The sequence below is a fragment of the Phragmites australis genome, chromosome 4 (assembly GCF_958298935.1).
Source record: "Phragmites australis chromosome 4, lpPhrAust1.1, whole genome shotgun sequence".
Taxonomy (NCBI): Eukaryota; Viridiplantae; Streptophyta; class Magnoliopsida; order Poales; family Poaceae; genus Phragmites; species Phragmites australis.
The window spans coordinates 11,031,100-11,100,731 of record NC_084924.1 but is presented as its reverse complement, the minus strand read 5'-3'; the positions used below and the strand labels follow the sequence as shown (position 1 = coordinate 11,100,731).

General features: G+C 51.6%; 4 protein-coding genes and 2 long non-coding RNA genes across 10 annotated transcripts; 1 reads left to right on the top strand and 5 right to left on the bottom strand.

Annotated features, from left to right (window-relative positions):
• Positions 1-1,024: 1,024 nt before the first annotated feature.
• On the bottom strand, positions 1,025-1,825 carry LOC133914593 (uncharacterized). Its single transcript, XM_062357668.1, has 2 exons — positions 1,619-1,825; positions 1,025-1,567 (listed from the first exon to the last, which is right to left on the bottom strand). Exons 1-2 carry the CDS (start codon positions 1,823-1,825, stop codon positions 1,025-1,027), a joined length of 750 nt encoding a protein of 249 aa, XP_062213652.1.
• A 16,665-nt stretch (positions 1,826-18,490) lies between these two features.
• Positions 18,491-19,291, bottom strand: LOC133914592 (uncharacterized). Its single transcript, XM_062357667.1, has 2 exons — positions 19,085-19,291; positions 18,491-19,033 (listed from the first exon to the last, which is right to left on the bottom strand). The coding sequence occupies exons 1-2, from the start codon at positions 19,289-19,291 to the stop codon at positions 18,491-18,493; spliced, it is 750 nt and encodes a 249-aa protein (XP_062213651.1).
• Positions 19,292-37,462: 18,171 nt separating this feature from the next.
• LOC133915683 (uncharacterized) lies at positions 37,463-40,997 on the top strand. 2 transcript variants are annotated; one of them, XR_009909371.1, is made up of 3 exons: positions 37,463-37,981; positions 38,088-40,529; positions 40,608-40,997. It is a non-coding gene; the product is annotated as an uncharacterized LOC133915683 (long non-coding RNA). The 2 variants fall into 2 exon arrangements; XR_009909370.1 differs by having other exon boundaries at positions 37,465-37,981; positions 40,416-40,529; positions 40,608-40,984.
• A 110-nt stretch (positions 40,998-41,107) lies between these two features.
• LOC133914186 (uncharacterized) lies at positions 41,108-42,162 on the bottom strand. The gene is made up of 2 exons (XR_009909182.1): positions 41,666-42,162; positions 41,108-41,461 (listed from the first exon to the last, which is right to left on the bottom strand). It is a non-coding gene; the product is annotated as an uncharacterized LOC133914186 (long non-coding RNA).
• A 1,176-nt stretch (positions 42,163-43,338) lies between these two features.
• Positions 43,339-47,450, bottom strand: LOC133915682 (uncharacterized). Its single transcript, XM_062358938.1, has 2 exons — positions 46,844-47,450; positions 43,339-43,710 (listed from the first exon to the last, which is right to left on the bottom strand). The coding sequence occupies exons 1-2, from the start codon at positions 47,336-47,338 to the stop codon at positions 43,705-43,707; spliced, it is 501 nt and encodes a 166-aa protein (XP_062214922.1). The 5' UTR covers positions 47,339-47,450; the 3' UTR covers positions 43,339-43,704.
• Positions 47,451-61,732: 14,282 nt separating this feature from the next.
• LOC133915680 (uncharacterized) lies at positions 61,733-68,531 on the bottom strand. 4 transcript variants are annotated; one of them, XM_062358936.1, is made up of 10 exons: positions 67,956-68,531; positions 67,549-67,635; positions 67,308-67,397; positions 66,993-67,199; positions 66,057-66,192; positions 65,769-65,931; positions 63,626-63,754; positions 62,630-62,824; positions 62,378-62,500; positions 61,733-62,285 (listed from the first exon to the last, which is right to left on the bottom strand). In XM_062358936.1, the coding sequence occupies exons 1-10, from the start codon at positions 68,200-68,202 to the stop codon at positions 62,184-62,186; spliced, it is 1,479 nt and encodes a 492-aa protein (XP_062214920.1). In that variant the 5' UTR covers positions 68,203-68,531; the 3' UTR covers positions 61,733-62,183. The 4 variants fall into 4 exon arrangements, with proteins under 4 accessions (XP_062214920.1, XP_062214921.1, XP_062214918.1 ...); XM_062358937.1 differs by lacking the exon at positions 67,549-67,635; XM_062358934.1 differs by having other exon boundaries at positions 66,993-67,397; positions 67,956-68,501.
• Positions 68,532-69,632: the final 1,101 nt, after the last annotated feature.

The window sequence follows — 69,632 nt, the reverse complement described above, 5'->3', positions numbered from 1 at the left end:
TATGGCGTAAAGGAAATGTCCACACAAAATGGGTAAAATCATCCAAGATTACTAAGTAAAACATGAACCCTGAGTTGCTAACAACCGGCGACGTCCAAACATCACAATGTAAGAGATGAAAAGGAAGAGGAGCTACATTATTAGAGGTGGAAAAAGGCAGCCGCACGTGCTTTCCTAAGCAACAGGCATGGTAGGAGTGCTGCTCAGGCCGTTGGAAGGAGAAGCCAGCGCTATTGAGGACGCGCTGCAGAGCAGAGCCACCGGGGTGACCAAGGCGCACATGCCAGAGTTTGGCTGGGAGATCTGCGAGCAGAGCGTGGTGACCATCAGAGGCGGTGGTGTGCAGCGGATAGAGATCGCTGGAGCTCTCAGAGCGGAGAAGTATCGTCTGAGTTCGGAGGTCCTTGATGGAGAAACCAAAAGGATCAAATTCCACAGAAACATTATTATCCTTAGTGAGCTTGCGAACGGAGATTAAATTTTTGACTAAAGCAGGAGAAATCAAAATGTTATTTAGCAGAAGCGGTGCAGAGGAAGTAGGAAGGAAATGTCGACCAGTGCGATGAACAGGAAGAGCGGCACCATTGCCAACGACGATGTGAGAAGCAGAAGGGGTGGGGACAAAGGCAATGACAATACGGGAGTTGGACGCCATGTGTGAGGAGGCTCTCGTGTCGAGGATCCAGTCAGTGCCCAGCGTGGGCATCTGCTGGAACGTGGTGAGGAGCCCTGCCGGAACAGACGTAGACGGCGGCGTGTTGGCGAAAGCGACCAGGTTGGGGAAGCCGATCGCCGGATTCGACGCCGTCATGGCCTGCTGCGCGGTGTTGCCGGGACGACTACCGAGGATGCCGGAGCCCGCTGGGCGCCACTGGGGCATCGGCCACGTCTGGACAACCCCCATCCATGGATTGTAGACAGGTCCCCACTACGTCGCAGGCGCGCCGGCACGGTCGCCGCCACGGGATGCTTCGAGCCGCCCAAATGAGCACGTGGCCGTCCATTGGACTGCTTGCGCTTCTTCTTATTGTTGTTGTTGGCCTTGGACGGGAAAAATGTCGAGTGTGCAGCGGATGCCGAGGACGCCAACGTAGGCGTAGACCCAGTCGAGGATGCAGAGGAAGAAGAGGCCGCAGCGAGCAACGCGGGCCTCCATCTTGGCCGTGTGCTCCATTCGGTTCTCATCCTGTATCGGATAGGAGCGAGTGTACAAGAAGGTTGGTGGCGAAAGCTTGGAGGTGAGGACGCCGATGGCATGGCTAAATTTGGAGTTCAGGCCACGCAGCGCGTTGATGACGAGTGCCTGGTCGGAGATTGGGTGTCCGACGTCGTTCAGCGTGTCGGTGAGGGTCTTGAGACGGGTGAAGCAGGCGTTGATCGTCATCTCACCTTGGTAGAGGCTATGAAACTCCTGCAGCGCATACACTGCATGCTTCATGGCATTGTCGCGGAAAAGCCCGTGGATCGCCGTCCAGAGCGAGTAGGCCATCAGGTGAGGATGAACAACAGTGTCCATCACCGCCTTGGACACCGAAGTATAGAGCCAGGAGACGATCGCGTAATCGATCTGAGTCCAGTCCGCATCATGGAGATGCAGCTAGGTATCGGTCCCGTCAACATGGTCGAGCAGACCAAACTTGCGGAGCGCCATCTCGAAGAAGGTGCGCCAGGTGTTGTAGTTGGCGTCGTCGTGCTTGAGGATGACCGGCATATGTGCACGGATGTTCACGAGCTGGACAGCAGCGACAGCGAGTGGCGTGGGTTCAGGGACAACAAAGGGGTTGCTGAGGGAGGACGTCGAGGACCCCGACGGGCTGGACGCCATGGAGCAGAGGGGCAATAGAAGATGAAAGAGCTATTAGATCGAGAAAGAGGATGATACCATGTAGAGATTGAGTTGAGGCAAATTGACTCAGTTGTATTGTATCCACATGGGTTTATATTCATGTACAGAGGAAGGACTCGTATGAGGAACGGACTCTCCTAGACTCAAGCTCTACCGCGCACAGGACTAGGACTTCTAACTGAATGAGTAACAGAACGAGAAGCCCAGGAGAGAGTTGAGCGACTCATCCGTTTCTACAGATAGCACCGTGGGACATGGATTAGAATGAGATGAGAATGCGGCGATGAGCTTGCCAACATGGAAGCGATTGAGAGCTCATGGATTACGCTAACGATGGCGAGGACCCATGGTGGAGGAGGTGGATCGGTGAGCCTCTTCCACCGCTTCAACGCTTCGCTTGTGTCCCTCGTGCTCCCCTCAATAGCCTTGTCGTCAAGCCACCATCATAGGAGAATGAAGCTTCCTCCGCCATCCCCTCAAGCATGGAGGGACACGTACAATGTCGGAGCAGATCTGCAGCATGCGGCCTTGTCGGAGTCGGAGATGGCGACAGAGTGAAGGAAGCTAGGCAAGGGCAGCGTGGATCTCAACGAGGAGGCACATGCGGTAGTGCGTAGGAGGGTGAGGGGATGGCGACAACGGGAGGAGGCAAGGGAGATGACGACTGCTAGGGCTAGGAGCAGGGGCGCCTAGGGTTTGGGGAGGGGTAAGGGATCGGGATTAGGGTTGGACGGAAGAGAGGGACTACTTGTGCGGGAATCATTACATATCTTTTAAGTTATACACACACACACACACACACACACACACACACGAAAACACAGTGGTACACTCTCTTCATCATGTTTAGCATGGCACCGGATGTAAGGCCTAAGAACCTTTAGCTTAACACTCGCTCGCCCGGCGACGTGTCTCCTTCATAGCCCCGAGAGCCATGTCGGCTTCCACCACGGACTCCCAGCATGTAGGCCAGCACTTGTCGGCGGCGGACCGCTTGAAGCACTCGAGCGATGTTGCATTCTCAAGGATATGATCTATTAGCTCGAGCAAGCTCTCCACGGAGCTAGCAAATTAAGCCCAGTGATAGTCGCCTTCTTGAGGCTGCCATGGCGGAACCTCAAATCCGCTCCCTCAGCTCCGGTGAGGCTTCGTTGGGTACCATAGGGGCTGAAGTGTAACTTCTGGTACCATGTGTGATCGGCATACAAGCATACATGCATAAGGTCAGAGTTAAATTCATTGCAGCTATCATCCTACCTGCCTAGCTAATATCTATCATCGTGTTGATATTTATCGAGATAGAGGTACTAGTTTTTGTATAATTAAGCCACTACTATAGAAATAGGCTTGTCGGTGTATTCAGAACCAGGGGTCCCTAAGTCCCGAGGCCAGGCCGGCCATCCACCACATGTCACCACCCTGCAAGGTAAGAAAAAGCTAAGTCCCGGGAGAAGGTGCTCGGGGCCGCCACCTCTGGTTCCCGAGCACCCTAGTTCCCCGATGATCTGCAGGGCCCAAATACTAAGAACGAAGTGCTCGGGAGAGAGTGCTCGGGGCTGCACGTGGCAGCCCCCGAGGACTCGGTGCCCCGAAGGTCCCACCGAAGTGCTCGGGAGAGAGTGCTCGGGGCTGCACGTGGCAGCCCCCGAGGACTCGGTGCCCCGAAGGTCCTACCGAAGTGCTCGGGAGAGAGTGCTCGGGGCTGCACGTGGCAGCCCCCGAGGACTCGTGCCCCGAAGGCCCCACCGAAGTGCTCGGGAGAGAGTGCTCGGGGCTGCACGTGGCAGCCCCCGAGGACTCGGTTCCCCGAAGGTCTCACTCGAGTGCTCGGGAGAGAGTGCTCGGGGCTGCACGTGGCAGCCCCTGAGGACTCGGTTCCCCGAAGGTCTCACTCGAGTGCTCGGGAGAGAGTGCTCGGGGCTGCACGTGGTAGCCCCCGAGGACTCGGTTCCCCGAAGGTTCGCGCAAGATCATTCAACAACCCGAAGGGTCCCGTCGTCAGGGTGTCATCCAGTCAAAGGCCCAATGCCGCATTTAATAGGCACGCGCGGTCTGACATCCTGACATTCTCAGCTGCCCATGCCCCAGTGTCAGACCCTGCCATGCACTGGCAGGGGGGCGTGGGTCCATTAAATGCACGGGTCCCGTCCCGTTTCATCCAGGTGCCTCGGGATAACGTTGCCAGAATCGAAGCGCTCGGCCTGCCACCCTGCCCTGGCAGAAGAACAAGACAGGGTGGGCGCACCGGGCACCTCTGAGGCTGCCCGGTGGGCCCCTTTCATGGCGCCCCGAGGCTTCCGCAGCGGCTGGTGGTCGAATGCGCGCCGCATTTCTCCACCGCCCCTGTCACTTCGCCAAGATGAAATGATTACGCCTTTCTCCGTGGCACCTTGGCATTCGCGTCCCCTCTTTCCCATTCAGGATATGTTGAGGTCGGCGCACCTATAAAAGGAAAGGATGGAGAACACTAAAAGAGAGAGGAACAGCCCCCGACCACAAGACAACCAAGAGACCAGATAACCAACAATCTCCGGCGAGCCAGGCCAAAGATAGATCAACAGACACTCGAACCAGCTCAAGTTAAGCTGGAACATAAGAGCCTCAAGCTCTTTGTAAACAGTTCTCCCCTTAGAACCAGATACCTCCTTGAAGAATCCCCTTCAAGGATAAATATAGCGCTCATACAGGAGTAGGGTGTTACGCCTCCGTGCGGCCCGAACCTGTCTAAAACCCGGCGTACCCACTAGCCATCGCATTTATTTCCGTTCCCGCTTGTTTCCCACACAAGCTTTTCCAGGATCATCCCCCCGGCCGAATCTCTAAAAAGGGGTCTCTCGGGATCCCTGCGACAGGAGTTCACTCTCCGACAGCTGGCGCACCAGGTAGGGGGGAATATCCCTGGATTGTTTGTTTCACTTTTTTCTCCACGGGAAAAGATGGCCGGTGGGCACCGTCTCCAGCGTTCCGGCTCCACTTCCAGTAACGGAACGCTGCCCCACGAAGAAAGCCCCGTCGCTGCTGCGTGCCCGCGGCAGCCGCCATCCACGCGTGCGGTTTTTCCCGCCCAAGGGGATCAAGGCGCTGGGCCCATCAGCGCCGCCGCCGCTGCCGACGTACTTTCCGACCCCCAGCAGGTGGTCGGGACCCCGGCCGCCAGGTCCGCCTCTGGACCACGTCGGGTGCCGCCTCGGCGCAGGCTCGCTTTCAGTGAGGCCAGCCCAGGGAGCGCGTTGCTTGCAGCACAAGCTCTCCTCAGACACCCGCCCATTCAGGCCACGCCAAACACTCCGGAAGGCCGGTGGATGCAAGATGTCGTCGCTTTGGTCGGCACTGCTCGTCGCCAGGTGCAGGCCGGGAGTCCTCGCGCCACTTCTCGGCACGGTGCCGCCAGAGCCGGCTCCTCAGCGGGCAACACTCGCACGGGCCGAGGGGTCTCCAGGCGGAGCGCCATCCCCCTGGCCATGTCCGAAGCCCGGGACCTTCGTTTGCATCTTGACGAGCGAAGGGGTCACGAAGATGCCCGAGTCACTCTCGAACGTCAGCGGGAGACCCGGCAGGGGGTTGGGGCAGAGGACCAGGCTTCCTCTCTCCCGGCCCACAACCACCGGGGATCCTCGGCTCGCCGCTTCTCGCCACCGAGAACCCCCGCTCGTGCTGCGGGGTACGGCACCGGTTGCCGTGCCTTCACCACCGAGCTCCGCCGGGTGAGGTGGCCTTCCAAGTTCCGCCCCGAGCTGCCGGAGAAGTACGACGGGTCCATCGACCCCGTCGAGTTCCTCCAGATCTACACGACGGCCGTCCAAGCGGCCGGAGGCAGCGAAAAGGTGATGGTAAACTATTTTCATGTTGCCTTGAGGGGTTCCGCCCGCTCTTGGCTTATGAACTTACCCCCAGGATCTATCAGCTCCTGGGATGACCTGTGCCACCAATTCGTGGCCAACTTTCAGGGCATGTTCGCACGTCCCGGTTTGGAGTGCGACCTCCACGCCGTCCAACAGCAGGAAGGGGAGACGCTACAGCGATTTATACAGCGTTTCAGCCAGGTTCGCAACACTATTCCACGAGTGGCCCCCCATGCTGTTATTGTTGCTTTCCGGCAGGGCGTCCGTGATGAGCGGATGCTCGAGAAGCTAGGTACGCACGAGATCGAGACCCCTGCGGAACTTTTCGCACTGGCCGATAAGTGCGCCAAGGCTGCCGAGGCCAGGGCGTGGCATGCTCCTCGCCCCGCTTCCGATCAGCCAAGTTCTTCCCGCTCTGATAAGCGGGAAAAGAAAAAGAGAAGGAAGCGCGAGGCAGCACCCGTCGAGCCAGCCCAAGTCCCCGCTCACAGGGTACCGCAAGAGCCCGATCACCGGCAAGAGCGTCGGCCGGGTGTCGATCGGCGCCCCGTCGGGGCCCCTGCTCGGGCTCCTCCTCGGGCCTCTGTGCCCGCGAGGGCCCCGGCACCGGCTAGGGCGCCAGCTCCAGCAAGAGCCCCGGCCCCTGGCCGAGCTCCTATTCCAGCGAGGGCCCCCACTCCCGCGGGGCCCGAGCCAGGTAAATGGTGTCCCATACACCTGACCAGATGGCACGACCTCACGGAGTGTCGTACGGTCAAAGGACTCGTGGAGCAGCGCCAAAGGGAGCGCGACGAGTCCCGCGGAGGAGGCGATACCGAGGTCGTCCCCAACAACGCCGAGCTCGGCTTCCAGGAGCCCGAGCATGCGGTCGCCTTCATCGACGGGGGCGCTTACACACCCTGCTCGCGCCGTGGCATCAAGGTCATGTGGCGTGAAGTGTGCTCGGCAACCCCGAGCGAGGAGGCCACAAGACCCCTGAGGTGGTCGGATGCTCCGATCACGTTCAGCATGGCTGATCACCCCGTCAGTACTGCAGCCGTGGGACGGCTACCTCTGGTTGTGTCTCCCACTATCTGCAATGTTAAGGTCGGCAGAGTGCTGATCGACGGTGGTGCCGGCCTCAACCTCCTTTCCAAAGAGGCTTTTGAGAAGCTGCAAGTATCTTCCCGACGCCTAAAGCCGTCACTCCCCTTCTGTGGAGTAACTCCAGGGCACTCCCTGCCCCTCGGGCAGGTTGAGTTGCCTGTCACGTTCGGGAGCCGGGACAACTTTCGCACGGAGTGCGTCCTCTTCGATGTCGCGGAGCTCCCTCTCCCCTACAACGCCATCCTCGGGCGTCCGGCGCTCGCCAAGTTTATGATGGCCGTGCATTATGCATACCTTACGGTTAAGATGCCCGGCCCCGCAGGCTCTATCTCCGTGATCGCTGACTCCGGCGGCGCTGTCTCCTGCGCCGAACAATCATACATGGCTCTGGTCTCAGCGCAGGCCGAGGTTGATGGCTCTTCAGGGGGCCCGGGACCCTCTTCATCCAGACCCCGACTCGCCGCCGACACCTCTGTTCCAACGAAGGAGGTCGAGGTGGGCGAAGACGCTACCCAGGTTGTCCGTATCGGCAGCGACCTGGGCAGCAAATAGGAAAGCGCGCTCGTCGCCTTCCTCCGGGCTAACGTGGACGTGTTTGCCTGGCAACCGTCCGACATGCCCGGGATCCCTAGGGAGGTGATCGAGCATCACTTGGCTGTGCGTCCGGACGCCTGCCCAGTGAAGCAGAAGGTCCGGCGGCAGGCGCCAGAGCGCCAGGAGTTTATCCTCGAGCAGGTCCGCAAGCTCCTCGACGCCGGATTCATCCGAGAAGTCCTCCACCCCGACTGGCTAGCAAACCCAGTCATCGTCCCGAAGGCCAACGGCAAGCTTCGCATGTGCGTGGACTACACCGACCTTAACAAGGCTTGTCCTAAAGATCCCTTCCCCTTACCTCGCATTGATCAAATCGTAGATTCAACTGCGGGATGTGATCTTTTGTGCTTCCTAGATGCAAACTCTGGGTATCACCAGATTCGCATGGCCGTAGGGGACGAGGAAAAAACTGCTTTTACTACCCCGGTGGGGACTTATTGCTACATGTCAATGCCTTTCGGCCTGCGCAACGCTGGATCATCCTTCCAGCGCGCCATACGTATCACTCTTAACTCGCAGGTTGGCCGCAACGTCGAGGCTTACATCGACGATCTCGTGGTCAAAACCCGAGACCGCGCCACCCTGCTCGAGGACCTTGCCGAGACTTTCAACAGTCTCCGCTCTACCCGCCTCAAGCTCAACCCGGAGAAATGTGTCTTCGGGGTGCCGGCGGGCAAGCTCCTTGGTTTCTTGGTCTCTGGCCGAGGAATCGAGGTCAATCCGGAGAAGATCCAGGCCATCGAGCAGATGCGACCCCCGGTTCGACTCAAGGAGGTCCAGCGCCTCGCCGGCTGCATGGCAGCCCTCGGGCGCTTCATCTCCAAGCTCGGGGAGCGAGGGCTCCCCCTCTTCAAGCTTTTGAAGAAATCCGGTCGTTTTGACTGGACGTCGGAAGCCGAGCAGGCCTTCCGCGACTTAAAGAAGTACCTTACCTCGCCACCCGTTTTGGTGGCTCCCTCCCAAGGTGAGCCCCTACTACTTTATGTTTCGGCCACTCCACAGGTCGTGAGCATAGTGCTGGTGGTGGAGCGAGACGAATGTTCGGGGCCAGGTGCTGGGTCCCAGCTCCCAGAGGCCCCCGACCGTTCACTTATCCTCGCGGCTCCCCCTGGGCAAGGGGTCGAGCCCGAACACACTGCTCTTCCCAGCCAAGGAATCGAGCCCGAGTGCCCGGCCAGCCCCGACCATACCGCCGACCCTGGGGGCTGTGGCAGCCCCCCGGGTGGGGCCACCATCCGGGCCCGCCGGGTACAGCGACTGGTGTACTTCGTCAGCGAGGTCCTCCGGGAGGCCAAGACAAGGTATCCCCAGGCGCAGAAGCTACTCTATGCCGTGCTCGTCGCCTCCCGGAAGCTGCGCCACTACTTCCAGGCGCACAAGATCTCGGTGGTTACCACTTATCCACTGGGACCCATTCTCCGGAACCGGGAGGGCACCGGGCGCGTTGTCAAATGGGCGGTTGAGTTGGCGGAGTTCGACCTACACTTCGTCTGTCGCCAGGCAATCAAAAGCCAGGCACTCTCCGACTTCTTGGCAGAATGGACGCCCGTCCCCTGCGTCATCCCAGAAGAGATCTCTGCCTATCCTGGGCACGACGCGCCCGGGTACTGGGTTATGCACTTCGATGGCTCCCTCTCGCTGAAAGGCGCAGGGGCCGGAGTGGTTCTCACCTCCCCAACGGGTGAAGAGCTCCGGTACGTCGTACAGTTGCAGTTCCGCGCGTCCAACAACATGGCGGAGTATGAAGGTCTCATCGCCGGCCTCCGGGCTGCGGTGGGGCTCGGGATTCGTCGCCTCCTGGTCAAAGGGGACTCTCAGCTGGTCGTCAACCAGATTTCCAAGGAGTACCAGTGCACGGATCCACAAATGGCAGCGTACGTGGATGCAGTCAGAAAGCTCGAGAGACGCTTCGACGGCCTCGAATTACGGCATATCCCTCGCCGCGACAATGCTCCGGCCGACGAGCTCTCTCGCCTGGCCTCCTCACGTGCGCGGGCCCCTGCCGGAGTCTTTGAAGAAAGACTCGCACGGCCTTCCGTCCTGCCTGCCGAACAGGATGAAGGGGAAACCTCGAACTCAATTCAGGGGACCCCGGCGGTACCCTCAGTGGGAAGCCCCGTCAGGGCGCCGCCGTCCGGCGAGTGCGCTGTGCTCGCCGAATGTTCTCAAGATGCCTCGTGGATGTCTGACATCCGAGGGTACTTGAAAGAAAAGTTCCTACCCGAGGATGAGGCGTCTGCCGAAAGGGTTGCTCGGCAGTCCAAACGCTATGCCATAGTAGATGGGGATCTCTACCGACGTAGCGCAGGAGGTGTCCTCCTGAAATGCATCTCTCGGGCAGAAGGCGGCGATCTTCTCGCTGAGGTCCACGAGGGCGAGTGCGGTGGCCATTCATCGTTCCGCACGCTGGTCGGGAAAGCCTTCCGGCAAGGTTTCTACTGGCCTACAGCTCTCCAGGATGCTTCCGAGCTGGTTCGGCGCTGCAGGGCGTGCCAGTTCCATGCAAAGCAGATTCACCAGCCAGCTCAGGCTCTCCATACCATTCCCCTGTCATGGCCTTTCGCGGTCTGGGGTTTGGACATTCTGGGTCCATTCCCCCGAGCAGTCGGGGGCTATGCATACCTATATGTCGCTATCGACAAATTCACTAAGTGGCCGGAGGCGGTTCCAGTCATCAAGGTAACCAAAAACACGGCGCTCCAGTTTATCCGCGGCATCACAAGCCGCTTTGGTGTCCCCAATCGGATCATCACCGACAACGGCACCCAGTTCACTAGTGCCTTATTCGGGGACTATTGCGAAGATCTCGGCATCAAGCTTTGCTTCGCTTCCGTCGCTCATCCTCGGAGTAACGGGCAGGTCGAGCGCGCCAACGCGGAAATTCTGAAGGGCCTCAAAACCCGGACCTATAACGTGCTCGCTAAGCACGGGAAGGGATGGGTAGACGAGCTGCCAGCCGTGCTGTGGGCCAATCGGACTACGCCAAGCCGCGCCACCGGGGAGACTCCTTTCTTCCTCGTCTACGGCGCCAAAGCAGTCCTCCCCTCCGAGCTCACTCTGGGCTCCCCTCGAGTGCATGCATACTCTGAGGGTGAGCAGGAGCATCAAAGGCGCGACGACGTGGACTACCTGGAAGAGTGCCGGCGGCGTGCTGCTGTCCGGGCGGCTCGGTACCAGCAGAGTCTGCGGCGTTATCATCTGCGCCATGTCCGGGCCCGGTCTCTCGAGGTGGGGGACCTAGTTCTCCGACGCATCCAGTCGCGCGAAGGAATGAATAAGTTGTCCCCTGTGTGGGAAGGTCCCTTCACCGTGATCGCGGTCCCCCGGGTAGGTTCTTTCAGGTTGGCGACGGAGGAAGGACAGCCACTCCCGAATCCATGGAACATCGAGCATCTTCGACGCTTCTACCCGTAGATTGTCGTGTTCGCGGTTCAGGTTAGCAAGGCCGGGGGCTTCTCCCCGCCCAAGCAGTCTGAAGGCTTCGCCCCATGGGGTAAGTCGCTGTCGCCCAACCTTGTAAATATTGTACATTAAGTTTTTCAATAAGCAATCGCTATGTCAGAATACTTTTTCTGGATTCCGTATGTCTAATCTGTCTGGTGAGGAGCTCGGTTGTGCGAGAAAAAGTTCGCTCTCTCTCTCTTTCCCCGCTGGCAAAAGAATCCCGATCGGTATGCATGCGAGCAGTCGCCGCTGACTTACGTCCGCCATGGTAGGCTGTGTGTTCGGTGTCGTGACAGGCTCCCGGGCACTACCGAGTTTCGGGGTGCTCCGGGTAATCCCATCGCTCGAGCTGCTCGAGTAGTCCGGAGCTCGGGCCCCCAGGGCGGGCTGTTGGTGCTCGGTCTGGTCTGTCATACCCGGGCGCCACCAAACCATAGGACCTCTGGGTTATGCCTCTGCCCGCTCTTATCAGCCAATTTGGGTGTTCGAGAGGTCTCGGGTTGAAAGCAAAAGTAATCTATAACAAGTACCGCACTGGCAGAGCGCACCAGACAAAGAAATCCTATTTTTTCTCTTAAGTCACAGACTGGCGATCGCAAGCAGCTCGATCGCGAGGGCTTCAATGCCCCGGTCTTTGGTCGGCCCCAAGGGTCCTCGGGTGGTCCTGCCACTTAGGCTTGGGTGGTCGAGATCACCCGACCCTAGGAGCCTCGTATGCCTCTGGGCACTCGGGCGCTCCGTTGAAAGAATCGAGTCCCCGGGCACCCGAGCTCGGAAGCACATCCCTCCTGGATCGATGAGCCGGAAGGCCGACAGCTGTCCGGTGAGTGGTTATATTCAGACAAGTCTGCTTTAAGTAAATGTATGTCCTCGAGTCACTCTCGGGGGCTCTCGCGGTTTAATCTGTTCGGCGAGGTGGCCTCCTCGCACGCAAAACCCTGCCGCGTGACTACTTTTTCCCAGAACGACAGACGGTTTGCAGAAAAGAGTAGCGTGCTTGCGATAACGTCTGACCGAAGCCCTTCGTGGTGGTCGTGGTGTTCGGTCCGCTTTTAAGGACCCTGAGCACTACCGAGTCCTCGGGTACCCTGGGTAATCCTATCACTCGAGCTACTCGGGTAGTCCGGAGCTCAGGTCTCGGGGGCGGGCTATTAGTGCTCGGCCTGGCCCGTTTTAAGCCCGGGCACCACCGGACCGCGAGGACTCTTGGTCACATTCTCGCCCGCACGCGTCTCCTTTCTATTAACTGAGTGGTCGCAGGGCGAAAAGGTGTTCATCAGGCACGGCGTGTTCCGAGCGGGATTGATCCATCTCCCGGGCAAGGAAGTATGTGTCTTTGTTCTTAACTTAGGCGATGCGGATTCGCGAGAGCTTGAAGGCCGACTGTGCCAGCAACAGCGATCAAGACAACTTCCTCCTCGGGGACGGGAAGGTCGGGAACGGCCCGACTGAGTACTCCCCGGGGCTTCAAAGTAAAACATCGGAAGAAGCGTTGAACACATAGAGAAACTGGAGTTGCGAGCCCAGGGAAAAACAGCCATTTAATATTCACAGGATACTTCCAAGGCATTTTCTAAGGGTTCACTCCTACATCTACAAACAAAAGAAAAGAGGCTACAAAAGATCTAGTCGGCGGCAGAAGCGTCGGCTGAATCCTCTGAGTCATCCCCGGGGGCTGGCGGCGGCGGCACCTCTCGCCTGAAGCCGGCCGCCACCTCAGCGGCGGTGCTTCGGACCGCTGCCCGGGCGGCCTCCCCCTCAGCCTCGACCACTCCCTCCCGCGCCGGCTCCAGTGGGAAGTTCGGGTCCCTGCTTCGGTAGCAGGCCAGGACGTGCTCGGCCACGGCACGTGCCAAGCCACGTCCCTCCCGGGCAGCGAGTTCCTGGACTGCCCAAGGTAGGGTCTCGAGGCGCTCGCAGACCTGCTGCAACCCCAACACTTGTCGTGCGGGGCCGTCGCCCTTCTTGTCGTCGACAAGCCGTCCGAGACCACCCTTCTCCACGGCCCGTCGCATCCGCCGGAGTATGTCCTCCAGCATATGCTCGAGGTTGACCCGCGAGACAAAGGCAGTCTCGATTTTCTCCTTGGCGGCCCGCAGCTGTGCCTCGAGTCCCTGGTCCCCGGCCGGACCGGAAGCACCGCCAGCCGCGGTGGGGGCGGCAGCCTGCTTCGTCTTGGCCACCATCTCGGACAAGGCGCGTTCGCGCTCGGCCAGTTCCGCCTCGTGCTTCGCATTCTCCTCCGCCCTGGTAGCCGCGGCGGCCGTCGCAGCAGCAACTTCGCCCTCTCGGCGACTCAGTTCGCCTTCTCGGCGACTCAACTCATTCTCCCGCCGGGCCAACACATCCTCCTGCTGGGCCACCGAATCCTCCCGGGCACCGAGATCCGACGCCGATAGCTCGTTGTCCACTTCCCGGATGGAGACGTCCTCCTCCCAGCGCTTGATTTCTTCTCTGATCTTCTGGAGATCGTCTTCCCAGCGCTGGAGATCGGCGCGCGTCTTCTCGGCCGCGCCCTCCCGGCGGGCCAGCTCGGCTTGCCGCTCCTCCGCGGCCTGCTCCCGGGCTGCGACAGCCACCTCCCTCTCCTGCGCCTGCCCCATCCTGGCAAGGGCCTCGACAGCTTGCTGCCTCGATGCCTCGGCCAAGCGGGCGGCGTCTTCTTGTTCCCGCGCGGCCTCTGCCCGCGCGGTCTTCAGAGTTTCTCGTTCCTGCACGGCTTCCGCGCGGATGTCTTATAGGAGTTTCTGCTCCCGCGCGGCTGCCGCACGGGCCTCCTCCTGGGCGCCCGCCAGCTGCGCCTTCTCCAGTGCCAGGCGGGCGCACTCGGCTTCGAGCTCCCCCTCCTTGGCCTTCACCACTGCGCCCAGCTGCCCGACTGCTACTTGGACGCCTTTAATGGCGGCCAGGAAGGGATCGGCAGGCCGGCCGGGCACTGGGGGGGCCCAGGCTTCTCCGCAGGATGCCTCCAGGGGGGCCGAGCTCTCCGCCGGGCCTTGCGCCGCCATCCGCCCCGGGCTCTGCCTGACCGGGGTAGGCTCCGCCGGAGCCAAGGTTTCGGACAGCGACCGTATTCCCGCATCGGCCGCCCTGTCCGCCGGCCCCGGCAGAACATCCACCTCCACCATTATCCGCCCCGGGCTCTCCGCGCCCGGGGTAGGTTCCGCCGGCGCCCTTCTCTCAGCCGCCGCCTCCACCTCTCTCCCAGGGGCCGCCACGTCAATTGGCATCTCCGCCGTTCCTATGCCGGCCTCCGCCGTTGCAGCGGGCAGGCTCGGCTCTGGCCCCGGCGCCTGCTCTCTCTCCGTCACAGCAGCGCCTGCAGCCGGCCTACGGGAGACAAGTGAAAGTTGTCAAAACTCAGTTCGGGCCGGAAATGCCCATGGAAAAGCAAGCAAGAAGACTCACCGATACCGCCATTTGGCCGCTGGGAGCCTGATGTCCGGGTCCGGCGCTGTCGGTCCTGACTCCTCCCGCCGCCTCTTCCGTTGGGGGCTCGGCTGAGCCGCTGCGCGGGGTACGGGCGCCGTCGTGCGGGCCACGGGTGCCGCCGCACGGGTCTCGGTCTCCGCCGTGCGGGTCGCGGGCGCCGATGCAGGCCCCATCCGCACCAGGCGCGGCTCCAGCACCGGAAATGCCGCCGCTGCCGTCGGCGACGGCGGAGAATCCGGCACTAGGATCAAGGCCCGGGGACGCTTTCCCCGATCTCCCGGCGCCAACTCCTCAACAACTTCAGTGGCGCCCTCCTCTCTGGTACGGCGGCTGCCGCTTGCGGCGACCCCTTCACCAGCCTGCGCCGAACTACCAGCAACCTCATCGCTAAGTAGTTCCTCCAGCCCGGGGAGTTCGGAGGCCTCAGGACTCCGGCTTCTTGGCCGGTCCACGGGCCCCTGGGCATCGAACTCCGGCAGCCCAGCCATAATGGCCACCCGGCTGGGGTTGGCACAGAGCGCCATCTCCGGCCACGGGAGTTCCGCCCGGCTCATATCCTCCGTTCCGGTGATCACCCTTGTCATCCCCCGCAGTTCCGCCGCCCCCAGATCCCAGCTCGCGCCAATCTGGGTCCTGGTGATGTCCTCCGGCCCGGTGTAGAACCGGCTCGGCCGGGCCCGTTCTCGCAGAGGCGCCAACCGACGGCGCAGAAAGTCCACAACCACCATGACTGAGGTCAGCCCGCCCTCACGCAGCTCCAGGATGCGCTCCAGCACCGGCTTCAGTCTCGCATCTTCTGGTGGCGGCGCCTCCCACGTCGATCGCCGAGGTTCCGCCGCTTTCTCTGGCAATTCGAGGCGCTCGTGGGGGTCGATGTCGACGAAGAACCAGTCCCGTCGCCATTCCTCCCACTTGCTGCGCATCACCTGGGGAATGTAATGATCCCCCAGGCCTTCCCGGAGCCGAAGGTTGCAGCACCCCGCGACGTCCGCCGTGGAGTGCCCCCTCTTCTTCCCCACCGGCCGAAGGACGAAGAAGTGGCGAAGCAGCGTCGCCGACGGCATCACCCCCACGAACATTTCGCAGAGATGCGCGAAGACCGCCAACGCCACGACGGAATTGGGGCTTAGGTGCACCAGTTGAATGCCGTACGTCTCCAGCACTTGCAGAAAGAAGGCGGAGAACGGCGGCACTAGCCCCGCCGCCACGAAGGAGGTGAAGAGGACGGTCCGCCCAGGGACGGTCGTCGCCGGCGTCAGAGTCGCCGGCCTCACCGCCACAGCACCCTCCTGACCCTCCGGCACCAGCAGCTTCCTAATCTTGTCCGCCGCCTCCTCTTTCCTCAGGCGAGACTCCGGCAAGATGCTGTCCGAAGTCTTGTCCCGGCGCCCTCCTCCAACCCTCGTCATTTCGGCAAGAGGGGGGATGTTTTCTGGTGGTGAAAAGAGAGAGGAGGGAGAATGCTCCGGTCGCCTGGGAGTTTCCTGAGGGCTTCGGAGCACAAAGAAGGCAGGAGCGCAAGTGCAAGAGAGCGTAAAAAGGGGAACGGACCGATCCGTTCCCCCTTTTATATCTCAAAATTCGAAAACTGCCGCCCGAACGGTTCGCTCGGCGAAGCGTCGCCTCGATCGGCGCGACTGTCAGGCGAATCTCCCGCCGATCGCGCGATGTCAGCGGTTGCCAGGCGTATTTTCTTCGATCTGCGCGGCGACCGCGCGTGCCGCCCGTATGGTTATCATACCCTTCGGAAGTTGTGTGGACACGCGTCCACTCATTTTCCCGTTGGAACGTACTTGAGGTCTAGGTCCGCAAGGGCCACCCCTCGAAAGCTTGCCGCATGGCGTCCGCGCCAGCCTTGGCCTCGGTCGCAACGAAGGGCTCATTCGCAGTCTCCGTCCCATCGGCTACCAACGGACCCGGGGGCTACTGTCGGTGTATTCAGAACCAGGGGTCCCTAAGTCCCGAGGCCAGGCCGGTCATCCACCACATGTCACCACCCTGCAAGGTAAGAAAAAGCTAAGTCCCGGGAGAAGGTGCTCGGGGCCGCCGCCTCTGGTTCCCGAGCACCCTAGTTCCCCGATGATCTGCAGGGCCCAAATACTAAGAACGAAGTGCTCGGGAGAGAGTGCTCGGGGCTGCACGTGGCAGCCCCCGAGGACTCGGTGCCCCGAAGGTCCCACCGAAGTGCTCGGGAGAGAGTGCTCGGGGCTGCACGTGGCAGCCCCCGAGGACTCGGTGCCCCGAAGGTCCCACCGAAGTGCTCGGGAGAGAGTGCTCGGGGCTGCACGTGGCAGCCCCCGAGGACTCGGTGCCCCGAAGGTCCCACCGAAGTGCTCGGGAGAGAGTGCTCGGGGCTGCACGTGGCAGCCCCCGAGGACTCGTGCCCCGAAGGTCCCACCGAAGTGCTCGGGAGAGAGTGCTCGGGGCTGCACGTGGCAGCCCCCGAGGACTCGGTTCCCCGAAGGTCTCACTCGAGTGCTCGGGAGAGAGTGCTCGGGGCTGCACGTGGTAGCCCCCGAGGACTCGGTTCCCCGAAGGTTCGCGCAAGATCATTCAACAACCCGAAGGGTCCCGTCGTCAGGGTGTCATCCAGTCAAAGGCCCAATGCCGTATTTAATAGGCACACGCGGTCTGACATCCTGACATCCTGACATTCTCAGCTGCCCACGCCCCAGTGTCAGACCCTGCCATGCACTGGCAGGGGGGCGTGGGTCCATTAAATGCACGGGTCCCGTCCCGTTTCATCCAGGTGCCTCGGGATAACGTTGCCAGAATCGAAGCGCTCGGCCTGCCACCCTGCCCTGGCAGAAGAACAAGACAGGGTGGGCGCACCGGGCACCTCTGAGGCTGCCCGGTGGGCCCCTTTCATGGCGCCCCGAGGCTTCCGCAGCGGCTGGTGGTCGAATGCGCGTCGCATTTCTCCACCGCCCCTGTCACTTCGCCAAGATGAAATGATTACGCCTTTCTCCGTGGCACCTTGGCATTCGCGTCCCCTCTTTCCCATTCAGGATATGTTGAGGTCGGCGCGCCTATAAAAGGAAAGGATGGAGAACACTAAAAGAGAGAGGAACAGCCTCCGACCACAAGACAACCAAGAGACCAGATAACCAACAATCTCCGGCGAGCCAGGCCAAAGATAGATCAACAGACACTTGAACCAGCTCAAGTTAAGCTGGAACATAAGAGCCTCAAGCTCTTTGTAAACAGTTCTCCCCTTAGAACCAGATACCTCCTTGAAGAATCCCCTTCAAGGATAAATATAGCGCTCATACAGGAGTAGGGTGTTACGCCTCCGTGCGGCCCGAACCTGTCTAAAACCCGGCGTACCCACTAGCCATCGCATTTATTTCCGTTCCCGCTTGTTTCCCACACAAGCTTTTCCAGGATCATCCCCCCGACCGAATCTCTAAAAAGGGGTCTCTCGGGATCCCTGCGACAGGAGTTCACTCTCCGACAAGGCTTGTATGTCGGCCCATCACTGTCGGTTCCTTACGAGCCAGCAGTGATGGAGTTTGGCTGGGAGATCTGCGAGCAGAGCGTGGTGACCATCAGAGGCGGTGGTGTGCAGCGGATAGAGATCGCTGGAGCTCTCAGAGCGGAGAAGTATCGTCTGAGTTCGGAGGTCCTTGATGGAGAAACCAAAAGGATCAAATTCCACAGAAACATTATTATCCTTAGTGAGCTTGCGAACGGAGATTAAATTTTTGACTAAAGCAGGAGAAATCAAAATGTTATTTAGCAGAAGCGGTGCAGAGGAAGTAGGAAGGAAATGTCGACCAGTGCGATGAACAGGAAGAGCGGCACCATTGCCAACGACGATGTGAGAAGCAGAAGGGGTGGGGACAAAGGCAATGACAATACGGGAGTTGGACGCCATGTGTGAGGAGGCTCTCGTGTCGAGGATCCAGTCAGTGCCCAGCGTGGGCATCTGCTGGAACGTGGTGAGGAGCCCTGCCGGAACAGACGTAGACGGCGGCGTGTTGGCGAAAGCGACCAGGTTGGGGAAGCCGATCGCCGGATTCGACGCCGTCATGGCCTGCTGCGCGGTGTTGCCGGGACGACTACCGAGGATGCCGGAGCCCGCTGGGCGCCACTGGGGCATCGGCCACGTCTGGACAACCCCCATCCATGGATTGTAGACAGGTCCCCACTACGTCGCAGGCGCGCCGGCACGGTCGCCGCCACGGGATGCTTCGAGCCGCCCAAATGAGCACGTGGCCGTCCATTGGACTGCTTGCGCTTCTTCTTATTGTTGTTGTTGGCCTTGGACGGGAAAAATGTCGAGTGTGCAGCGGATGCCGAGGACGCCAACGTAGGCGTAGACCCAGTCGAGGATGCAGAGGAAGAAGAGGCCGCAGCGAGCAACGCGGGCCTCCATCTTGGCCGTGTGCTCCATTCGGTTCTCATCCTGTATCGGATAGGAGCGAGTGTACAAGAAGGTTGGTGGCGAAAGCTTGGAGGTGAGGACGCCGATGGCATGGCTAAATTTGGAGTTCAGGCCACGCAGCGCGTTGATGACGAGTGCCTGGTCGGAGATTGGGTGTCCGACGTCGTTCAGCGTGTCGGTGAGGGTCTTGAGACGGGTGAAGCAGGCGTTGATCGTCATCTCACCTTGGTAGAGGCTATGAAACTCCTGCAGCGCATACACTGCATGCTTCATGGCATTGTCGCGGAAAAGCCCGTGGATCGCCGTCCAGAGCGAGTAGGCCATCAGGTGAGGATGAACAACAGTGTCCATCACCGCCTTGGACACCGAAGTATAGAGCCAGGAGACGATCGCGTAATCGATCTGAGTCCAGTCCGCATCATGGAGATGCAGCTAGGTATCGGTCCCGTCAACATGGTCGAGCAGACCAAACTTGCGGAGCGCCATCTCGAAGAAGGTGCGCCAGGTGTTGTAGTTGGCGTCGTCGTGCTTGAGGATGACCGGCATATGTGCACGGATGTTCACGAGCTGGACAGCAGCGACAGCGAGTGGCGTGGGTTCAGGGACAACAAAGGGGTTGCTGAGGGAGGACGTCGAGGACCCCGACGGGCTGGACGCCATGGAGCAGAGGGGCAATAGAAGATGAAAGAGCTATTAGATCGAGAAAGAGGATGATACCATGTAGAGATTGAGTTGAGGCAAATTGACTCAGTTGTATTGTATCCACATGGGTTTATATTCATGTACAGAGGAAGGACTCGTATGAGGAACGGACTCTCCTAGACTCAAGCTCTACCGCGCACAGGACTAGGACTTCTAACTGAATGAGTAACAGAACGAGAAGCCCAGGAGAGAGTTGAGCGACTCATCCGTTTCTACAGATAGCACCGTGGGACATGGATTAGAATGAGATGAGAATGCGGCGATGAGCTTGCCAACATGGAAGCGATTGAGAGCTCATGGATTACGCTAACGATGGCGAGGACCCATGGTGGAGGAGGTGGATCGGTGAGCCTCTTCCACCGCTTCAACGCTTCGCTTGTGTCCCTCGTGCTCCCCTCAATAGCCTTGTCGTCAAGCCACCATCATAGGAGAATGAAGCTTCCTCCGCCATCCCCTCAAGCATGGAGGGACACGTACAATGTCGGAGCAGATCTGCAGCATGCGGCCTTGTCGGAGTCGGAGATGGCGACAGAGTGAAGGAAGCTAGGCAAGGGCAGCGTGGATCTCAACGAGGAGGCACATGCGGTAGTGCGTAGGAGGGTGAGGGGATGGCGACAACGGGAGGAGGCAAGGGAGATGACGACTGCTAGGGCTAGGAGCAGGGGCGCCTAGGGTTTGGGGAGGGGTAAGGGATCGGGATTAGGGTTGGACGGAAGAGAGGGACTACTTGTGCGGGAATCATTACATATCTTTTAAGTTATACACACACACACACACACACACACACACACACGAAAACACAGTGGTACACTCTCTTCATCATGTTTAGCATGGCACCGGATGTAAGGCCTAAGAACCTTTAGCTTAACACTCGCTCGCCCGGCGACGTGTCTCCTTCATAGCCCCGAGAGCCATGTCGGCTTCCACCACGGACTCCCAGCATGTAGGCCAGCACTTGTCGGCGGCGGACCGCTTGAAGCACTCGAGCGATGTTGCATTCTCAAGGATATGATCTATTAGCTCGAGCAAGCTCTCCACGGAGCTAGCAAATTAAGCCCAGTGATAGTCGCCTTCTTGAGGCTGCCATGGCGGAACCTCAAATCCGCTCCCTCAGCTCCGGTGAGGCTTCGTTGGGTACCATAGGGGCTGAAGTGTAACTTCTGGTACCATGTGTGATCGGCATACAAGCATACATGCATAAGGTCAGAGTTAAATTCATTGCAGCTATCATCCTACCTGCCTAGCTAATATCTATCATCGTGTTGATATTTATCGAGATAGAGGTACTAGTTTTTGTATAATTAAGCCACTACTATAGAAATAGGCTTGTCGGTGTATTCAGAACCAGGGGTCCCTAAGTCCCGAGGCCAGGCCGGCCATCCACCACATGTCACCACCCTGCAAGGTAAGAAAAAGCTAAGTCCCGGGAGAAGGTGCTCGGGGCCGCCACCTCTGGTTCCCGAGCACCCTAGTTCCCCGATGATCTGCAGGGCCCAAATACTAAGAACGAAGTGCTCGGGAGAGAGTGCTCGGGGCTGCACGTGGCAGCCCCCGAGGACTCGGTGCCCCGAAGGTCCCACCGAAGTGCTCGGGAGAGAGTGCTCGGGGCTGCACGTGGCAGCCCCCGAGGACTCGGTGCCCCGAAGGTCCTACCGAAGTGCTCGGGAGAGAGTGCTCGGGGCTGCACGTGGCAGCCCCCGAGGACTCGTGCCCCGAAGGCCCCACCGAAGTGCTCGGGAGAGAGTGCTCGGGGCTGCACGTGGCAGCCCCCGAGGACTCGGTTCCCCGAAGGTCTCACTCGAGTGCTCGGGAGAGAGTGCTCGGGGCTGCACGTGGCAGCCCCTGAGGACTCGGTTCCCCGAAGGTCTCACTCGAGTGCTCGGGAGAGAGTGCTCGGGGCTGCACGTGGTAGCCCCCGAGGACTCGGTTCCCCGAAGGTTCGCGCAAGATCATTCAACAACCCGAAGGGTCCCGTCGTCAGGGTGTCATCCAGTCAAAGGCCCAATGCCGCATTTAATAGGCACGCGCGGTCTGACATCCTGACATTCTCAGCTGCCCATGCCCCAGTGTCAGACCCTGCCATGCACTGGCAGGGGGGCGTGGGTCCATTAAATGCACGGGTCCCGTCCCGTTTCATCCAGGTGCCTCGGGATAACGTTGCCAGAATCGAAGCGCTCGGCCTGCCACCCTGCCCTGGCAGAAGAACAAGACAGGGTGGGCGCACCGGGCACCTCTGAGGCTGCCCGGTGGGCCCCTTTCATGGCGCCCCGAGGCTTCCGCAGCGGCTGGTGGTCGAATGCGCGCCGCATTTCTCCACCGCCCCTGTCACTTCGCCAAGATGAAATGATTACGCCTTTCTCCGTGGCACCTTGGCATTCGCGTCCCCTCTTTCCCATTCAGGATATGTTGAGGTCGGCGCACCTATAAAAGGAAAGGATGGAGAACACTAAAAGAGAGAGGAACAGCCCCCGACCACAAGACAACCAAGAGACCAGATAACCAACAATCTCCGGCGAGCCAGGCCAAAGATAGATCAACAGACACTCGAACCAGCTCAAGTTAAGCTGGAACATAAGAGCCTCAAGCTCTTTGTAAACAGTTCTCCCCTTAGAACCAGATACCTCCTTGAAGAATCCCCTTCAAGGATAAATATAGCGCTCATACAGGAGTAGGGTGTTACGCCTCCGTGCGGCCCGAACCTGTCTAAAACCCGGCGTACCCACTAGCCATCGCATTTATTTCCGTTCCCGCTTGTTTCCCACACAAGCTTTTCCAGGATCATCCCCCCGGCCGAATCTCTAAAAAGGGGTCTCTCGGGATCCCTGCGACAGGAGTTCACTCTCCGACAGCTGGCGCACCAGGTAGGGGGGAATATCCCTGGATTGTTTGTTTCACTTTTTTCTCCACGGGAAAAGATGGCCGGTGGGCACCGTCTCCAGCGTTCCGGCTCCACTTCCAGTAACGGAACGCTGCCCCACGAAGAAAGCCCCGTCGCTGCTGCGTGCCCGCGGCAGCCGCCATCCACGCGTGCGGTTTTTCCCGCCCAAGGGGATCAAGGCGCTGGGCCCATCAGCGCCGCCGCCGCTGCCGACGTACTTTCCGACCCCCAGCAGGTGGTCGGGACCCCGGCCGCCAGGTCCGCCTCTGGACCACGTCGGGTGCCGCCTCGGCGCAGGCTCGCTTTCAGTGAGGCCAGCCCAGGGAGCGCGTTGCTTGCAGCACAAGCTCTCCTCAGACACCCGCCCATTCAGGCCACGCCAAACACTCCGGAAGGCCGGTGGATGCAAGATGTCGTCGCTTTGGTCGGCACTGCTCGTCGCCAGGTGCAGGCCGGGAGTCCTCGCGCCACTTCTCGGCACGGTGCCGCCAGAGCCGGCTCCTCAGCGGGCAACACTCGCACGGGCCGAGGGGTCTCCAGGCGGAGCGCCATCCCCCTGGCCATGTCCGAAGCCCGGGACCTTCGTTTGCATCTTGACGAGCGAAGGGGTCACGAAGATGCCCGAGTCACTCTCGAACGTCAGCGGGAGACCCGGCAGGGGGTTGGGGCAGAGGACCAGGCTTCCTCTCTCCCGGCCCACAACCACCGGGGATCCTCGGCTCGCCGCTTCTCGCCACCGAGAACCCCCGCTCGTGCTGCGGGGTACGGCACCGGTTGCCGTGCCTTCACCACCGAGCTCCGCCGGGTGAGGTGGCCTTCCAAGTTCCGCCCCGAGCTGCCGGAGAAGTACGACGGGTCCATCGACCCCGTCGAGTTCCTCCAGATCTACACGACGGCCGTCCAAGCGGCCGGAGGCAGCGAAAAGGTGATGGTAAACTATTTTCATGTTGCCTTGAGGGGTTCCGCCCGCTCTTGGCTTATGAACTTACCCCCAGGATCTATCAGCTCCTGGGATGACCTGTGCCACCAATTCGTGGCCAACTTTCAGGTCATGTTCGCACGTCCCGGTTTGGAGTGCGACCTCCACGCCGTCCAACAGCAGGAAGGGGAGACGCTACAGCGATTTATACAGCGTTTCAGCCAGGTTCGCAACACTATTCCACGAGTGGCCCCCCATGCTGTTATTGTTGCTTTCCGGCAGGGCGTCCGTGATGAGCGGATGCTCGAGAAGCTAGGTACGCACGAGATCGAGACCCCTGCGGAACTTTTCGCACTGGCCGATAAGTGCGCCAAGGCTGCCGAGGCCAGGGCGTGGCATGCTCCTCGCCCCGCTTCCGATCAGCCAAGTTCTTCCCGCTCTGATAAGCGGGAAAAGAAAAAGAGAAGGAAGCGCGAGGCAGCACCCGTCGAGCCAGCCCAAGTCCCCGCTCACAGGGTACCGCAAGAGCCCGATCACCGGCAAGAGCGTCGGCCGGGTGTCGATCGGCGCCCCGTCGGGGCCCCTGCTCGGGCTCCTCCTCGGGCCTCTGTGCCCGCGAGGGCCCCGGCACCGGCTAGGGCGCCAGCTCCAGCAAGAGCCCCGGCCCCTGGCCGAGCTCCTATTCCAGCGAGGGCCCCCACTCCCGCGGGGCCCGAGCCAGGTAAATGGTGTCCCATACACCTGACCAGATGGCACGACCTCACGGAGTGTCGTACGGTCAAAGGACTCGTGGAGCAGCGCCAAAGGGAGCGCGACGAGTCCCGCGGAGGAGGCGATACCGAGGTCGTCCCCAACAACGCCGAGCTCGGCTTCCAGGAGCCCGAGCATGCGGTCGCCTTCATCGACGGGGGCGCTTACACACCCTGCTCGCGCCGTGGCATCAAGGTCATGTGGCGTGAAGTGTGCTCGGCAACCCCGAGCGAGGAGGCCACAAGACCCCTGAGGTGGTCGGATGCTCCGATCACGTTCAGCATGGCTGATCACCCCGTCAGTACTGCAGCCGTGGGACGGCTACCTCTGGTTGTGTCTCCCACTATCTGCAATGTTAAGGTCGGCAGAGTGCTGATCGACGGTGGTGCCGGCCTCAACCTCCTTTCCAAAGAGGCTTTTGAGAAGCTGCAAGTATCTTCCCGACGCCTAAAGCCGTCACTCCCCTTCTGTGGAGTAACTCCAGGGCACTCCCTGCCCCTCGGGCAGGTTGAGTTGCCTGTCACGTTCGGGAGCCGGGACAACTTTCGCACGGAGTGCGTCCTCTTCGATGTCGCGGAGCTCCCTCTCCCCTACAACGCCATCCTCGGGCGTCCGGCGCTCGCCAAGTTTATGATGGCCGTGCATTATGCATACCTTACGGTTAAGATGCCCGGCCCCGCAGGCTCTATCTCCGTGATCGCTGACTCCGGCGGCGCTGTCTCCTGCGCCGAACAATCATACATGGCTCTGGTCTCAGCGCAGGCCGAGGTTGATGGCTCTTCAGGGGGCCCGGGACCCTCTTCATCCAGACCCCGACTCGCCGCCGACACCTCTGTTCCAACGAAGGAGGTCGAGGTGGGCGAAGACGCTACCCAGGTTGTCCGTATCGGCAGCGACCTGGGCAGCAAATAGGAAAGCGCGCTCGTCGCCTTCCTCCGGGCTAACGTGGACGTGTTTGCCTGGCAACCGTCCGACATGCCCGGGATCCCTAGGGAGGTGATCGAGCATCACTTGGCTGTGCGTCCGGACGCCTGCCCAGTGAAGCAGAAGGTCCGGCGGCAGGCGCCAGAGCGCCAGGAGTTTATCCTCGAGCAGGTCCGCAAGCTCCTCGACGCCGGATTCATCCGAGAAGTCCTCCACCCCGACTGGCTAGCAAACCCAGTCATCGTCCCGAAGGCCAACGGCAAGCTTCGCATGTGCGTGGACTACACCGACCTTAACAAGGCTTGTCCTAAAGATCCCTTCCCCTTACCTCGCATTGATCAAATCGTAGATTCAACTGCGGGATGTGATCTTTTGTGCTTCCTAGATGCAAACTCTGGGTATCACCAGATTCGCATGGCCGTAGGGGACGAGGAAAAAACTGCTTTTACTACCCCGGTGGGGACTTATTGCTACATGTCAATGCCTTTCGGCCTGCGCAACGCTGGATCATCCTTCCAGCGCGCCATACGTATCACTCTTAACTCGCAGGTTGGCCGCAACGTCGAGGCTTACATCGACGATCTCGTGGTCAAAACCCGAGACCGCGCCACCCTGCTCGAGGACCTTGCCGAGACTTTCAACAGTCTCCGCTCTACCCGCCTCAAGCTCAACCCGGAGAAATGTGTCTTCGGGGTGCCGGCGGGCAAGCTCCTTGGTTTCTTGGTCTCTGGCCGAGGAATCGAGGTCAATCCGGAGAAGATCCAGGCCATCGAGCAGATGCGACCCCCGGTTCGACTCAAGGAGGTCCAGCGCCTCGCCGGCTGCATGGCAGCCCTCGGGCGCTTCATCTCCAAGCTCGGGGAGCGAGGGCTCCCCCTCTTCAAGCTTTTGAAGAAATCCGGTCGTTTTGACTGGACGTCGGAAGCCGAGCAGGCCTTCCGCGACTTAAAGAAGTACCTTACCTCGCCACCCGTTTTGGTGGCTCCCTCCCAAGGTGAGCCCCTACTACTTTATGTTTCGGCCACTCCACAGGTCGTGAGCATAGTGCTGGTGGTGGAGCGAGACGAATGTTCGGGGCCAGGTGCTGGGTCCCAGCTCCCAGAGGCCCCCGACCGTTCACTTATCCTCGCGGCTCCCCCTGGGCAAGGGGTCGAGCCCGAACACACTGCTCTTCCCAGCCAAGGAATCGAGCCCGAGTGCCCGGCCAGCCCCGACCATACCGCCGACCCTGGGGGCTGTGGCAGCCCCCCGGGTGGGGCCACCATCCGGGCCCGCCGGGTACAGCGACTGGTGTACTTCGTCAGCGAGGTCCTCCGGGAGGCCAAGACAAGGTATCCCCAGGCGCAGAAGCTACTCTATGCCGTGCTCGTCGCCTCCCGGAAGCTGCGCCACTACTTCCAGGCGCACAAGATCTCGGTGGTTACCACTTATCCACTGGGACCCATTCTCCGGAACCGGGAGGGCACCGGGCGCGTTGTCAAATGGGCGGTTGAGTTGGCGGAGTTCGACCTACACTTCGTCTGTCGCCAGGCAATCAAAAGCCAGGCACTCTCCGACTTCTTGGCAGAATGGACGCCCGTCCCCTGCGTCATCCCAGAAGAGATCTCTGCCTATCCTGGGCACGACGCGCCCGGGTACTGGGTTATGCACTTCGATGGCTCCCTCTCGCTGAAAGGCGCAGGGGCCGGAGTGGTTCTCACCTCCCCAACGGGTGAAGAGCTCCGGTACGTCGTACAGTTGCAGTTCCGCGCGTCCAACAACATGGCGGAGTATGAAGGTCTCATCGCCGGCCTCCGGGCTGCGGTGGGGCTCGGGATTCGTCGCCTCCTGGTCAAAGGGGACTCTCAGCTGGTCGTCAACCAGATTTCCAAGGAGTACCAGTGCACGGATCCACAAATGGCAGCGTACGTGGATGCAGTCAGAAAGCTCGAGAGACGCTTCGACGGCCTCGAATTACGGCATATCCCTCGCCGCGACAATGCTCCGGCCGACGAGCTCTCTCGCCTGGCCTCCTCACGTGCGCGGGCCCCTGCCGGAGTCTTTGAAGAAAGACTCGCACGGCCTTCCGTCCTGCCTGCCGAACAGGATGAAGGGGAAACCTCGAACTCAATTCAGGGGACCCCGGCGGTACCCTCAGTGGGAAGCCCCGTCAGGGCGCCGCCGTCCGGCGAGTGCGCTGTGCTCGCCGAATGTTCTCAAGATGCCTCGTGGATGTCTGACATCCGAGGGTACTTGAAAGAAAAGTTCCTACCCGAGGATGAGGCGTCTGCCGAAAGGGTTGCTCGGCAGTCCAAACGCTATGCCATAGTAGATGGGGATCTCTACCGACGTAGCGCAGGAGGTGTCCTCCTGAAATGCATCTCTCGGGCAGAAGGCGGCGATCTTCTCGCTGAGGTCCACGAGGGCGAGTGCGGTGGCCATTCATCGTTCCGCACGCTGGTCGGGAAAGCCTTCCGGCAAGGTTTCTACTGGCCTACAGCTCTCCAGGATGCTTCCGAGCTGGTTCGGCGCTGCAGGGCGTGCCAGTTCCATGCAAAGCAGATTCACCAGCCAGCTCAGGCTCTCCATACCATTCCCCTGTCATGGCCTTTCGCGGTCTGGGGTTTGGACATTCTGGGTCCATTCCCCCGAGCAGTCGGGGGCTATGCATACCTATATGTCGCTATCGACAAATTCACTAAGTGGCCGGAGGCGGTTCCAGTCATCAAGGTAACCAAAAACACGGCGCTCCAGTTTATCCGCGGCATCACAAGCCGCTTTGGTGTCCCCAATCGGATCATCACCGACAACGGCACCCAGTTCACTAGTGCCTTATTCGGGGACTATTGCGAAGATCTCGGCATCAAGCTTTGCTTCGCTTCCGTCGCTCATCCTCGGAGTAACGGGCAGGTCGAGCGCGCCAACGCGGAAATTCTGAAGGGCCTCAAAACCCGGACCTATAACGTGCTCGCTAAGCACGGGAAGGGATGGGTAGACGAGCTGCCAGCCGTGCTGTGGGCCAATCGGACTACGCCAAGCCGCGCCACCGGGGAGACTCCTTTCTTCCTCGTCTACGGCGCCAAAGCAGTCCTCCCCTCCGAGCTCACTCTGGGCTCCCCTCGAGTGCATGCATACTCTGAGGGTGAGCAGGAGCATCAAAGGCGCGACGACGTGGACTACCTGGAAGAGTGCCGGCGGCGTGCTGCTGTCCGGGCGGCTCGGTACCAGCAGAGTCTGCGGCGTTATCATCTGCGCCATGTCCGGGCCCGGTCTCTCGAGGTGGGGGACCTAGTTCTCCGACGCATCCAGTCGCGCGAAGGAATGAATAAGTTGTCCCCTGTGTGGGAAGGTCCCTTCACCGTGATCGCGGTCCCCCGGGTAGGTTCTTTCAGGTTGGCGACGGAGGAAGGACAGCCACTCCCGAATCCATGGAACATCGAGCATCTTCGACGCTTCTACCCGTAGATTGTCGTGTTCGCGGTTCAGGTTAGCAAGGCCGGGGGCTTCTCCCCGCCCAAGCAGTCTGAAGGCTTCGCCCCATGGGGTAAGTCGCTGTCGCCCAACCTTGTAAATATTGTACATTAAGTTTTTCAATAAGCAATCGCTATGTCAGAATACTTTTTCTGGATTCCGTATGTCTAATCTGTCTGGTGAGGAGCTCGGTTGTGCGAGAAAAAGTTCGCTCTCTCTCTCTTTCCCCGCTGGCAAAAGAATCCCGATCGGTATGCATGCGAGCAGTCGCCGCTGACTTACGTCCGCCATGGTAGGCTGTGGTGTTCGGTGTCGTGACAGGCTCCCGGGCACTACCGAGTTTCGGGGTGCTCCGGGTAATCCCATCGCTCGAGCTGCTCGAGTAGTCCGGAGCTCGGGCCCCCAGGGCGGGCTGTTGGTGCTCGGTCTGGTCTGTCATACCCGGGCGCCACCAAACCATAGGACCTCTGGGTTATGCCTCTGCCCGCTCTTATCAGCCAATTTGGGTGTTCGAGAGGTCTCGGGTTGAAAGCAAAAGTAATCTATAACAAGTACCGCACTGGCAGAGCGCACCAGACAAAGAAATCCTATTTTTTCTCTTAAGTCACAGACTGGCGATCGCAAGCAGCTCGATCGCGAGGGCTTCAATGCCCCGGTCTTTGGTCGGCCCCAAGGGTCCTCGGGTGGTCCTGCCACTTAGGCTTGGGTGGTCGAGATCACCCGACCCTAGGAGCCTCGTATGCCTCTGGGCACTCGGGCGCTCCGTTGAAAGAATCGAGTCCCCGGGCACCCGAGCTCGGAAGCACATCCCTCCTGGATCGATGAGCCGGAAGGCCGACAGCTGTCCGGTGAGTGGTTATATTCAGACAAGTCTGCTTTAAGTAAATGTATGTCCTCGAGTCACTCTCGGGGGCTCTCGCGGTTTAATCTGTTCGGCGAGGTGGCCTCCTCGCACGCAAAACCCTGCCGCGTGACTACTTTTTCCCAGAACGACAGACGGTTTGCAGAAAAGAGTAGCGTGCTTGCGATAACGTCTGACCGAAGCCCTTCGTGGTGGTCGTGGTGTTCGGTCCGCTTTTAAGGACCCTGAGCACTACCGAGTCCTCGGGTACCCTGGGTAATCCTATCACTCGAGCTACTCGGGTAGTCCGGAGCTCAGGTCTCGGGGGCGGGCTATTAGTGCTCGGCCTGGCCCGTTTTAAGCCCGGGCACCACCGGACCGCGAGGACTCTTGGTCACATTCTCGCCCGCACGCGTCTCCTTTCTATTAACTGAGTGGTCGCAGGGCGAAAAGGTGTTCATCAGGCACGGCGTGTTCCGAGCGGGATTGATCCATCTCCCGGGCAAGGAAGTATGTGTCTTTGTTCTTAACTTAGGCGATGCGGATTCGCGAGAGCTTGAAGGCCGACTGTGCCAGCAACAGCGATCAAGACAACTTCCTCCTCGGGGACGGGAAGGTCGGGAACGGCCCGACTGAGTACTCCCCGGGGCTTCAAAGTAAAACATCGGAAGAAGCGTTGAACACATAGAGAAACTGGAGTTGCGAGCCCAGGGAAAAACAGCCATTTAATATTCACAGGATACTTCCAAGGCATTTTCTAAGGGTTCACTCCTACATCTACAAACAAAAGAAAAGAGGCTACAAAAGATCTAGTCGGCGGCAGAAGCGTCGGCTGAATCCTCTGAGTCATCCCCGGGGGCTGGCGGCGGCGGCACCTCTCGCCTGAAGCCGGCCGCCACCTCAGCGGCGGTGCTTCGGACCGCTGCCCGGGCGGCCTCCCCCTCAGCCTCGACCACTCCCTCCCGCGCCGGCTCCAGTGGGAAGTTCGGGTCCCTGCTTCGGTAGCAGGCCAGGACGTGCTCGGCCACGGCACGTGCCAAGCCACGTCCCTCCCGGGCAGCGAGTTCCTGGACTGCCCAAGGTAGGGTCTCGAGGCGCTCGCAGACCTGCTGCAACCCCAACACTTGTCGTGCGGGGCCGTCGCCCTTCTTGTCGTCGACAAGCCGTCCGAGACCACCCTTCTCCACGGCCCGTCGCATCCGCCGGAGTATGTCCTCCAGCATATGCTCGAGGTTGACCCGCGAGACAAAGGCAGTCTCGATTTTCTCCTTGGCGGCCCGCAGCTGTGCCTCGAGTCCCTGGTCCCCGGCCGGACCGGAAGCACCGCCAGCCGCGGTGGGGGCGGCAGCCTGCTTCGTCTTGGCCACCATCTCGGACAAGGCGCGTCCGCGCTCGGCCAGTTCCGCCTCGTGCTTCGCATTCTCCTCCGCCCTGGTAGCCGCGGCGGCCGTCGCAGCAGCAACTTCGCCCTCTCGGCGACTCAGTTCGCCTTCTCGGCGACTCAACTCATTCTCCCGCCGGGCCAACACATCCTCCTGCTGGGCCACCGAATCCTCCCGGGCACCGAGATCCGACGCCGATAGCTCGTTGTCCACTTCCCGGATGGAGACGTCCTCCTCCCAGCGCTTGATTTCTTCTCTGATCTTCTGGAGATCGTCTTCCCAGCGCTGGAGATCGGCGCGCGTCTTCTCGGCCGCGCCCTCCCGGCGGGCCAGCTCGGCTTGCCGCTCCTCCGCGGCCTGCTCCCGGGCTGCGACAGCCACCTCCCTCTCCTGCGCCTGCCCCATCCTGGCAAGGGCCTCGACAGCTTGCTGCCTCGATGCCTCGGCCAAGCGGGCGGCGTCTTCTTGTTCCCGCGCGGCCTCTGCCCGCGCGGTCTTCAGAGTTTCTCGTTCCTGCACGGCTTCCGCGCGGATGTCTTATAGGAGTTTCTGCTCCCGCGCGGCTGCCGCACGGGCCTCCTCCTGGGCGCCCGCCAGCTGCGCCTTCTCCAGTGCCAGGCGGGCGCACTCGGCTTCGAGCTCCCCCTCCTTGGCCTTCACCACTGCGCCCAGCTGCCCGACTGCTACTTGGACGCCTTTAATGGCGGCCAGGAAGGGATCGGCAGGCCGGCCGGGCACTGGGGGGGCCCAGGCTTCTCCGCAGGATGCCTCCAGGGGGGCCGAGCTCTCCGCCGGGCCTTGCGCCGCCATCCGCCCCGGGCTCTGCCTGACCGGGGTAGGCTCCGCCGGAGCCAAGGTTTCGGACAGCGACCGTATTCCCGCATCGGCCGCCCTGTCCGCCGGCCCCGGCAGAACATCCACCTCCACCATTATCCGCCCCGGGCTCTCCGCGCCCGGGGTAGGTTCCGCCGGCGCCCTTCTCTCAGCCGCCGCCTCCGCCTCTCTCCCAGGGGCCGCCACGTCAATTGGCATCTCCGCCGTTCCTATGCCGGCCTCCGCCGTTGCAGCGGGCAGGCTCGGCTCTGGCCCCGGCGCCTGCTCTCTCTCCGTCACAGCAGCGCCTGCAGCCGGCCTACGGGAGACAAGTGAAAGTTGTCAAAACTCAGTTCGGGCCGGAAATGCCCATGGAAAAGCAAGCAAGAAGACTCACCGATACCGCCATTTGGCCGCTGGGAGCCTGATGTCCGGGTCCGGCGCTGTCGGTCCTGACTCCTCCCGCCGCCTCTTCCGTTGGGGGCTCGGCTGAGCCGCTGCGCGGGGTACGGGCGCCGTCGTGCGGGCCACGGGTGCCGCCGCACGGGTCTCGGTCTCCGCCGTGCGGGTCGCGGGCGCCGATGCAGGCCCCATCCGCACCAGGAGCGGCTCCAGCACCGGAAATGCCGCCGCTGCCGTCGGCGACGGCGGAGAATCCGGCACTAGGATCAAGGCCCGGGGACGCTTTCCCCGATCTCCCGGCGCCAACTCCTCAACAACTTCAGTGGCGCCCTCCTCTCTGGTACGGCGGCTGCCGCTTGCGGCGACCCCTTCACCAGCCTGCGCCGAACTACCAGCAACCTCATCGCTAAGTAGTTCCTCCAGCCCGGGGAGTTCGGAGGCCTCAGGACTCCGGCTTCTTGGCCGGTCCACGGGCCCCTGGGCATCGAACTCCGGCAGCCCAGCCATAATGGCCACCCGGCTGGGGTTGGCACAGAGCGCCATCTCCGGCCACGGGAGTTCCGCCCGGCTCATATCCTCCGTTCCGGTGATCACCCTTGTCATCCCCCGCAGTTCCGCCGCCCCCAGATCCCAGCTCGCGCCAATCTGGGTCCTGGTGATGTCCTCCGGCCCGGTGTAGAACCGGCTCGGCCGGGCCCGTTCTCGCAGAGGCGCCAACCGACGGCGCAGAAAGTCCACAACCACCATGACTGAGGTCAGCCCGCCCTCACGCAGCTCCAGGATGCGCTCCAGCACCGGCTTCAGTCTCGCATCTTCTGGTGGCGGCGCCTCCCACGTCGATCGCCGAGGTTCCGCCGCTTTCTCTGGCAATTCGAGGCGCTCGTGGGGGTCGATGTCGACGAAGAACCAGTCCCGTCGCCATTCCTCCCACTTGCTGCGCATCACCTGGGGAATGTAATGATCCCCCAGGCCTTCCCGGAGCCGAAGGTTGCAGCACCCCGCGACGTCCGCCGTGGAGTGCCCCCTCTTCTTCCCCACCGGCCGAAGGACGAAGAAGTGGCGAAGCAGCGTCGCCGACGGCATCACCCCCACGAACATTTCGCAGAGATGCGCGAAGACCGCCAACGCCACGACGGAATTGGGGCTTAGGTGCACCAGTTGAATGCCGTACGTCTCCAGCACTTGCAGAAAGAAGGCGGAGAACGGCGGCACTAGCCCCGCCGCCACGAAGGAGGTGAAGAGGACGGTCCGCCCAGGGACGGTCGTCGCCGGCGTCAGAGTCGCCGGCCTCACCGCCACAGCACCCTCCTGACCCTCCGGCACCAGCAGCTTCCTAATCTTGTCCGCCGCCTCCTCTTTCCTCAGGCGAGACTCCGGCAAGATGCTGTCCGAAGTCTTGTCCCGGCGCCCTCCTCCAACCCTCGTCATTTCGGCAAGAGGGGGGATGTTTTCTGGTGGTGAAAAGAGAGAGGAGGGAGAATGCTCCGGTCGCCTGGGAGTTTCCTGAGGGCTTCGGAGCACAAAGAAGGCAGGAGCGCAAGTGCAAGAGAGCGTAAAAAGGGGAACGGACCGATCCGTTCCCCCTTTTATATCTCAAAATTCGAAAACTGCCGCCCGAACGGTTCGCTCGGCGAAGCGTCGCCTCGATCGGCGCGACTGTCAGGCGAATCTCCCGCCGATCGCGCGATGTCAGCGGTTGCCAGGCGTATTTTCTTCGATCTGCGCGGCGACCGCGCGTGCCGCCCGTATGGTTATCATACCCTTCGGAAGTTGTGTGGACACGCGTCCACTCATTTTCCCGTTGGAACGTACTTGAGGTCTAGGTCCGCAAGGGCCACCCCTCGAAAGCTTGCCGCATGGCGTCCGCGCCAGCCTTGGCCTCGGTCGCAACGAAGGGCTCATTCGCAGTCTCCGTCCCATCGGCTACCAACGGACCCGGGGGCTACTGTCGGTGTATTCAGAACCAGGGGTCCCTAAGTCCCGAGGCCAGGCCGGTCATCCACCACATGTCACCACCCTGCAAGGTAAGAAAAAGCTAAGTCCCGGGAGAAGGTGCTCGGGGCCGCCGCCTCTGGTTCCCGAGCACCCTAGTTCCCCGATGATCTGCAGGGCCCAAATACTAAGAACGAAGTGCTCGGGAGAGAGTGCTCGGGGCTGCACGTGGCAGCCCCCGAGGACTCGGTGCCCCGAAGGTCCCACCGAAGTGCTCGGGAGAGAGTGCTCGGGGCTGCACGTGGCAGCCCCCGAGGACTCGGTGCCCCGAAGGTCCCACCGAAGTGCTCGGGAGAGAGTGCTCGGGGCTGCACGTGGCAGCCCCCGAGGACTCGGTGCCCCGAAGGTCCCACCGAAGTGCTCGGGAGAGAGTGCTCGGGGCTGCACGTGGCAGCCCCCGAGGACTCGTGCCCCGAAGGTCCCACCGAAGTGCTCGGGAGAGAGTGCTCGGGGCTGCACGTGGCAGCCCCCGAGGACTCGGTTCCCCGAAGGTCTCACTCGAGTGCTCGGGAGAGAGTGCTCGGGGCTGCACGTGGTAGCCCCCGAGGACTCGGTTCCCCGAAGGTTCGCGCAAGATCATTCAACAACCCGAAGGGTCCCGTCGTCAGGGTGTCATCCAGTCAAAGGCCCAATGCCGTATTTAATAGGCACACGCGGTCTGACATCCTGACATCCTGACATTCTCAGCTGCCCACGCCCCAGTGTCAGACCCTGCCATGCACTGGCAGGGGGGCGTGGGTCCATTAAATGCACGGGTCCCGTCCCGTTTCATCCAGGTGCCTCGGGATAACGTTGCCAGAATCGAAGCGCTCGGCCTGCCACCCTGCCCTGGCAGAAGAACAAGACAGGGTGGGCGCACCGGGCACCTCTGAGGCTGCCCGGTGGGCCCCTTTCATGGCGCCCCGAGGCTTCCGCAGCGGCTGGTGGTCGAATGCGCGTCGCATTTCTCCACCGCCCCTGTCACTTCGCCAAGATGAAATGATTACGCCTTTCTCCGTGGCACCTTGGCATTCGCGTCCCCTCTTTCCCATTCAGGATATGTTGAGGTCGGCGCGCCTATAAAAGGAAAGGATGGAGAACACTAAAAGAGAGAGGAACAGCCTCCGACCACAAGACAACCAAGAGACCAGATAACCAACAATCTCCGGCGAGCCAGGCCAAAGATAGATCAACAGACACTTGAACCAGCTCAAGTTAAGCTGGAACATAAGAGCCTCAAGCTCTTTGTAAACAGTTCTCCCCTTAGAACCAGATACCTCCTTGAAGAATCCCCTTCAAGGATAAATATAGCGCTCATACAGGAGTAGGGTGTTACGCCTCCGTGCGGCCCGAACCTGTCTAAAACCCGGCGTACCCACTAGCCATCGCATTTATTTCCGTTCCCGCTTGTTTCCCACACAAGCTTTTCCAGGATCATCCCCCCGACCGAATCTCTAAAAAGGGGTCTCTCGGGATCCCTGCGACAGGAGTTCACTCTCCGACAAGGCTTGTATGTCGGCCCATCACTGTCGGTTCCTTACGAGCCAGCAGTGATGGAGTATCATTGCCGGTTTGTATCAAGGACCGACACTAAAAAGCCATTTGAAAAGAACCAGCAGTGAAACTTGATTATCACTACTGACTCTAGCCACGAGCCGACAGTGAAACCTTGAATATCACTGCCGGTTTGTGGCTAGAGTCGGCAGTGATAGCGGATGATAACTTATTTTAAAAAAATCATAACCTTTTCATACAAAATCGGATGGAAACGAACTTTATATCAAAACTGTAGCCCTTGACGAGATCTACAACTTTGTAGTTGAAAACTTTTTCATCTGATATCATTTAGATATTAAAATAATTATTTGAAGTTTCAGACAGAAGATGTCAAAATGATTGCATATGCTAATTGTATCACTAGTACTTCTATGGTGGGATGGTAAGGACATATCGCGTGAGCTGAGAGGTTCTGGGTTCGAGTGCCACGAACCACACACGAGCGTATTTCGCGTGAAAAATCGCGTGACTTGTGATTTGGAGCGGCGCAGGCGTGGGGATTCCTCAGGTGCAAATTTTTTTTTCAATTTTTCTGGCCTCAAAAATATCGATTTGGTACCCGACTATTACTGACAGTTGAAGCCTTCAGCCGACAGTGATAACCCCTTCACTGCCAGTCCCCAGATCGGTAGTGATAGTTAGGGATTATCACTGCTCTAAAACCGGCAGTGAAACTCTTTTATGGACCGACAGTGAAAGAGTTTTTTTAAGTAGTGAGCTTATGTACGTGCGAAGCAGTACTTCACCGAATCACCGGTGGTGATGAATACAAATCATTTGTTGTTGTATAATAAGATGCTTGAGCCAGTTGTTTCACGCTTTGTCTTCACCATAGATATATATAGCTTCCAGAGATGATGAGTTGTGCACACGCAAGACCAACGTCTCCAAGGCCGGACAAGAGCCAAGAAAATGAGCAAGAGGGAAGAAGTTGTAGCTGAAAAAAAGCCCACTCGGTCCGCCGATCCAGATAACAAGATGCCGGAATTCGTCGGGCATCACGTACCGCTCTTTTCATCTTCTGAAGAGAAAGAGAGAGAGATTCCTCAAAAACCGACCATGTTCCTGATCAGGTATCACAACAACTGTATGTACATGCTTAATAATCCAAAGCTAGCTTCATGCGATAAGCGATGAGTTAATTGATTTTTTGTGATCGCCAAGAAGTGACTTCGTCAATTTATCACTCTTATTATTGACTTCACACAATTGGTACCTATAACATTGTCTTCTTGATTTTCTTGTCATTCTACAATTTTAATTCCTTTTCCTTTTCTTTTCTAATAGCATGCCATGTACAAAGTCAATTTTACCCTTGCCCCTTTCACAATATGGTGCATGGGTTTGATTGATTGGAGTTGGACCGAACCAATTGGACCTGACGTCGATAGCTCATGTTCGTCTTCCGTTTCGCGTGGGAAAAGCGGCGGCACTGCAAACCTCTGCACACGACGAATCATCTCGGACCAAAGTAAATCGATCCCCGTTCTCCTTCCCTTCCCTTTCCTATAGGTCTATCTTCACAATCCCTTCCCTTTCAAATTCATCCATAGGGTTTTGATGCTAGTGGGATGTAAGGATTGAGTCTCGATAGAGGAGGCACGATGAACCCCAATCCTTTTCTCCTTTTGTAGCATCTGATTCTTGACCTTTCTCTGATCATGGATTGCCCTTAAATATCGTTCCCAATCGTTTTGCTTCTCTTCTTCTTTTTTTAATCCCGTTCTAATTTTCTCTTCATCCTTTTGCGATTTGATAATTTCTGTATCCAACTTGTGGTGCAATATATTGTGAGGGGTAGGAGGAACTTGTTCCCGCTGCTTCCGGAAGCGTTCAAGGGGGTCCAGAAGATCGGAGTTATCAGATGGGCTCTCAGGTTCAATAAAAATGCCAACATTTTCTATTCCCACGTTCCTTTTCTTTCAAATGTTGTTTGCCTCTTAGGGAAATGTTGTTTCCTTCATGTAGATGTTTGATGTGTAGGTGTAGCATATCAAGCTGTTGCTTGTGTATCGAGCAGTTCTTGAATTAACAAATCAATATGGTCATAGACTCATATGTGGTGGATGGAACAAATTCCACGTTGATTTCTCCTACAGTCCTAGTTTTGGGGTTCAGGACAAGAGAACACTTGTATTTCTATGTTTGTGCTCTGGCTATAAAGATCAATATTGGTCTTGCAGGTTCTACGTAGGCCCAGAATCCAAGAGATTCATTAGCTGAAGCAAAGTCAGACATTGTTGTTAATGTTAGTTATTCTCATGCACTGCTTCATTGGTTTGCCCTTAAATATCTGGATTGTAATGTGTGAAGCTCCTGCTGTTACACTCTTGTTTTGCTGGGCCGAGAGTCATCTTTCTGTGATTGACTATTGCTATTGTATTGCCGATTAAATTATCGTTTGATTCCGGTGGATGAGGGATCCTTATTGTTACATCAATTTACTACCGATCTCTTGATTAAATTATCTAAACCTTTAATGTTGGCTGCTAATTTAAGTGATTTTTGTTCATGCTGGATTTTTATTGGGTGATCAGATTAGTCAAGAGTAAATACTCAAATTTTTGCTGCTAGATACTATTCATCCTTTGATTAATTATCGAAGATTAGAGCACATTGTGTTTCTGGTTGTTCCCTTGTGCTTGTTGTTTGTGCCGTGCATATAAGCTAATTGTTTGTTATTTTTTACAAACCTTCCTGTAGGCTTCACAGGGTCATCTCAAGGGATGAACCACCCGAACCAAAAAGATGTCTATGGGTGGTAAATGTTTTCTTCATTGATTGTAGCAATGATCCATTAATTTGACATTATATTTTAAGGATGGCCTAACTCGATTTTTATTTAAAATTTTCAATCATTTTGACAGGCTTGATCTAGATGTTTCATTTAGTATAGATCCATATCTTGACAGTCAGTCTAGTGTGACCATATTAGACAGTACTACAGAGGCACCACTGCTACTTGAGTCTAGGTCAAATTCGCAAGCAACATCACTTATAGGTGCAGAACAACCAGCAATACCAATTATTGATTGGGATAACCTACAAACCTATGAAACCCAAGATGACAAAGGAGGATAGAAATTATGAGTGAGGATTAGATGTATGTGCTTTTGAGCTTAAGGGGCAAGGATGAAAGGGCAAAAAAGGTTGAAAAGGATGGTGCCCAGAAAAGGGCATAGGAACCAAGTTCTGCTAGATTCTCTCAAGGGGATCATATTGAAGGTGTAGCCATCCCTGTTGATGATGTCATTCCAGATGAGAGGTTGATATGTCATGGCAAGGATAACCCCAGCATGGATCTTGGCACTATATTCCCTAACATGAAGGAATCTAGGCTGGTTGTAAGACAGTTTGCAATAAAAGGGGAATTTGAACTTACACCGAGAAATCTGATAAAGAGAGATTAAGAGTTTATTGTAAAAGGTAAAGGATGCAATTGGAATATAGTTGGGCGCATACAGGGTGATAAAAAAACTATAATGGTACTAACTTGCTAGCTAACATTTATAATATTTTTGTCATATTTATACGATGCTAACTTTTTTTTTTTTTTGCATATAATACTACAGGTCATAATTTTGAATAATGAGTATAATTGTACATCAAGCAACATGACAAAGACTATAACACCATCTCAGGCTTGGGTTGCTGATAGATCTCTACCTATCCTTAGGAAGACTCCAAATATGGGTGCTAAAGAGTTGCAAATCAAATTGCAGGATGATCACAAACTCACAATTGCATATGACATAGTCTGGAAGGGAAGGGAGAGAGCTCTTCAAGAGCTATATGGAGGTTGGGAAGAGAGTTTACAAATGATGTACAATTGGAATGCTGAGGTCTTGAAGAGATCACCCGGGAGTGCTTGGAGATTGACATCAAGGAAGTAGATGTCAGAGTGTACTTCCATAGGTTTTTTTGTTCTCTTAGCCCCTGCATTGAGGGGTTTAGAGCTGGATGTAGGTCATACCTTAGCATAGATTCAACAGCACTTAATGGAAGGTGGAATGAACATTTAACTATAGCTACAGCTATAAATGGTCAAAACTGGATATATCTAGTTGCCTTTGGATTTATAGATTCTGAGACTAAATACAATGGGGTTTAGTTTATGAGTCAACTTCATAAGGCAATTGGAGATCTTCCTGTTCTTGTGGTCTGTACGGATGCTTGTAAAGGGCTGAATAGAGGGAATGCTTTTGGCATCTCATGTGGAACTTCATCAAGCAGTACCATGGCGACACTTTTGGACACATGTATCCTGTAGCAAGGGCATATATGACTGAAGTGTTTGAGAAACACATGAGCACAATTCTTAGCGATGATCCTAATGTATGGGACTATTTGATGAAGCACCATTCTCTCAAATGGATGAGGTGTGCCTTCAACACCGATATCAAATGTGACTATATCACCAATAATCTAGCAGAGGTGTTTAACACTGCATTAGGGACCTTCCTGTTGTTGGTTTAGCTGACAAGATAAGAGAGATGATTATGATTCTCTTGGAGAAGAGGAGAAGGATGGGAGAAAGGATGCATGGCAGGATACTACCAGCTATCATGGTTCGGTTGAGGGCAAGCACTAGAGGCTTAGGACATCTTAGGGTTGTGAAAGCTGGCAAAGATAGTGTCGAGGTGTGGGACAATAGCATCAATCATGCTAGGCATGTTGTTAAGTTGAGATTCTATGAGTCCACATGTCTTGAGTGGTAGCACACTGATAAGCCATGTGAACATGCTTTAGCCTTTCTAACAACACAAAAAATGCGCAGTTTGATGAATTTGTACATAACTACTTCTCTCTCGAGAAATTCAAGGCTGCATATGGTGGACTTACAGATCCAATGACGGATAAGTCACAGTGGCCTAATGTTGACTTACCATTTGAAGTGGGGGAACCACTTGTAAATGGAGTGCAGGAAGGCAAATGAAATTGTGGATCAAAGGTTGCCTTGAAGGTGGTAGCAAGTCTGGTGACAAGGAAAAGAAGAAAAATATGATTAGAGGTCTAGTCACATGTCTTAGATGTGGTGAAAAGGTACATAGACAGGCTAGCTACAAATGTCCCCTGAATGGGACCAAAAAAGGCAATTATTTGAGTCAACTATTTACATTGCTTGCTTATTGCATTGTATCAATGTTACATTTTTACATTGCAAGACTTGATATTTTTTTATTATGTCCTTGCAGGAAGGGGAAGCCTAGAAAGAACAGCAGCAAAGCATGGCCAATTGAACCTAGCACACCTCAAAGGACAACTAGGGAGGCAATACTATAGGACAGTCCAGGCATGGTGATAAGAAGGTAAGCTACTAGGGAAACAATGTACATGTGACCCAAAAACTGAATATAAAAGCAAAACTGATTATTTGATCTGTTTAGGTGCCTTGCTATGTTACTTGGAGAAGACACTTCTTCTCAGTCCGCTTTTACAACTTGACCTCCAACTAAAAAGAGTACTCCAAGAAAGCTCAGTCTAAAGAAGAAGAGGAGGAACTGAGCATTGTTATGTAAGCACTGTTAAGTGCCAGTCAGTGTCATTTGCGAGATGTAAGCAGTGTTATATATCATGTCAGCACTATTTGTGAACTTCCATAGTTAGTGTCTTTGATGAGATGTTATTGTCTTGTTAATGTTATTTGTGAACTCCTATGGTGTCTTTATGAACTATGACTATGTCATGTTTTACCATATTTTTGTACGAATGGATGAGCAGTGAACAGTACCTCCTTAATCTTCTTTATAATGTGTGAATGTGGATTACCAATTACTTTTTCATTATCCGGTTATAGACGTCGTCAGAATTCAGTGATAGATGTTCATTTACAATAAGCTGATAAATGTTTTCATAAATCAGTGACCGACTGGTTGGAGGCATGATGTATCAAATGTCATAAACAATGAAATTATATTTTTGTTCTCATGTACGAGCAACAATTCAATACAACAAGAGCTCACTTTACAACCATCACTACACCCAGGATGACAAGCATAACAATAGCTAGCTACATTGCACACGACCATGAACTGCCCTATCTTGATAAGCTTTGACATTTTGCCTTCGAAGAGGGAGTACTCGCAGTCTGCATCATCAGTGATGCTACTGAGCTTCAGCTCCAACTGGATCACCAATACTTGCGGTACTTCTTCTCTTCATTCTCTTCTCAGCTTCTTGAAAACTAGCCTTGTGAGATGATCCCAGTTGGATGCTTGTTGACAGTCTCCGTGATATCCTTCTGTGACAATAGAGTACCATGATCAATTATAGAAACGAGAGAAGCTTCATTGTACTTCTTTTTTTACTTCAATTTTTAAGGTAATTAAATAGCAGAAGTAGACAAATGATGTGCCTTATTGGTGTTGTGCGGTAGTAATAAACGTTTGCAGATGGAATTGAATTATACTCAGAGAGAAGAAGGGAAGAAGGAACAGGATAGGACCTGTGGGGCGACAACACAGAAGAAGAGCAGCTTAAGCAGCAGCTGCTGCTGCTGCAGTGTGCCGCCCATCTTCTTGTTCATGGTAGAAGTAGAAGAAGAGGGGTGGGACAATTTGTCCGGAAAACTTTTTCAGAAAAAGAAGTTACAGGAGAGAAAAAAATTTAGAAACGAAAAGTCAGAGAAGCTATTTGAAAAGTTGCTGAATCGCTTCCCCACGCGTGGAATAGCATTGCCCGTTCCCGAGCGAGACGCTTCAGCGCTGCAGCGCATGGGCATGAAAGGCTTCGTCCGCGTGCTGTGCATATGGACTTGGGCCTTGGGCTGCTTGATCACACTGCCATCTGATACGTGTAGATGCTGCTCTTAAACGACTCCTGTATTCTCTCGTACCTAATTTTGTAGGCTGTGCCCATCTAAAAAAACCGTGTAGGTTGCGCATGAGGCTAAGGGCGTGTCTGGATTGCTGTCAATGCTAGTCTGAACAAAATATTGGTCATGCTAACCTTTTTGGCGTGTGTTTGGATGGGATAAAAAAATGGGTCGCCTAACCCAGGTTTGGCACGTCCAGCTCATTTTCCATCTACGCGTGGGTGAAACGCGGGCGCCGAAATCATCCGTCAACGAATTATCTGCCCAGCCGATGAAGAGTGGATTGAGGAATGGAACACGTGTCATCATAGAAAATTAGATTTTTTTAAGATTCGATTCTATAGAATTTGTTTCCATCGATAAAAGCTAATGCTAGTGGCAGCAGCTTAGTGCTGCACAGATTTAAAAAAAACATGTATTAACAACTTTTAAATTACTATATCTACTAAATGTATATTCAAAATGTGATCCATTTACACAGTTATATTCTTTACAATTAAATCTACAAAATACGATCTTACTTGAGTATACAATAACACCTGAGTCACACATGTCATACTCACGACTTTGACAAGAATTGGCCAGGCTAAAATCCTAACAATATTTTGTCTTCTGCATTTTTGCATTGCCCGTGAATTGGTAAGGCTGCAATCCAAACAGTAATTTTTCGCCTGTATTTTGGCATTACCCATTTTTTGATGACACCAAAATTTTGATGGGTCTAGTTGAGGCTCAAACCAAACAAGCCATAAACCTATTTTGGCCACACTACACAAGTCAGCACACAATCAACTGTTTGCCAGACCGATTTCTCAGGACGGTTTGACACTAGGTGAAAATGTTAGAATTTGTGACTCCATCCAAATGGGCCTTTGTTGCGACCCAAATTCATTTGAAAAAGTCAAGGTGGTGTGGAGAGATATGGGGTTTTAGTCCCATATTACCTAGTCATGGTGAGGTAGTTCAATTTAAATAGAAGCCTCATGTGACGATCCGCCATTGCATCGTGATGAGTTGTGTGTTCAGGTGGGTGACTTTTTTGCACGCGTGCGAGAACACCACATCATCAACACCTAGGCTGCTATGTGGGACCGCGGAGTGGGATAAGCATGTTCGCGTGTGATGAATCCATCAGTTCCATATTTGAGAGATATTAGGAGACGGTTCCTGGATATATGGTAGTTCATATATATTTTGTTTATCATTCTAGCATATATTTAGATTATTAGTAGATCTGTTATAATATTTTTACGTCTATTAGGAATCAAATTAATCTGGTGCACTGTTAATTTTACAACAGAAAATGGTGGCAATAATAACAAATCATGACCGAAGTTGTAAACTTTTCAAACCACACGTATAATCCACTACAGTTTTGGGGGCCCGATATGCTCAGCTCAAGGCTTCTTCACACACGAATATGTGATACTCCGAGTGCAACAGAGATTGAGGACTCATCTGAACTCTACACAGGTTCAGCAACAGCGTATGGATATACATTTCTACAGATAATGTGTGTCCATTAGAGAGAAACCACATGCACATACAAGCTGAGCAGCAACATCACAGCGGAACCTCCTGCGCTCAAAGGCTCTGAGCGTTCTTATCATCTGACGACAGCCAAGTTGAAGGTACTGATGTTTGCTGCAAGTGGATTCTGAGCCTGACGTTCAAGCCTGGAAGAGCAAACAGCAAGCGTTGTTATATACTACTTGTGGCATTGAGACAGAACTTACTCATGACTCTAAGAAAAAGGTGCGAGTGTTGTATATTTTCTTCTTCAATTTCTTTTTGTTCTTCAGCTCTGGTTACAGGCATACAAGATTCAATAAATATGAGACAAAAACTGCATCCAACTTGAACTCCATGTCAACAAAACAAATAAAAAAAACAATACTATGTGCACATCATATTAGCATTTTGATTGGATGCCACATCACACTTGCTGCCAATAATCAGGGTTAATCCTCAAAGAGTATGCAGTTAGACTATGGAAATTTTTTGTCGGATTGATCTTGGCCTCATCACGCACCCTAACTGAACACCGAGATATAAGGAGGAGTCCGTCGCCATCTCACGCCCTGATTAGGGGCGTAACCAACCTTGGTTGCAGTCCCATTTCCGTGCAGTGCGTATACATAAGGGGGGAGCCGGCACCTCACGGGACCATTGTTTCCGTGAGAACTAGCCTCGCCCCGCACATCCAAAAACCTAGTCTGATCCTAACGTGCGCACTGAAATGGAGCGAAGACCGTCGCCACCACCACACAGCCCGCGCGTCTTCACTACCTATATGTCGGCCACGACTACACCGTCAACTTCTTCGCACTGCATCACGTCTACTCCGACCACTTCATCAAGCCAGCGGCCACATCCCCACCAGTGACCATCGTCAACGACGACCACGAGCTCGCACCGACTCATCTACAATCTACGATGGCATCGTCAGGCTCTGGTATGTGTGAATGCTTCCGCTATGATGTTTGGGTGTTCAAACTTGAGATTAGTTTAATGATGTTTAAGTTCAGATTAAGATTAATGACAACATTTTTTTTTGTCCCAAGATAAGAAAGAAGGGGGCAAGGACCAAATATTCATGCCAACAGATCAAACCTCCATATTGAAAGAATGTACAGCCATGAAATGACTAAAATAAACAAGCACCACAAACCTAACAATCAAAATGGACAAACCAAACCAAGGGCACATTTGCAGCACCAGACCTTTTCACCACCCAATATTGGTATGTTCAATGCCAAAGCCCAATGAACCTGCTTAGTTTCAGAATTAATGCACTGCTGGAGGTGGTACTGGTAAGGAACAATGCAATTTGCTAAGATGGTAGGGAACTATTACACTTTTCCTATATTTCGGTGCATGACTGGAGATGGCAGAGGCATGAGCTGAAGAAGTTTGGTAAAACAATGGCATTTGACCAATAAGCCTAAAAGGAGTAGGAAAAGCTGAAAGTGTATTTGCGTGATGGCATAGAACGAAATATTCCATTCTTTAAATCCTGCCTCAAATTGTGAGATGTGGAAGTTGTACTAGCATTTTTTTTTGGGTCGTAACCCTTCCATTATTCACAATATTTTGGGGAAACTTCAGTTCATTTGTTGCAGCAAAAGAGCAAAGGGTAAAAAAAAAACCACATCATCATTGTCCATATTACATATGTAGAAGAGAAGTCGAGAACTGATAATATGTGACATATGTCAGGGCAGAACATTGTCCCCCCCCAGTAGTTCCTAACTTATGAATCCTATCAAAGCTATCCAAAGACAACTCTAATCCTCAGCACCAACAAAAGGCATCCTCTCTCTTTCAACTAGTAATTAAAATGGAGCATTGTCAAAGATGCTCCACGGGCAACTCTAACCCTTAGCACCAACTTGTGAACGGTAAGCTAGGGCCCATAGCTAATCACACTTTGGCCATTTTGTCTCCCAAATTCAGCTCCGCCTTTTTAGCTCTAGGTCAGAAGGGTGCAATTTCGGTATGTTGTGAAATTCTCACATTGGTGTCAACTGTCAGAAGTCATTGCCAGCAAATAAAATAAGAAAGTGTCTTCCATGGACCTCAACAGCAATTTTATCATCACAAAATTAACAGTCAACTGCAGATAGTTAAGTAATTGAAATATTTTAGTTCAACTAATATCTATACAGAACTCATCCAACATAGTTCTTCAACATTTTGAAATTTTTTTAACACATGAAATTGTCACCCTTCAACTAATTACATCATAAATTTGCACTCTTCCTACCTTGGCACCAAAAGGGTGGTGCTAAGCATTAGAGGAAACAAGCCGAACAGTGATGCTTAACTGTGGTCCCTATCTTAGAACCCATTAGTTTTTTCTATGTATTGGAACTACCCTAAGTGTCATCCCTCAACTTGTTGCCATTGATTCAAAGGAACCAAAGAACAAAAGCTTCACAACTTTGTTGGGGTTGCCTAAGGGTGCATTGATTCGGTTGCTTCAATAAAGTACGGAATGGCTCAATGAGGCTAACGCATTTAGTCGAGACAAGACTAGTCGATGCAAGTAGGGATTGTTTTGTTGGCAGCATAAAGTGATGTGACTCATGTGAACTATGTTGATAAGTTGTTTCATTTGTTGGATGTGTGATGCGAGCATAGGATGCCTACTGTGAAAAGAGTATCAACGCTTACATACTCTAATAATCTCTAATCTGTCTTCATCATTCATTGATTGTCTGATCAGTGGAACTTGACTTGTGATTAACTTCAGTCTACGCTTCACTCTCAGCCACGCCCCCCAGAATGCATCTCCGGTGACAACCCCTCCCCCCCCCCCTCCCCCCACAAACACACACACATCAAAGATTATGCATTATTGAACCTGTTCGGGACTTGTGAACATAAAACACTGAAATCGATCCATCACGTCAAAGCAGAACCCACCCTAAAAGATTCACAACAAGTAAACAACTCTAGGGAAAGCTAGAAACTAAGCCTCTAAATTCTAATGCTGTTTCTATCCAAAGGTCAGATTAGAATGCACACCAAGCAGATTGGTTTTTCAAGTCAGAGCATGCACACCAAGCAACAAAAGCTTACGAATCAAAGTCCAAAGTGCAAATCCCTATCTAATTGAGCAAAACTACCTACCATGTGACACTGCAAAGTACCTGATCGGCGGAGATCGGTATTCAGCTAATACTATCTAAGATTTCGAGCAAACAAAAGCGCATCTCAGAGAACTACGAGAAGTGACCTAGTGACATTCCGATACCCGTTTAATTCGACACTAGGCGACTTCAGGAGCAAAGTTTTAAGCCATACCTCCTCAACGGGGAGCAGCCCAAGCTCCCGGATCACCCCCGCCGCGCCGCGCAGCTGCGCGCCGACGCCTTTGCCACAGGCGGGCACCTCGTCGAACATCGACGCCGACAGCGACTCGGAGACGAACCCGGCCTGGAACTCGATGGTGCCCTGTTTGGGGTGCGCGACCATGCCGGTGACGGAGACCCAGATGAAGAGCTTCTTAGCCTGGACACCAGAGAGGTCGGACATGGCGCCGTAGGAGAGGGTTCCCTTGATAGTCTTGTCGTAGTAGACAAGGTGGTAGCCGAAGTGGACGTAGCAGGTGCCGGTGAGGTGGATCTCGAAGCGGCCAGTGGCCTCGTCGAAGGTGTAGGAGGCGACGGAGTCAGGGACGAGGCCCTTCGGGAGGCCGTACTTGGGGAGGAGGTCGTTCGCCGCGCCGTTCGGCAACGCGTCGCCGGCCGCCGCCGCGGCGACGGCGGCGGCGAGGAGGAGGAGGAGCAGGGGCGACATGGCCGTTGGGGGTTTGGGATTTTTTGCGATCTTGTTTCGGAGTAGCTCGCTTCGCCTTGCGTTCGGTGTTTTGGGACGTCGAAGACTCGGCTTTAAGGCTGGTTTTGCAGAGCTCTAAGACTATCCTAATCATATTCTTTTCATTTTGTTTCCTTCTCGATTCCCTTTTCCGTTCTTATTCTTTTTATTTTCTCTTATCTTCAACAGTTTCTTTTCGAAGGGAACGAAAAGAAAATCCCGTCCTGAAGGGAATGACCCTGAGAATCCCATCGTGAAGGGAACCGTGAAGGAAAACCGTTGAAAACACTGAAGGGAACGAAAATCCCTTCACGACGGGATTCTACCCGTGAAGTGAATTCCTTGGGCTTGGTTTAACGGCAACGGGTTATTCTTAACTCTGAAAAATTTTAGAGCTGAAATGATAGGGAATTAATATTTTTATCACTCTTACGGACAAGATTTTACTTACCGATTGGAGTTCAGTTACCGAACCATAAAATCTGTTGCTACCGCATCATGATCATCAATCAAATATATCCGGTCAGTATTTAAAAATGGTTTAAAACTTCCTTTTTGTTTCGAATGAGGGGATAAGGTATATCGTGTAACCTCTTGCATATGCAGCAAGTTCTAATTCAGAACTAATTCATTTTTTAAAACACTATTATCACTCGGAAACACATGTATAAACTTATACTACCACACGTACATACTTACACAGTATCTACTAAAAATCGGATATACAAAAATTAAAGAATGATAAAGCCACTATAGACACCTCGTTTTTAAACGATATGTCATCTACCACTAAAATAAAATTCCACATTAGTGAGACATACCAGAAACAAATATGAGATTTGATTCCTGATAAGTAGAGGTACAAACACCTACACTAATCATCTAAGTCAATGCTTGTTCTCCAAAACTATCAAGATTTGTAGTGTCATTTGGTTATTTTTTAATAGAATTGCACAATTTTTGTTTTGAACTTGAATTTATGCTTTTGGCCATGATCTTCATATCTTGTTCGTGTTTGTGTGTTTTGCGTTGGTTGGGGTTAAATGGTTGAATTCAGTTCAACTCATACAGTGTCGGTCTTGTTTTTTTAAAAATGTGTACTATTTCTCGATAGTCAGTGTGAAACCCCTGCATTCCAATGCCCATTAACTTTGACTTGGAGCTCCTTGGATGAAAGAATTAAACTCTATCGAAGTTGCTGGTTAAGATGGGAAAGTCGTGGCCTTGTAGATTTATTAGCTTAAGCAATGTCACCATGTAACGTCGTTGTCGTTTCAGCTGGACGGATCCCCTACTAATCTGTTTGCTCTTCACCGGCCGATGTGCCCACTTCACTTGATTTCAGCCATTAGCTCAAGATTCTTCTCGAACAAATCCAATATATAAGCATTAAAAGCGACAGCGATCCTGTCCTCGCAGGCAGGCAGGCCGACTGACAGGTGCTAATTCGGCACATAAATGGAGATCAGATCGCTCGCTGGCAGGGATTGCAGTTTCGTTTTACAATTTTTTTAGTTAATTAGCAGAAATACTGAAATTTATGAAATTTCATCAAAATTTCGGTTATTTTTTCATCAGTAAAAGAAAATTTTGAAATGAAATATTCCGTTACAATTTCGCTGAAATTTTGATGAAAATTTAAATCCTGCTTGCTACATAGAAATGGTTGTTGGGCTACTGTAATTTTAGTGTCGGTCGAAGCACAATTATGCGAGCTTGTAAGTCAGTACGCCGCTCCTTTTTCTATGCATGCCTTCTTCCTCGCTTCCTTCCAAAGCATCCTTGCTGACCGTGAATTATTTTTTGAAGGATGACCATGAATTATTTTAGCTTTGATCATGCTTGCGAACAACTGAACCGGCGAAAAAGGCGACAAAGAAAACATCTTCCTAAAATCCTAACCTCTGAAGCAGTGTAGATGTGTAGCTCATCCGGCAGCATTGATCTCACAAAATTTAGGAACATGACAGCAGGAAACTAAAATCGATCAGACTTGTTTGGGAACCTGCTGTGTTCGCCGGGCATAGATTTGACATGTAAGGCTAGACTCGCTTAAAATGTCTAACACGTGTGCTGTCTACAAAACGAACTCAACAACAGTATGCAATGGTACCAACAAATCTTTCGCATTCGATCCGTGCAGACGTAGTCAATACCAGGACATGTTATGAACATCTAGGGAAATATTAAACCTCTTGGCCTTTGGATGCTAATCTCATTGCTGATGCAGTTAGCCACCCATGCTATAAAAAAAATCAGCAAGAAAACATGCTAAGTCAACTTAGAACAGAAATCGATACTTCGACGTAAACGCAAGATCAGACTCGCACAACCACCAAATCCAACTTGATTTGATGCAAGTAAATTATATATGCTCTACATCTATAGGTTTGGCAGAGGAAAAAGACGACTTTGTGTTATTGTTAATCTAGTTTGGCATAACTAACTGAATATATAGAACCTCAGGTTATTGTTCATCCTCTTGGTCTACGAATGCTACTCTCATTGCTGACGCGGTTATGTCAAATTACCCATACAGTAAAATAAGCATTAACAAAACATGTTCATATTTCACATTGCAAACATAAATGAACGATTTGAAGTTAGGGCACGATCAGATTGGCACAATCACAACCTATCTGATTTTATGCCAACAAATTGTGCTACAGATGCATAGATTTAGAAAAACAAACAGAACTGGTATTATCAATCTGTTTTAGCGAAACTCACTGAACCGAACCGCGACTATAATCCACGGTGATTCACAACTACTCATTTTGTTGCCCCCTTCATTTTCCTCTTCACCTGCCTGCAGGCTAGTTCTTTTCCTGTCTAATTACTGTCTTAGGTTTTAGCTTAAACTCAAACAAGCTCGTAAGTGCTCCTTTAGAATGCAGGATTCTCAAAGCGTGAAAAACATAGGATTAGAGCTGCCTAGCTTTTTGAATCCTATGAAATGTGAAAATACATGAATTACTCACATGAGGTGTTTGGATGCTCCACAGAATAAGTACAGGAATTTTGAATTTAGATGTTCATTAGCAACAAAGAGGATGGAGAGATAAAGATAGAAGATGCATTGGAACTCTTAAATAAATTGGAAACATGAGATTAGATCTCATGTTAGAATTCCTCTAAAATGTGGAGGAAACTTTCCTATCCTGCAATATTTCTTTGTGGCAATCCTATGAACCAAACACCATTCATAGAAAATTTTCCTTTGGATTGAATTCCTCCATTTTTCCTTCAAAATTTCTTTGTTCCAAAGAGCCCTAAGAGATCGAGCATAGGATACAAGTGTTAGGTTTAGCAATACCAACTGAATCCACTGAATGGAACCAAAAAAAGGCAATTATTTGAGTCCACAATGACAACAGATAAAGTGTATCTAAAAGCACATCTAACAACAAATACAATTTATGATTTTGAATGCCTGGTAACTTCATTGCATATTCCAATACTTAAAATACAAAGGGAACTTAACATAATCCTAGCATGGCAGGACTTTACTCAATATTATGGAGCAAAATAATATCAAACAAGCAACCAATGATCCAGCATAAAAGGTGAAACTGATTTTGAACAATTTTTTATGCCGATGCATGGTATATGGGTATGCAAGTCCACCGTCAGAAAGTTGGGTATCCAACAATGCAAAACTAGGACCTCATGCACCCTCAGGTTTCATATGCAGAATATATCCTTGATTTTCGAATTCGACAGGGTAATCAGACTGAAACAGAGCAATCACCTGAGCACGGACAAACCAAGAGAGAGCAAATGTGGTGAAGTGGCCATCGTACAGACCGTTCTCATTCACGTGCCCAATGTTGATCTGGACAGAGGCATGGCCCTTAGGTGATGATGATCCTGTTGGTGACAGAGCTGCAAGAACAAAAAGCACAGCTCAGCATACCGGCATAAATTAAAGAATTAATTAGATCATGCCATTATAAATTCTTCAGTTTTGAAATATGCCACTGCATAGTCGGAAATTGGAGCTATGCCATTACAATTTCGTTCGAATTTGAACCATGGCATTATGTACGCGTCTAGCTCGTTTGGGCCTGCTTACAGGCTACTGTATTTCTTTATGGGACGATTTGCCCCTACCACAGCTTATACGAGTCCTCGGTTCGACCCGACCAGCTCGCGCTGTCATTGCTCTCGTACCCGACAAACCTTAACCCTAGCTCTTTCCCATTGCTCTAGTGCCCGACGGCGAAGGCGACTAGACAATTGAAACTTGTCACCGGCGATGGAGGCGAAGGGCACCTGAGCTCCGGGAAGACGCTCATCATCGACTGTGTCTCCAGCTCCCTCCGTTGTCGATGGAGGAGAAGGGTCACTCCGAGCCGAGGTAACATCCATCCCCCCTCCCCTCCACCCCAAAATGCCTCTAGATTGGCTGGATTTACTAGATGTTGTTCCAGATTTGAGTAGGTTTGACTCGATTTGACCCCTTTCTCGGTAGGAAATGGTTCCTGCTAGAGCTTAAGGTTGAAGGTTTTGTGACTAGAGACTAAGATGGTAGGAAAGCTTATAACAAGGGTAGGACTGTGAAATGGGTTGTGAAGGTAGATGGCTTTTCACTAGATTCACTAATGAATAGCTTATGCACTGAGTTGAAATGGGGCACAAACTAGAAAACAACTCTATGGTTCCATGATAGGAGGTTGGGTGAGGATGTCATGCTAGTAGATGACAGAAAGATGATAGATTTCTTTGAAATGTACAAACTAGATATGTGTGCTCAGCTTGTTGTAGGAGTGTTTGACAGTGTAGTGGTTAAGGTACATGAGCTTAATGTATTGCAACCTCTGTGTGTTGTGCCACCTAAAGTACCTACTGTGAGTGTTTTGCCATCTAAAGTAGCACCTAGTGAAGCATGTCATCTCATTGCACCACCTCAGACAGGACTGTGAGTGTTTTGCCATCTGAAGTAGCACCTAGTGAAGCATGTCATCTCATTGCACCACCTCAGACAGGCCAGGAAGCATCTGCATCTAAAGTGGCAGATTCTAGAGGACCTGGAGCTAAAGAAGCAGATGGTTCAGTGCCTGATCTCTTTGACAATGTAGAGGAGTATGTTAGTGTAGATGATGAGCACTTGTATGTTCATATACCACCTGCACAACCCTCTGAGCCAACAAACTATACACAACCTTCTGAGCTAATAGATAGTACATAAGCTTTTGAGCCTGCTCAATTTGCTGCCAAAGGGGTGCCTCCTGATGCAGAGATCACTGCCAGAGGAACTTAATGTCCTGTATTATCCAGAGAACCCTGCCATTGCAAAGGGTGCTTTATTATCTGATATCATAACATTCAGAAAAGCAATTAGGCACTATGCCATTACAAGAGGATTTGAGTTTGCTAATTTGAAGATAGATACCACTAGATTCATTGCCAGTTGCTCACATGAGGGGTGTCCATGGCGCATTCATGCTTCTAGTCTCCAAGATGGCCACACAATGAAGGTAATTGCAGTTTATTTCAGTCTAATTGAAATTTATTTCAGTCTAATAATAGTTGTGTGATAATAATTCTTTCTTTACTTCTACAGATAAATGTTCTCCCTTTTAAACACAATTGTCCAACCACCAAGCTGAAGGAAGGAAAGATGGCCACTCAAGAGTGGGTTGCAGATAGACTTAGGGACAGGATCAAGAAGAACCCACAGAAAGGTCCAAAGGATGCACAAGACAAACTGGAGGAGCAGTATATGATCAAGTTGAAGTATTCCAAGGCTTGGACAGGGATGAGGCTTGCACTTGACAAGATCCATGGAAAGTATGAAGAGAGCTTCCAGCTGCTATTCAACTGGAGAGCAGAGATTGAGAAGAAATCCCCATGTTCAATTGCGGAAATTGAGCCATAGAATATTGGTAAGAAGATGTGCTTCAAGAGGATATTTGTTGCTCTAAAACCCTATATAGATGGATTCTTGGCAAGATATAGACCATACATAGCAATAGATTCAACTAGCTTGCATGGCAAATATAATAGACAATTGGCCTTAGCTACTTCTGTAGACGGCCACAATTAGTTGTTTTATGTGGCTTATGCTATTTTTGACTCTGAGACAGATGATAACTGGTTGTGGTTCATGCAACAGTTACATAGAGCTGTAGGTGCTCCTACAGGTTTGGCTGTATCCACTAACGCTTGTAAAGGGTTGAAAAAAAGATATGGGTGATGTCTTCCCTGAAGCTAAGCATAGAGCATGTATGAGACATCTCTATGGGAACTTCATGAAGAGATATCATGGCCCTATCTTCACCCGGCACCTGTATCCAGCTGCATAGAGTTACACTGAGGATAGGTTCAGGTGGCACATGCAACAGATTTATGAAGTTGTTCTAGATGCTATAGAATATCTACAGAGTCATCACTCTATGATTCAGTACAGGTGTGGTTTCTCAGAAACAAGCAAGTGTGACTACCCGACAAATAATGTGGCTGAAAGTTTCCACAAGCAGATCAAGCCAATCAAGGGCCTGCATCTTCATGAAGTAGTGGATTCTTTGAGAGATGATTATGGAGAAGATGTGTCTGAGGAGTATGGCTGGGAGAGAAATTAAGTATGTATACTGACAAGTGTTATGAAAGAACTGAATAAAGCAAGAAATAACCTCAGAGTAGTGAAGGTGGCAAGAAGTGATGAAGACTTTGTAGAGATCACACTAGTTGATGCACATAACATCACAAGGAGGCACACAGTGGACCTACAAAATCACAAATATTCTTGAAGCCATGCAACTATGCCCAGACAAACTTGTATTTTGCTATGGCACTATGTGATGAACCTATCTGATGTGGTGACTCTGTTAGTGAACAATTAATATTTGCTTATGGTGGACATGTTATGTCTTAATCTATGCTTAAATGCACAAGTTATCCTATTATTCCATCTGTGAAAGGATTTTGCAATGCAAAGTTCAAAGGATTCATTCTTTATTTAACACAGGAAGACACATTACATTGCATTGACATCAGCTTTGTTCACTTGAACATAGCTAACATAAGAATTCCTAACATAACACCTACACAAACAACAGCTAGACACACATTGTCTAGTACAATCCCCTTCTTCCCTTCACACAATGCAATTTGCTACTTCAGTTCGCTAATATGAAGCTTAAACTCCCATATTTGTTCCTTAGCATCGACAAACTGTTTCTTCACCTCCAGAATCTGCTGCTTCAACTCAACTCTTTCAGCATTTTTTTGTCCATTGACAGAGCTCCCAGGCACTTCATCCTATTCGAGGCGTCGCAGATACTTCTCATACTCCTTATCCCACTTGAAAAATCCAAAATTATTATCATTCTGCAGCAAAACCATACAACACATCAACTCCAAACAGCATCGACAATCTGCAAAAGGGCACAAATTCGAACCAACTCACCGGTATGTTGTTCTCACATTTGTAGAAAATTGTGTCATAAGTATCAGGCTGCTTGCTCTTGAGCTTAATCACAAGAATTCCATAGGCTGGGCAATCAACAAGAGGCAGGTCTTTCCCCTTGCTACCGGTTGCGCTCGACCCTGACATTTGACTCCCTCTAACCCTAAGCCGTGACATGGTGCCCTGTTCCTACATGCGAGGGATTAGGGCTAGCTCCTCTGCAAACTGAATCGAAGTCCAAAGGCAAGATAGGGCGTACCTTGCTATAGGGTTGCCGCCGCTAGCCGCTGCTATCTGCTTTCCTCCAGGCGTTGCTGGACCATGTCGTTGGCTAGGCAGAGAAGAAAGAAGAGGGCATCAGGTTGCAACCGAATTGGTTGGGTTCAACGACCTCTTAATCCAGCTACAACATGGGCAAATCGGTCCCATACAAAAATACGATAGCCTACAAGCAGGCCTAAACGAGCCGAACGTGTACATAATGCCATGGTTCAAATTCGGACAAAATTGTAATGGCATGCCTCCAATTTCTGACTATGTAGTGGCATATTTCAAAATAGCAGAATTTATAATGGCATGAATCTAATTAACCCTAAAGTAAACACCAATGTAGAGGCAAACAAGAGAACTAAGGCAAAACTTACCACTTCCAGGGGACGTAGTGGTCCACCATCTTACCCTCCTCGTTTTGCATGGTGACAGTTGGGCAACAGTGATTGCGGAGCAAATAATTTTAGGCATATATATCTAAACAAACAACAACACTACACCATTGTCATGTCTATATCTCGGTAGTAAAGATGGAAGCACTTCAGTTTGGTCATGACCCCAAGTGCACGGAATGAGAGAACACTAGTAATTCATGACAACGCAAAAAATTACTATGAAATGATCACCCCATTTTTGACGAATCATAAGGCTAATACGTTCTAGCACCTTACATGCGAGGACAATTGGACCTCAAAAATATGCTTTGTCCTTGATTTGGTTCACAAATGTACTTATTTTTTGATTCATGAGGGAACGATGTGAAGAATTGGAGGGAGGGGGAGGGGGCGCTGGAAGGTGATGAGGCTAGGTGGTGTGGGAATCGATTGATCGCGATGCTTCTGGAACGTGCGCCGATTGCTCGATTACTAGCAAGTTGGTGAACTCTCAAAGTTGTTGACTACTCGATTACTCACAAAATAAATTGATTACTCACAAACTACCAAGTGGAGATACTAGAGCGAACCCTAGCCTAGAAATTAGCATTCGTGCATGCGCATACGAACTGAACTGAACTACTAAAGAAAAGGAGCTCACCTTGATATCACGAAGGAATGTCGCAGGAGACGGAAGACAGCTACGGTGGCAAGATAGATCGTGCGATGTATAGAGGGGGATATTTTTTTAATATTTACAAAATTACACGGCCGTTTCAAAAAATTACAACAATAGACTACTGTCACCCATTCATCGGGCGAGAGCAAGGTCTCACCCCATAAGCGGGTGAGACCTTGTAGGCCCTGACGGTTAGTCATTATTAAATACGGTGATATGGGGTCATGCCCATTCAGCGGGCGAGACCTTGCTCGTCCGCTGAACAGGCGAGATCTTCCTCGCTGTGACGCCAGGTGGGCCCACCCAAAAGGTGTCACATGAATAGTGAGTGAGACCTTTTGGGTATTTAAATTGACCGCGCCGACCCTACTGGCATCAGCCAGTCATTTGCTTCCAACCCAGCCGAGAGAGAGGGAGGAGAGGAGGAGAAGGCAGGGGAGGGAGGAGAAATTGGAGGTGAAGCTTTGCCAGAGGAAAGAGGTATGTTTTTTACAAACGCGGTAGGATAGCTACTAGACGTATGTTAGAATGTAGATCTAGGTTTAGAATTAGGGTTATATATAGTTTAGCAACTAGATTCTGTTTGTACGCATATTTTAGAAATTAGATGTAGTATTTATTCATATATTAGGTATTAGATGTAGGATTTAGATATAGTGTAGGTATAACTGAGGTAGTAGATGTAGGATTTAGAAGTGTTTGATGTAGTGACCCTGGGATATTTTGTTGCACTATAGATTACATGTTGGACTATGTTTTTAATGAATTTTGCATTATTGTAGATGTAATTTTACGTAGTTTTTTTATGTTATGTCATAATAATGTTAGGGTTTTTTGTTGATGGCTGCCAGGTATGTCAGATCAGTGGCAGTTTAGGATTTTTTATGAGGACAATAAAATATTATATGGTCCAGAAAGGGTAGTATTGTCCGTATTTCAATCAATAGATAAGGGTATCTCCAGACCTATGCACAAAAGTGTCGGACACATGTACGCCTAGTTGATGTGGGGTTACAAAATAGACCCTGAGGTTCAAGAGATGACCATTAACATTGTGGGAAACCGTTTGAGAGATGGTGTATTAGGAGGTGTACCCGCTCAGGGAAGATCAAGTCTGGTGGATGTACCTCCAAGATGTTGTGCAAAGAGGTTGGCCTCCTATGTTGCTTGTGCAATGGAAGAATAGGGAGGTAGTTGGGGAGATGCAGGGTGGGAGGTACGTAGAGGAGCAGGGTGATGAGAAAGAGTGTGATGAGGATGTCGATCCGGATGGTGCACGTTCATTGGATTATCCGACTAAACCGATCGGTGAGGCTAACGAGGGGGAACAAATCCCTTCTCTAATTGAACAAATGGAGCGGGATGGTCTTAAGGCTGACAAATCTCCTGAGTATGACATGTCTGATGATAAGGATAATGCTCATGTTCTCGTGGACCAGAACAATCCCAACTTTAACAACCATGTGGTGAATGATGGGAATCAAGTGTCCTAGGAGTATACATAGAATGAGGTAACCGAGGGTGCTAGGTATCATACCAGTTAGACTATAAAGGATGCTGTGACTCAATGGACGATATCGCTTCGATGACAGTTTTATGTTATCAAGTCAAGGAAGAAGGAATATGATGTCAAATGCATGAAGGAGTGTTATATGTGGCGGGTGCACGACTTTAAGGGGAAGTGGGTTGAGTGTTGGGACGTGTCGATTGTGGTAGACCACACTTGCATGATGGACGAACTTGAGCCCAGCCACAGAAACATCATCTCAGTCTTTGTCGCCAATGTGATGTACGCCCAGATTGTAAACAACTTGAACTACGAACCAGGGTCCAAAATCAGGGCAATTGAGAAGGAGTACAAGTACAGTATCAGCTACAACAAGACATGGAGGGCGAAGAGGAAGGCAATTGAGATGAGGTTCGGAACCTACGAAGCGTCATATGATAATCTTCCACACTTGCTACAGACCATTACTCAAAGAAACCTAGAGACGTAATATGACATTGAGAAGTATCCATTGCTGTCGAAACCTAGCAAGTAAGTCATGAAGCGATGCTTCTTCACATTAGAACGATGTATCAAAGCTTTCGAGTATTGTCGGTATATCCTCTGCATCGATGAGACTTTCCTTACTGGCATGTATAAGGGACGTATCCTGAATGCTATTGGATTTGATGGGAACAACCAAGTACTACCGTTGGCCTTTGCATTTGTAGAGAGTGAGAACACTAGCAGTTGGTATTGGTTCATGTACCATGTCAGGATGATAATTATGGGTGCTCGATCAAATGTGTGCCTTATTGTAGGACCAAGAATAATGACTAGAGGGGGGGGGGGGCGAATAGGTGCCTCACAAATTTTTTTGATGGTCTTCTCTTATTTTGTCACCCAACATACTTCAAAATAAAAAACGGAAGCAAAACTTAAGAAATACATGTTGCAACAAAAGATTCTCAAGGAAATCTTGGCTCTCGTGGATGTAGATGAACACTAGATTCCATTGACACTCATCCCTCAAATCATCGCCACATAAAGATAGCAACTTGATGGAAGAAACATTTGCTCCAAAGTAAACATCACCGGAAGAAGAAGTTCTCTGAGTTGATGATATAGTGGTAAGAAAATTCAAGACCCACTTGTATACATTTGTATGTGAGTTTTATGCCTCTAGCAACAAGAAGAATAACTTCCTGTGGTGGGAAAATCTCAGCTCATCAACCAAAACAAAAATCTCAATCGAAAAGGAAAAACTCACAACAAAGCAAGGGAGCCAATAGAAGGAAACTAGAAGAAGATAAACACAAGCATCGGAGGAAACATGCACTTCATTTCTTTCAAAGGACAACCCTCTTTTAGGCAGATTACAAAGTATTTTTCTCACAAAAAGCCCTCACCTATTACAAAGGCTAATCTCTCATCTCTCGTTTCCTCTAAAACCTAGCACTCAAAGCTCAAATGGCTAGCTACCCCCTCTATTTATAGGCCTAGGGAGATAGCTTAGCCATTAAGCTTTTTTTTTCCTAAATACCCCTCTCTTTCAATGGTCTCCTACCTATCACCGGGGCATTTTGTTCTATTTTTCACTCCATCCATCGAACGGGGCATGGCACCTTCACGACTTAGCTTTACCTCGATGTAAGCTTCACGATGATACCACGTGCCCTCCATCCTTCCACAGTTTTGAGACCAAACCGCCGTCTCGCACGCTTCTCAAAGCATTACTTGCTGCCACTTGCTTTCATCTCAAGCAAGCATCTAGATGTCGATGCGTGTACTCGATATTGCGATCTTGACTGTCGGCAAGTCTCTCCCGCTCCCGATCCCTTGGGCCGCCTTGTCACTAGAAACGGTATCCCATTCGCTTGACTTTATCAACACGTCATCTTTATCCTTTCTTCCATGCTTTGCTTGACTTCCATATGCACAGCTAGGATCACCCTTGACTCCGCCTGACCCCCTCGATCGTCCGGCACCAACCACCCTGCTTGGCTTCGATCATCCTACCGTCGGTCGCCAAGTTGCATCCATCACCTGCTCATCATGAGACAAGCACACATATATCTCCAACCATCTCCAGTTAGTTCCAAATCGAAATCCTTAGTTAAAGCACATCTTAGAAAAATTGTGAATACCGTATTATCCAGCGTTGCCACCTCCTCAGCGCCAGATCATCCGACATGTTTAATCTAGCAGACTGTCCATCTTACAACCTCTCTGCAAGAAATGCTCCGGTGTACACTTCATCCTATTGAACGACCATCCGACGAGTTCACTTTCACTAGACCACCATTCTGTAACCTTTCTGCAAGAAATAATCCGACGTGCATTGCTCTTCATCACCGGACCATCCGGTGTGTTTAAGTCCATCGGAGCCGACTTACAACCTCTCTGCAAGAAATTCTCTGGTGTACACTTCATCCCATCGCCAGACTATCTGGCATGTACTTCAATTTCTACCTCTGGGATGAAAAGCTTCGGCATGAACCTCATCTGAATGCCAGACCATCCGACGTGTACAAAATCTCAAGCGTCTGATCATCTAACGTGTATAATTTTACTAGACTCAAAGACAAACATGCCAACTACATTTCTCTCTGCAACTTTGGTTAGCCATGATCATAATTGCAACATATATACATGCTCGTGCAATCCACAAATCAACAAACCAAAATAACAACATTGTCAATCACACAATACCATAATTATCTTACAAGATGAGATGCAATTAAAATATAACAAAAGTAAAATAGAGTATGTACAACTGGAACTTCCCCTCACACAGTACTATAGGGATGGCACACTCCAAGCTCTCTTCTTAAATAGGCAAATCTTGTTGCATCTAAAGACTTGGTAAAGATATCGGTAAGCTGGTGTTAGGTATCTATATATCTCAAGTCAATATCTCCCTTCTCATTATAATTTCGCAAGAAGTGAAATCTCACATCTATGTGCTTAGTTCTGGTGTGTTAGACTAGGTTATTGGCTAAGCTGATGGCACTGATGTTATCACACAAAAGTGGCACACTCTTGAAGTCTAACCCAAAAATCCCTCAAGGTAGCAACCATCCATAAAATTGAGAACAACAGCTAGCGGCAGTAACATATTCAGCTTCAGCAGTTGACTATGCAACACTAGATTGTTTGTGAGAAGACCAACACACAAGAAAAGTACCCAAAAAATGACAAGTACCGGATGTACTTTTCCTGTCAATTCTATAACTAGCAAATTTTGCATCGAAAAAACCACGAAGAGAGAAGAAGATGTAGAAAACTAAAGACCATACTCAAGTGTGTGTTTGAGATAACTTAATATGCGTTTCACCGCCTGGCGGTGAGATGTCCTTGGTGACGCTTGGAAGCAGGCACACAAGCAGATAGCGAAGTGGATGTCGGGTCTTGTCGCCATCAGATACAAGAGGGAGCCGATTATGCTCCTATACTCGTTCTGGTATACCTCCTCATCATCTTTATTCGGATCAAGCACGGTCGAGGTAGCCATCAGTGTCACCAAGGGCTTCGCATTGCTCATGTCAAACTTCTTCAGCAACTCTTTGGTGTACTTTATTTGATGGACGAAAGTACCTTGCTTGCATTGCTTGATTTGCAGTCGAAGGAAGAAGTTGAGCCCGTCGTCGACATCTCAAATTCTCTTCATGGAGAAGACCATGAAGACGATGACGACCAACGTGCCGAGGATGGTAACTTCTGTGCAAAGGCCTTCGAGCCTCTGGAGTTGTTCTTCTCTATCGCTCAGTTATTACAACTAGATTGTAATGTAAAGTAGAGAGATATAACTCAAAGTAGAAAGAATGATTACTTGTTATTGATTCGTGGTGTAATTACATATTTATACCTAATAAAATGACATGATGAAAAGATGTGTCTATTGAGAAGATCCCTTCTTAATAGACATAATTCTTAGTAATCGATGAATTGATCATTAGAAGTAGTTATTCATAACAATATTTTTAAATAATCCAGAACCCTACAAAACGAACTCTTAATTTACCGATTCAAATTGTTCGATGCCACCATGTCCTATTTTCTTTTCTTCTTGTTTTTTTGTTTACAACGCTCGCCACGAGGGTTTGTTGAGAGGTGCCACAATCCTATGAGATCCATGTTCTACAACATTGCTATGTAAATGAAACAGCTGGTATTTACTAAATTTTCATTGTCCTAAACCTACTCAGTCATAGGAAAATTAGTGATATTTACTAAATCTAGAATGTTGAGTAGCAACAGCTGAGCTCTCCAGCAACGATATACAGATTTACACGTACTGCAATCTGTTTTTTCCTTTTCATTTCTCAGTGAAAAGGGACTATATTAGCAGCCAAGGGGCCAGCCAACAGAGTACAGGTAACTCCCCTGCCCCTGTTCATGTTACTTGTACGCAACGTCACATGCTTGATGGCGATTGAACAGCAGTGGCGAGAGTCGCCAGCGGCTCCTGGTCTGAAACCTCCAGAAACCTTGGCCTGATTTGGTTACCTCTCAGTATCCAAATAACGGTTAGCTGGTTCTTGTAAGCTTCGATTTCAGGCGCCATGCGTCATAAGCGGCCGATATTTTTCTTGTAAGCTTCGATTTCAGGCGCCATGCGTCATAAGCGGCTGATATTTTGTGTAATCTATCCCGTTCAACCTAACACAGCATAAGATCTGCTCAGGCAGTTCTTCAGCTTTATTTCCCTGCAGTTGGAAGTGAGCACAGTAAGTGACCTGTCTTTAAAAAAAAATTGCATAGCAAAGAAAGAGGTGATCGTTTGTTACAATTGACACACCTGAATGGTCAGCCCAACATCTAGAATGCATACTTTCAGCCTGTCCAAAAATGTTTGAAAACCTTTCCTTGAGATGTAGCTAAATCTGTGCATGTCAATATCAATCTCAAAGTAGTTATCACCCTGCACAGAAGCAAAGCATGCTTTAATATTCCTTCTGGAAGTAATTGCATTTATTTCTCAGATAGTAGCACAATAGCTAAAGAACATAGACCAATACTACAACAGCTTCTATAAATAAACACAACTAACCAAGTAAAATTCATGCTGTGGTCTAGAAAGCACAGGCTTCTCGTTGTATGCGTGCATTAGCTTCCTCTCCGCTGCACTCAAAGGAAGATCCTCCAGATTAGCCACCCGGCCAAGTATCTTTAGCCGTTCTCGAAATGGTATAGTTGTTTCCATTGGAAATGCTTTTATCTTCTCTACATGATCATCAACCAACCTCTGTTTGGGGAGAACATATATATATTATTGACTGATAATAATTGGGACATGAAAAGAACTAGCTTTTAGACAGTAATGACACCATATCTGTAGGAATGTCAAAGCTGACTGTTGATGGATTATCAATTACAAATTATTGATTAGTGAATAAATTTAAAATGTATCAATTATATAAAGAGACAAAGAGTCTACATTTCCTAAACAGAGTCCTATAACTGAAACCGCATTTTGACATGCAAAAACGCCTTATCTTTTCTCATTTGCATGTGAAACAATCAGTGCTACATGAAATTGTTGTTGTCTGCACCTTTTCTACCTTGATCAACTATAGAGTTCAATATGCCTAAGGAGTTGGCCCTAGGCCGCTTTACTTAAAAGAATGGCAAGAGTCCAAAGGGTCTTTGGCTGCAATCCACCCTAAAGTTTGTGGCTATATGTGTGATGTGTCTGAACCAATACTTCCAAGTTCAAATGTAGGGGAAAATGTGCTCACGTTTCTACACAACCTAATAAAACAATCATTGAACTCTGCAATAAGTATTCTCCACTATAGCTTTGTATCACCTGCATGAATTTGATATAAAGTATTTCATACAATGTACAAGGTGGTCAGTTTTTTTCTGATACTTTCAATGCATCCAGAAAAAGGATAGGAATGCTCATTTTACCATAATGGTACCTTTTCCCAACAAACAGCATTTGTAAAGGACTAAAAGCACATAACATTATTACACATAAAAAATACAAAAAATAAGCATAAATATTAGTGAAAAATATATTTGAGACCAGTGAAGCTCTTACTCTGATACTTTCTATGAATGAAGGTGGAAGCTCTTTTGAGTAACCTTCAGAAAGCCTAAAATACAAAACAAAGCTCATCCCTTCCCCATCGGTTTCATTCTGAAATAATGAAGCCGGATATAATGGGACCTGAGAAAAGCATATAAAATGTCAAGCCGTTGATTGTAGTAGCAATAGATAACACTTTTGCACTGAAAATATTAATAGTGCTTAAGTTCGACTGAAATCCATGTTATATAATTAAAAATTGAAAAATTGCTATGCTGGCACGCTGCTGCAAGGTACTTCAGGCAAAAGAAAAGAATCACCCTACCACAGAGCTCATCGATTGCTTCATCCTAGTCCTTCATAGTAGTGTCATAACTTGAAATTATTTAGTAGTGAAACATAGGTATCAGCTGGTACCATCTAAGGATAGGTATCAGCTGGTACCATCTAAGGTCATTAATATGTTCCAAGCACATAGACAAACAGTTCATCTTCATAACCTTATAATGAATTGGACAAGTGTCCATGTGTATCAATTGGACAAAATGAACATCAATGAGGCCTCATTTGGATAGGCCGGGATCTCGGGACAATCCCAGTCTCAGTGGGAACAAAACCCACGCGTGGAGGAAAATTCTAGCCTGCGCCAAAGCAACATTTGGCTAAGGCCCAGGGTTGGAATTTCCCGGTCCAACCCTTGTCGTTCCACGTGGGAAACACGCACCGCCCACTCAGGCCGGGAACAAAGCCACGCGTGCGTCGTGTTGGCCTCGCCCTCTCTGGCTCTCCCTTTGCCTCTCTCGTCGTGTCGCTCGACTCACCCCCAACTCCAGCTACCTTTCCTTGACTCTAGCAACGATGGAAGGTGAGCCTCTCCTTCCTTCCCAACTCCTCCGCCCCATTCCCTTCCTCATTGGCCTCCGCGCCCCTCGTCACTTCCAACTATCATATTCCTCGTCGTCAGCGTCTCCACCATCCATGCAATTGTCGACGCAGCGGAGCACGATGGCCACAAGGGACTCGAGGCCTACGGCTGCAGCTCCCCTCATCCGAGCACCTAGCCTTGGCATGGCTGCCCCGAGCCGTCACTACCCAAGCTGAGTGCAATGACTTCATCAACGGAGCAGCAGTGGCAAGCATGGGAAGAAGGCACTTGTAGGAGCTATGCTCCTTGCCTTCCGCCTCCAGCACCTAGATATTGTTAATCAGTAGCATCATCTGCTCATTTTGAGTTGCAATTTGGAAAAGGTTAGTGTATTCAGCACCAATTTCTTGATGTGGGGATTTTTACAATAAAATCTTGCAGAAAGATTGAAAAAATGTTTTCAGGAGTTCCACTGTTCCAGATCTAGTACTGCAACAAAATTTCCCTGAGCTACCGATCTCCTAGAACTTCAGATCGGTTGATCTTGTGCTGCTAAATGAATTGTTTTAGACAGATTGCTTAACCACACAAAGCTATAATTTGTGACGGTGAAGGCCAAAATCAACCCCGGCGGGATGATGGCTGGAACCATGCCACTATCTTCTTTGCTGCCGAGCTATGGCAGCGGGTGCTGCCAACCGATGTAGTCTCCAGCCACGCTGGCGAAGTGCAATCCACAGCCTCACCTTCTTTGAATTTTCTAGGTTTTGTGTCCTTTCTCTTCTTTTTTCCCGATTTTATGATCGTCTAAACGTTCCAATCCCTTCCAGCTTTGCGCCGCCAATCTGATGTAGTCTCAAGCCACACCGGTGAAGTGTGATGCACAGCCTCACCTTCTTCGAATTTTCTAGGTTTTGTTTCCTTTCTCTTTTTTCCCGATTTTCTGATTGCCTAAACGTTCCAATCCCTTTCAGCCTAACAAAGTGATCATTCTGTCTTTGGTATGGATTTGATCCCAACGGGGGCTGGGTGGTCTGAGGGGGATCAACCCACCCGATCCAAGGGTGGATGGAATTTCCTGTGGGTGATTTCCCCAAATGCCAAACGAAACCTTGGGGGGAGGGGGGGTTTGTGGTATATAAAGCTTTCGCCATAATACAACTAAACAAACACTAGTTACACATCTAACGCTTCAACAAATTGAGAGTTTGTGAGCAAAAGGACTATGTACAAAACTTTCACCTCAAAATCAGTGTATGAACATTGGTATACTTATGAGTTATCACTTACCTGTACATTGACCACCAAAAGAGGTGGGAGTTTGCTGGAGAGTTGAATGTCAGGAAGTTGAACAAATCGAGATATATGATTGACTTTTTGTGGTGATAGGTACACATCAACTCCAAATGGATAATATGCAGCATAATTCGGAGCAAACTCTTTTTTCTTATCCCTGGAAAAGTGCATTTGATACTAAGATCACCCCCATAAAAGCATCCAGGATTTTCAACTATATCGGTGATCGATATGATTGGTGCATTTGATACTGGTATGTTTAAAACCCAAAACGATATTTACCTAAAATAGTTTGCTCCACGGACTCGGAATGTTTCAGGATCAACATGAGACCAGCTGTTGAGCATTTTCGTTTCCAGCGAACATAACTGTACTTGCGAACCTGCTAGAGGCCTTTCAAGGAAATCTTTTGTAGATACTGAAAAAAAAAATGTTGCTTTAAAAGTTTTCCATAGTCAGATCTCCATGTTGACATATTTTGTATAAAAAAAGAAGAAAAACACTTCCAGCACTTGGCGTGTACTAACATGTGAACCTAACCAGCTGATACAAAATTTTCATGTCAAGATATTTCAAATTTCTTACAATCACGTCATGCAGCTAAAAAACTTGCTGCTCCACACAATGGCCAACAACACAACATTGCAAAAGAAAGGTACTAGTACATAAGGAGAAATGTCGCAGCAGAGATCAGCTAAAATTAAATACATGATATGTTTGAAATTTATTCACAGACAAAAGTGTGCACTCAGGGAGGGACATGGTATCTAGTTAGCTGGATGGAAGCTGCCAAAGAAATATGTATATCTTAATGCTTCTGCAGAAACGCCCATAAGTACAATTTTGTGAATCTTAACTTTTCAGTGTTCACCAATGCGACAGTCTTATCAATACGATGCTAACATTAAATGAAAGGTGATCAATTTGATGGGGGTGAACCGTGCAAGCAATGATTGTCACCACTTGGAAGCATCAATTCTCTGTGCTACTTTTCACCTTTCCTCTTCTTTGTTGCTTAATGGATTGTCCAATGGATGCCCATAATTTTACTACCAATATATCATGAAAGGGACCAGGCAAGTTGCTGGCAAAGTATTAACTCATTAAACACAATAATATGAAAAAGTGTCCCATGTTGGAGGGAAAAACTGGTAGAAACTGCAGTTTCAGCTTTCGAGAAAGGCACCTTAACCAAATGGCTTGTGAAGAAATGCTTACATAGTGTGGAAGATGGATGGGCTTCACCAGACTTCTTCTTGAATGAGAGCTTCAAAGAAGGCATCTTCATTGAATGAGTCGGGCTCGAGGAGAGCGCTCTCTTCTTTTCGTTTACCCCAACAGCAGAGGCAATACAAGGCAGACAATTATTTGGGAGAAGCCCGCAATCGTCCAAAATCCAGCCTCCGCCATGCGCGCTATCCTCACCTGAAACACTCGCCACATCCTCATGGCTCACGGAGGACCTCACACCATTCTCCGAGCTCCCCTTTGACAGCTCACTGGACTTTGGTTTTCTATGGTGGTGGTGCTCACCTGATTGCGCAGTTGCATTGAAGCTCCCACCGTTGCCATCTTTCATGCTCAATGCCGCTTCATTCTCGAAGCCATTCAATGAAAAGGCATCTGCAAGATCAAAAGAAGCTCAAGCCATTCAATGAAAAAGCAAATGCGCAAACAAATGAAGCTCGGCAGCTTCAGCGAACGTTGAAATCATCCCTGGGGGGACCTAGCTAGCCTAGTAGGCTACGATCACATTATGACATCACAATCTTACCATCTTGCACGCTGTGGAAATCGTCCTCGCCATCCGACTCGCTAATCGCGAAGGAGTCGTACCATGCCTCCTCAATGCTCCCGGACACTGCAGCGAGAGACTCCCTGAGCTTACGTCAGGTCAAATTGGACTATCGAGTACGAATTGACGCAACGAACAGCGATGCACTGTCCCTGATACCAACTGCAACCCCACTCTACAGAATAAGCTTCCGCGAGCTACGAATTAAAAAAGTAAGTAGCTGCTGCTGGATGCGCACGATCCCCAGATGCAGTAATTTAATTTAATCCCCACGAGCGCGCAATCTCGCGCCCCATGGACCCCCGGAGATCAGAATCCAACCCCGAAACAAGCAGCGGGCGAAAGGAGCACCGAGGAGGAGAAAGCAACCCGTCCACCCTACTCACCTTGGAACGCGGGGTTGCTGTAGGTCCGGTGATCTGCGGCAGCGGCCCCGGGAGGCGAACCGGACACCTCGGCCTCCTGGATGGTCTCCATCGACGCGGCGCGCGAGGGCGCCTTCCGCCGGGCCTTCCCCCCGCGGCGGCTGCGCCTGCGCCGCGCCCCGCCGCCCGCCCGGCCGCTGGCATCCCCGGACCGCGGCGTGTGGGGCTTCCCCACGCACGCGCTGGGCCGCGACACGCACGCGCCCATCCCTCCTCGTCCGGGCGAGGCGAGGCGAGATCGGCGGCCCGGGGCCGGCAGCGGGCGATGTCGCGCGGCGCGCAGGGACGCGGGCGGCGGTTGCGTGGGAGGATTTCGAAGGGGCCTCACGGCACGGCGCGGCGCGGCGCGGCTCGGCGCAACGCAAACTTTGTGGTGGTGGTGGTGGTGGGACAATGAGGTGGAGGAGGCTGCGGTGCGGCGCCTCCGTTTCGTTTGGCTCTCACCTTCTCTCTTCCCTTCCCACACGAGCGGGGGGTGGTGGGGTTGGGAGAGGAGGCGACGCACCTGGACGCGGTCTTTGGTAGGCGGCTGGTCGTTTCGATTGTGGGGGCTTTCTGGTTGGGGTGGGGCCCGCGCTTTTCTTTTCTTTTCTGGTGGGGGTTGGGACCTGTGACATGATGTGGACTAGCAGTACGTGTGACGCTGTTAACCTGTACAGGTGAGGCTACATTTTAAGGTGGCATGTCATCCGACGGAAACGGATGCTCTAATTTAGGTTATAGAATTGAAATAAATAGATAGTTTTTAGTTATAGTTTTTTAAAATTTGTTAGTTAGATTGTGGAAATTTGATAAGCTAATTTTTTTTAATTTTTAATAGATTATGAAAGTCCATTTTACTAAACTATTCATTAAAATGTTTTAAATCTACGATCTAAAATTTTTTCACAATCCAATTTTTTACAATTTAACTTTTCACAATTCAAATTCTATAAACTACTTTTTAAATCCCTAAATGAAACAAACAAACTCTTAAAAAAGTAAGTCACCGTAAAGAGTAATTATAATTTACTTACGTTACAGTACTACTACGATATAAAAATGGAACTTCTGTAGCTCTCTCGCTGTAGCAAAATCAGTACAGTAATTCATTGATAATAATTATACTATAGTGTCATCCTCTCTTAGATTACTGTTCATTTTACTGTTTGCGGTTCCCGTGCCATGCGATTGTGCTCTGCATTTCTGCAATGTTGCATGGCTGCTGTCACGTTGCCGGGGTATGTAGGAGCTTGCCTGGTTTACTTGAGGTAATTTCGTCTTATAGTTTGGATGTTCTTATGAGTACTATTATTCTTCGACTAGCTTAGACACGTGATTAAACAGGGGAGATGGTTTTGCTCGCGAAAATATATCACTTTTTTTCCTTTAGAGGAAGCCATAAAGATGAAGTTATATTTTTTAGGGAATAAAGATAATTACTTAGAGGCTTACTAGAAGGCTCTGTCAAATGGTCTAAAATACATTGTTCCTTCAGTCTACTTGATTGATCCATCTAATTAAGTCATATTTTTTACTACTATTACGTGGTACTAATAGGTTGAGCTATGCTTCGAATGTCGATGATACAAGCGATGATTTCTCATGATTTGGAAAAATGAAAACTACCTATGTAATTTCCTTTGAGACTTTGAGAGA

What these genes read in the sequence shown, in the direction of transcription:
- LOC133914593 (XM_062357668.1), bottom strand. Translation starts at nt 1,825, where the DNA reads ATGGCGTCCAGCCCGTCGGGGTCCTCGACGTCCTCCCTCAGCAACCCC. An exon ending in AGTTTGGTCTGCTCGACCAT is followed by an intron (nt 1,568 to 1,618) that starts GTTGACGGGACC and finishes GACTGGACTCAG; the next exon opens with ATCGATTACGCGATCGTCTC.
- LOC133914592 (XM_062357667.1), bottom strand. Translation starts at nt 19,291, where the DNA reads ATGGCGTCCAGCCCGTCGGGGTCCTCGACGTCCTCCCTCAGCAACCCC. An exon ending in AGTTTGGTCTGCTCGACCAT is followed by an intron (nt 19,034 to 19,084) that starts GTTGACGGGACC and finishes GACTGGACTCAG; the next exon opens with ATCGATTACGCGATCGTCTC.
- LOC133915682 (XM_062358938.1), bottom strand. Translation starts at nt 47,338, where the DNA reads ATGTCGCCCCTGCTCCTCCTCCTCCTCGCCGCCGCCGTCGCCGCGGCG.
- LOC133915680 (XM_062358934.1), bottom strand. Translation starts at nt 68,202, where the DNA reads ATGGGCGCGTGCGTGTCGCGGCCCAGCGCGTGCGTGGGGAAGCCCCAC. An exon ending in CCATCCATCTTCCACACTAT is followed by an intron (nt 66,193 to 66,992) that starts GTAAGCATTTCT and finishes TTTTTTTTTCAG; the next exon opens with TATCTACAAAAGATTTCCTT. An exon ending in CACAGCATGAATTTTACTTG is followed by an intron (nt 62,501 to 62,629) that starts GTTAGTTGTGTT and finishes GCTTCTGTGCAG; the next exon opens with GGTGATAACTACTTTGAGAT.